Below are 70,204 nucleotides of genomic sequence, written 5' to 3'. Positions count from 1 at the left end.
CGGCACACAAAACACATTCTGTCCACGTTTGCCACCTTTCTCAGCCAGTCAAACCCTGGCAGAGCCATTATGAAAAGAATTGTGTTGCTGAAGTGGTCCTCAAACTCCAAAAGCGAAAGGATTTTGGAGTTGCCACTTAGACATGTTACTTGACTGAGAGATTTTAGATGACTTTGCCATGAGTGAAGTTTAGAGAACCACTTTGGGATACAATAACAGATAAAAAATATTTATGTAACAACGCTTCATATTTTCAAATTCAGAAAAACTTTGATTTTGTATTATTTCAGGTCAGGTTGAGGTAAGCTTATCGCTCAAAGTGATCTACAATGAGAAATGATGAAAGTATGAAGGACTGTTTGAAGGTTTGATTCCTATAGGAAGACAAATTCTTGACAGACTATTAGGTGCTCTTGTATACTGACACTCACTTGCAAAAACAGCAGTAGTGAAGCTTAAAATAAAAATAAAAAGCATGAGCAAGTTGTCTCTCATGGGACGGCTTTTGATACATCTCTGTCTGTGCATCAGATTATACTTGATTACATTTACTATCGTGTAAAGAGGTAAGTCTGGACTGAAGCTTACTGTATGTTTAAAACAAAGGATTAAAAGGAAAAGACAACTACTTGTACACACGCATTACACAGGGTCGGTAATATGTTTGGCCTATTCCGAGTTACACTTTTGCCTGATAGCCTGCAGGATAAAAACAGACGGATGTCTGAAGTTAGATATGGGGAGAATGATGACAAAGAAAAGCGATTTAACGATTTCACATGTGGTTACAAGGGAGAACATAACTGCCTACCAAGGGAAGGCCTTTGGTGTAATTGCCAAAAGTAGAAGATTTGCTGGTAAATAACAGGTTGCCTTTCATCCAGTCTGCTCTTGCAACAGCTTGCAGACATTCACAGGGGGGGCTGACGTTGCAAGGCATGATGGGGCTGCAGCCAAACGGCACAACAGGCAGCGCTTTGCACACAGAGAATCGCTAACTCTCTCGCATTTCTTCCTAAGTTATGGGATCTTTTGAAACCCTGTAATGATGCCTTTGGCCGAGCTATGCTTTGTTTTCGCTCAGCGGGGAGCTCGCTGAAAATGAGCATGCAGCATTTTAAAGCGCACACAAAAGAACTGTATTCGCCAACATCAGATTAATGCAGGACTACATACTAAGCTTACATTCCCTGATTGGAGCAAAGCTTTGTGAGGGAAGAAAGCGAAATGCTGTATGAAGTGTATCTCACGTCGTTGACTACAAAATGGGACAAAAGAGATCTGTCTCTTGCACAGAAGGAGGCATTGAGAAGTTGATATAAAGCCCTTAGGCCATGTGGGTTACGCTCAGAGAAGGAATGCATCATATATATGCAGCGCACTCATGCACATACTCGCATACCTCCTGGCCCTATGCGAGCCCCCAACCCACAAACCCATCTGTAGGCAGAAAAACTGAAGAAAAATAGACTCCATTTTAATTAAGTTCCGGCAATGGCCGCAGGGCACAAGTCTGAAATTGGACAATGGAATGTACACTTCTTTAGAGATAGCCAAGTTCATACAGAGAAGCAGCAATGTGTGTGACCTTGCGGTGGTTTCATTGACCGACGACTTGTTACAGATGATATTTTAGCTGACGAGTGACTCTCAGGGCTATTTAACTTTGTTGTTACCAAAAAACGCCATCACTGTGTGTGTGTTTACAGTTTGCTTTTGTTTAGAGGGTGTTAATCACTAAAACCACTTGTAAAACAGATTCAGACAAACCGGTGATGTTAAATATGATTCACTTCATAAAAGAGGTCTTTCAATGGCAACAATACTAAACAATTATCATTTATCTTCATGGTGCAAACTGCTGTGTTGTCAATTATAAGTAGCCCAGAGAGAACATCTATCAGGCCGTTAATTTCTAATTTCCTGAAGCACATTTGATCAATATCTAATCTGAAAAGAGGCGACACTAAAGAAGAAACATCGATGCATGACGGGTCTTTATGAGTGATGTTCCGATCGTGTCTGCTGAAAACAAAACAAAAGAAAACAAAAAGGTGCCAATTCTGAGTAGTACTGTAGCTGCATCCGACACACTTTACACATCCTAAATAAGATATTTGTGCAGACAGTCGGTCGTGTGTGAAACTCATCAGTTCACCCCTTTTTAGTCTCTCAAAGGTCCCCAAACAGTCCTTCTCTAAAGTTCTACATCTTTAGGCCCTTTTTCCTCAAGTCCTCTTGGGCTTCTTTGATCTGCTCCTTCAGCTCCTCCGCAGCCTCGTCACAGTCGTTGAAGGTGGCCACCCTGTACCCCACCGTGGCCAGGGAGAAGCATCCGAACGACACCAGCAGGTACAGAGGCATGGGCCAGGCCACCTCTCTGTAGGTCTGAGGCAGGCTCAGGTCCAACAGGTCGAAGGAGACCAGAGCCCACAATGCGCCCACCAGCGACACGCCGAGCAGCCACTCCACAAGCTTGGTCATGACGAGAAGAGCTGCCGCGAAACAACCTGAAACAGAAACGGACGGTCAGAAGGCTGCCGGATCAGTTAGCTTAGCTTTAGCACAGCAGTAGTAGAGCCGTGCTAACAGTTAGCTAACGAGCTGTCGAGCTGTCTGTCGATGGACACATCACAACAACACACCAGACAGACGGCGGCGGGAACAACAAGTCGTACGGCGGACATTAAAGGGACCGCTTCGTTTATTTAAATAGCATTTCCTTCAATAAATCCAGCTGGAAGAAAGTATCCGGTGTGTTTACCTCTCGAAAGCCAGCTCAGCTCAGCGCAGTTTTATGACGCGGCCGTGACGCCTGATGGGAGATGTAGTCAGCGCTGTGTTGCGACAGAGATTACAACAAATCTACTGAATTTTGGTTAATTAGTGTCATACTATTCGCAAAAGTAATTGTTCGTCATCAATTAAAAGCTTTATTTGTCATCATGTTAATTTGTATACTTCACATTTCAAATACAGTGGCTCTAAAAACATAACTCAAGATGCTTTTTTCACTTTAAAAAAATGTTTTGATAATAAAGCCTGAACTTTAAATAAAATCTATCTATAAACAAATGTATACTGTGTTTATGTTACTATTGTATTACTGATTTCATACTTTATTGTATGTGTCCTGTGTTGTTGTAGATATAGTCTTCTCTGTCAGTGGAGTGAGAAGACAGGGTCAGACAGATGAATTACAACATGCCCTCATTATACTTCTCAGTAAATCGCCATCTTGTCTCTGTTTATGTTTTTCATTAAAACGGTGCCCTAGACTGTTGGCGGATGTATTAACAACACTAGCCCCCCGTCAGCTGAGAGACAGAAAACAATTTGTTTCAACTGAGTCTATAATGAGGCCCCCAGTCAGGCTTTTAACTCACAGTAGACCTTTAACTGTTTCTCTGTGCCGTCCTCTTAATTTAGAAAAGCCATTTTGGAAATTAGTTTACCATTAACGCTAGCTGAAAGCTATCCATAACTACTAATGTTATTCCAAAGCGAGGAATCTAACAACAATTTAATTAGGGGCCCCGAGGAGCCCACTGTTGTTTGATCTCTGTGTCTCTTTAGGTGCTATAGGGCGTGTCCGTCCATTCAGGGAGGTGACCTGTCCAGGTGCAGAGGGCACAGACCTCTCCAGGGTGAAATCAGGAGGAGTGGGAGACGTCAACATCATTCAGTTAGCTGGGGAGAGGGACGCGCTAAACAGCCACTGAGAAATAAACATCATTCTTTCAGGGAAAATGGAGAGTTATTCTTAGGACGGTGGTGTTTATGTTTGTCTGCACCAGTGTTAATGGTGTGAGGGACGATCTGTGCGTCAGCCAGAGGGGTAAAGTCTGTTGCTTCTGTTTATGGAGACGGTTATATGCAAGACTGGAAGATAGTCGGGGTTTATGTCTGTTTGTGCTGAAACATAAATCTTGAAATCCTGAAAATCAACAATTATCTTTTCAAGTCTGCAATGTTGTTCGAAGATGCTTTTTCTTGTGAATTGCTGTGTGGCTTTTTTCTAACGGCCATGACACATGCTGCGCCCCAAATGTCTGCTCCTCTTTACTGCGTTTTATTTTCAGCACAAGCAGCTGCGGCACAAGATGCTGACGCTAATGATTACATCCATTATTGATCGATATGTTGCAAGTGTTTTAATCATTTCCCCCCATTTAATCAGTAAAATCTCAGATCTACAGTCACACTGTAAGATAAACCTCAGTACATGTTTGGCATACACTCTCTGCTACGCTCGCTGAATTCTATTTGTGTCTATAAGAAATGTACTGATACATTTAAAAGATGGAGACTCAAATAAATCTTCAGAATCAAATCCTCCTGGAGCCTCTTGCCACACTTCATAAGTTGTACTATGTTATGACTGTGTCGATAGAATAAACTGCATCCAGGTGCAATGACCCATGACTCGCTGCATCATGACATACAGCATAGCGTGTGCCGTGTAGCGCCATCGCTATGAGACGCTCAGTGGGAACAGGCGAGCTGGCGTTTCTCAGTGTATCTCCCTGCCAGCTCCTGTTCCGTTCCAGTACTCAGGAAACCTGCGCTCCAGCCGAGAAGGCCTGGCAGACACAACACAACAGCCTGTGAGCGGGAGGGGCAATGAAACCCAGGGAATGAAAGAAAGACATGCAGACAGAGAAGGAGAGAGTGAGACAGAAAAGGAGACGAGGATGCAAGAAGGCAGAATGAGAGAGAGGTGAAACAGTGGCAGCAGTTACTCCCGATAACGAACCAGAGAACAGAGGCGGGGGGGATTTCATAGTTGACAGGGCAAGAGCGAGAAAGCTGAGAGGGTCAGAAATGAAAAAGAAAGGGAGAGCAGAGAATGTGGACGAAAGAGGAGAGGGCGACAGGGAGAAGAGGAGAGGCGGGAGTAGACAGGGGAGAGAGGTTTAGCCAGAGGGGGTGGGGGTGAAATCAAGAGATTTGCAGGTGCAGCTTGAACAACCAATGACCTTAATGGTGCATTAAATCCAGCTGTTGCTTATCCAGACTTTTCCTCAATCCCCCTAACACCTTCGACTGCGCAATAGACGGCACGCTGCACTTCGGTTCACACAAACGGAGGGAGAGAGTATGGCAGCGTCGGCTGAATGAAGGAATGAGAAAAGAGCATGAAGACAGTGAGGGATGGGCAGAGATGGAGCGGGGGAAGAGGAGATACTTGAGCCTCAAGCGCAGAAACACGAGTGACCGCGTGGCTCCATCCACAGAGCAAAGATAAGGCGCAAAGATAAAACAGGAAAAGTGGTAATGGAGGGTTGTGTTGATTCTATCTCATGGCTTTGTCAATATTAGCAGAGTGAAAGGTCCTGATAAGAATGTGTGCTACTAAAGGGCTATATGGGGAATAAGAGTTGGCGAGATAATGAGTGTGTAATATCTGAAGGGTGTGAAGCAAGAGCTGGGGAGGCAGAGAAAAGACGACAGAAGGAGAGAGCGGGAGAGAACGCGCACTGTTAAAACGCTGTTTAAGATAACAATGGAGCTTGGACTCAAAAACAGGAACCCTCTGTTTCCTGAGCTGGAGACCAGAGCTGTGTGTTGTGTTGTCGTTAGATGTGAGTTTGGGAAAAGGAAAGAGTGACTAAAAGTGCGTCACAATGTCCACGTAACAGGGGTTTTGTCGCTGGTGGCAGAGAGAGAACTGATGCCCGTCTGGTGGCCAAAGCACAGGAAGGAGACGTGAGCCTGGCAAAACCAGACAAAATCTTTAAAGGTTCTTCTGGGAAATATTTGTCTGAAATGAAGTTAAATAGACTGAGACTCGCAGCTAAATGTCAGACCAATCAGTGAACTATGAGGTTAAATTGAAGAGGCAACCTCAGCTTCCTAGACCTTTTCAAAATTAGTCTAAACTAGACATTAGAGAAGCATTATTTCCACAAACGTATTTCTCACCTCAAACTTGATCGGGAACTGGTTCTAGTGGATTTGAGAAAAACTTTAGAATGCAACCCAAGAAATCACCAATACCAATATCATGAAAAGGATTGCCAGGTCTCTAAATATTGAACACATTTGAAGATTTTCCCATCAAAGCTGTGGTAAAACTGCCTTTTATTCATAGCCGATAATGCACAGGCCTCATATTAGGCTTATTCCTAATGAATTATGTCAGTCTAGCTTAATAGTGTGTATCAATACCAGAACTGACTGTTGCTTTCTGTATCTTTTACAACATCAACACTTTAGACTTGATTGTAAAGTGTTGACGATTTAAGTTTCACCTTCTCATGTCTTGAGCTTTGACCCCTGACAGCCCAGCATGTCGTTAGTTCTCACAAGGTTTGTCTCGTCTCCTTGAATACTTCTCGACGCTCTTCTGTGCGTCCAACTTGAAACAGCACCCGGCCCTCGCAGAAGATTCCTTTTTTTCCCCGTCTAAACAGAACATGTTGAGTGAAGCAGAGTTTGTGGGATGACTTTTACAAGTGGCTCCTCAGACAGGTGAGGTGACCACGGATCAAACTAGAAGCCTCGGCCCGGAGAGGCCTCCGTGATGCAGCTCATCAGGGGTCCTGAATTTAAAGCGGGGGCTGCCTGAAAGTCTTGACGTTGATAAGCGCAGAGCTCTTGAATATCCTTGAGCCAAGATCATCTGCGGACGGGGAGAGTCTGTATTAAATTGCCGAGATAATAGTTGTGAGACCCCTGCGCTACTTAGGGCCTACTTAATGAAGTCTTGGGCTAGGCAAGTGGGTGTAAGGTCAGAGGGTGGTCAAGTGTGACCAGTCTGAGCCATGTGAGAATAGAGAATAGCACTTGTCTTGCCCTCGGTGCCCCCCGGGTAAAGACACGCACCTGTTTCAGCTGCTGCTGTGACGGGCGCTGTGGAACAACGGAGGAATGCGTCACCCCCACCACCCCTCTTTTTCTCTCCCTCCCTCTCCCTTTCTCTCCCTCTCCACGCTGTCCTAATGAATCTCATCACACGGCCTGTGTTTGTCCTACTAGTGCTTTGTTTGTTGACCTTTATAAGACGTCATTACTTATTATCTTCATGGGTTGTGTAATTTTGCCCCTTAACACAACCACAACCCCCTCAACCAGGGCCTACTTTGTGCGTGTGTGTGTGTTTGTGTGTGTGTATGTGTGTGTGTGTGTGTGTGCGTGTGTGATCAAATGCTTCTTGTCAGTGTAACAGCCATTAACAATGAACAACGGGCATAAGCTTGATGATGTCTCCCTCCTTCCTCCATCCATCCTCTCCTCTCACCCTGGAACACAATGTCCTTTAGCATTACCATTATTGACAGTGGAACTAATTGGCACATGGTTATGGAAGTTCCCCCTGGGCCATTTTAAATTGGACTGCACAATTTCCTCCGACGTCTGATGGGCGAGTCGGCGCACGGGACCCGGGGAGGTATTGATTATAAATGTATTAATGTGGGTCAGTGCTGTGTGCTCAGCATGGGGCGGATGATGTAGGGCTGCATGTCTAGACGAGAACAAACTGACTTCATCTTGTTTTTACATCACGGATGGTAATGGGAGGGAGACAGGAATGTTGTCCGGTAGTTTTATCTGCTCACAACATTGTTTTCCTTTGATATATGCGTTAGCACGCTGGTGTTGGAGGGAAGCAGCTCCTGCGTCGGTGAATCTGACTGCTCGCCGTGTGCAGCAGTGAACCGACAGCAGGGCAGCGTACCTCCTGCCAATAACACATTGATTTCAGGGCAGACACTGCGAACTTTATCGCCTCATTTCACTGATGTAATGAGGGAGCTCTGGAGTAAATGGGCCACACATTAAATAGCCAAACACTGCAAACTAAATATGAAGTTACATACAAAAACTCATTAAATCCAGTCAGCATCACTGCCGGCATACAATACATTGCCTTTTGGTCTCGCATTATGCAGACGATGTCCTTTCCTGCTCCGCTAGATGAGGCCTGGCGTTCAGGGCTGAAGTCATGTTGCTTAGCATGATCAGAGGAACCATGTGGGTTCAGTGACCAGGGCACAGATCGATATGTGGTTCCTCTCCAGACTAATTACAATGCAATTTGCATTTTAAACAAGCCACAGGGTTTAATGATTGAGTATGTCAATAACCGCCACTTGAAAGGTGCAGCCACTCATTCATTTCACAATTACAGATCCGTTTTGGAGACCGGAATCGCACAAATCCACTGTACATTTGTCGACGCCCTCTAACCGTCAACGACTTTATGTTGGGAATGCAAAAGGTCAAGGATTATGGATTTATGGTGGACAGTGGGGGTAATACCCTGAAAGCTGATTGTGTCTGCCTCAGGCAGGCGGGGCTGTCTGTCGATGCTCGTAAATGAAGTTAGTTTGGTGAAACTGCTGCTCCGTGGTCCCGTCTATCTGAACACTAGCCATATTGTCACCCCTCCTTCCCCCCCCCCCACCGCTCGTCCCAACTCCAAAGACTGCGACTGCTTGACCTTTTAGAAATCTGACCCCTGAGGCTCCTCGCCGCTCCCCCAGGCACCTGCCAACCTTTCACCCCTTCACTGCGTGAGCATCTGGAAGGTGAGGAGGGACAGACGAGGCGGCCGGGGTGGGCTGTTGTGAAGTATTGACGTGGTAACAGATAGGACTACGGAGTTGTCAGACTTCAGAGACATGCTTAGACCGTTTTCCCCCTCTTGCCAATCAAGCAACTGCTCCCCGTCCTCCGCTTCATGTTCTGTGTACGTCTGTGGACGTGTGTTGTCTGTTTTTCGAACTGTTTCTGTCTTTTATTCTGTCTCCCACCCCCCTGTGTCTTTTATTTCTTTCTTTCTGTACACACAGATCATGGAAGCTATGATGTATGCACAGCTGGTCTCGACAGAGCTGTCCAGGAAACGTGTGGTTTACAGATCCCCTGTTGACACACTGACTTGACTTGCCTTTCACTTTTCAGAGACCTGGAATTTTAACAGCGCAGGGGCTGTTGGGGTCCGACTCAGCATGTTTTTGAAAACCACACAAAATATGCTGCGTCCTGACTTACTGACTCCCTGAATGGATCTGTCACATATACATAAAGCTCAACCAGAAATCATGGTTCCTGACCACACGTGCAATGGTCCCACACCTGCTCGCGCCATTTCATACAAAGAATTTTGTGTCATTAGTCTCGCTAAAATGTTATTCCACACCTTGGTTTTATGGAAACAATAATATCCTAGTACAGGCAGACTGTAGAGATATATAACTGAAGTTAAGCCAGCCTTAAAGTTGCACTTTAGGGCCAAATGCTGTTTAATATAGTTTGGTCCACTTCACACTTGAGATCCAAAAGACAGACTTTAATGGTTTAAACCAGTGAACCGTTACTTTGGGTTCAGAATGAAATCGTTTTGAAAGAACATCCCCACATTTCAGACTGTAGTTAAAACTGAGTTGTCTTTCATTTAGGTCACTCGAAGGCAGCGGGAACAGAACTTCAACAGATTTCCTTTTTAAAGGGTAACTTCGGTCATTTGTAACCTGGACCCTGTTATGGAAAGGAAAAGGAAAAGAAAAAAAATGTTTTTCCATTACGTTTCACTTGATCTGGTCTGTTTGTGCCATGTGAACAGAGGAAAGTGAGCTTTGAAGAGAAAAGTGTTGTGTTTCATCAAAAGGAGTTTCAATGCCATAGGTAATTATTAAGATGATTTCGACAGCGAGAATGGGCGACATCATGGAGACCACGTCCATATCTTACACCATCTACGGTCTTTATGCTAAGCTAAGCTAGCCGGCTGCAGGCCAAACGACTATTCATTGAACAAGCATGAGAGTGGCATCGATCTTCTCCTCTAACTCGAATAAGCACATTTCCTGAGATGTCAAACTGTTCCTGTAATGTGGCCTTTGATGTCGCAGGGCGCTCTAATTGTCCAATAGTGCACTGTGTGCAGTTTGATTCATGCAAAGCAATGCATAATACTCATTGCATCGTTAAGCAGAGAAAAACAAAGTGCAGTCCCCAAATCCAATACGGGAGGATATGCCACAGGAGTGTAAACGTTAAACTGAATTAGCCCCGTGTCTTCTCCCACTATGGCAGTGCACTAGGTTACAGTATGTGGCCATATGGGCTCAGTCTCGCATTACTGTCACCCCTCATTTATTATATTGAGGGAAGACGGCCCCGCCATGCCCCTCAAATCCTCTTAGCCAACATTTAGCTGATTGATTTTTTTTTTTTTTGCCCCCTCCTTCTACCTCCATTCAGATTATCAATGAGATAAAAGCAGGAAGTAGTATATTATTCATGCTGCTCCGTCTCATGGGTGGGTGGACGTATGGGCGGGCGAGAAAGAGAAACATAAATGTTTCAGCTGTGGCCGCGTCTGGAAGAATAATATCAAGACAAAGTTATTGAGTTTTAAGGCAGAGCAAACTGAGTAAAAGAAATGAATGACGTGCGTGTGATTCAATCGCTCCAGAAATAACCTGTTACACATGGAGAGGGAGAAATTAGGAGACGCCACCTCTCGTGATTGTATTGTGGAGGTTTGTGCTCATGAGGATGAATAATTAATCTTCAATCCGATGAAACGTCCACAGATATAAAGCGCAGGTAGCAGCTGTCATAAACTGAGCTTGCAATGGAAAGACATTTTCAAATTTTATTTCACCCCCCGCCTGCTTAATTCCTACTGCAGGCCTCCACCGCGGAGATCCACGCTAATGGTTTCGACTCTGCAGGATAGTTTGAAGCAGGTTCCCCATAAACAACGCATTCCTCTTCAGGCTATAGAAGCCACATCGCAGATTCAACAAACAAATCAAGTCTTGAACATGTGGTTTAGCTTCGTGTTGTTTAAGACAGTTGGGTTAGCGGATTCCAACAGACTTTGTCTCCGTGTTCTCCAGATGGCACCGCACAGTGTCTCTCAGATTGAATAGAGCTCTTAGAGCCCTCATATATTCCGATGACCCCCCCCCCCCATGCTATGCCACTGAACTATGCTAAATGATGATCGTGGAGATTATGTATTGGTAATTCCTGCCAGGTCTTTAAAAGAATGCCCATGCTGTGTGCTTAATACTTAGCGGTGGGATTATGCAGACCTCTACATGTGGTGTTGTGGCTGCATACCACCAGTCAGACTAAACCCAATCTGTTACAGATTTGGACTAAAGAAGAGAGGTGCAGTGAGCTCAAGGGGGTGGGTGGAGGTCTGTGTCGTGCTGTATTTATGCTTTACAGTACATTCCACTGCTTCTATATCATGGGGATCAGAGCTAAACCTCCCTTTGGAGGCAATACTTTTATCTGTGTATTAAGACGTTAAAAAAGAACTTTGGCTCGTGTCAAGGCCGTGCGCTCTATATATATTTTTTACCTTCTTTTTTTTTTCTCCTGCATTTTTTATTTTCCCTTTGTGGTTCGAGGCAAACCCAAATCCCTCAACAGTTTCCTCTTTAATGTTGGTCCAATTAAACACACATGTGGATTTTCATATTGAACCTCATAAAAGGTAAACGCCAGCGATTTACATTACATTTACATAAGGAATGCTAAGTACCTACACATGTGAGGTGTTAATATCTTTATCAAAAGCAGATGCTCATCACTATTCATTATTCTGATCCGAGGTGTTTCATTGAGACAGAATCTCTGCGTCAAGTCTGTTTCTGATTTTAAACCGTGATCAGCCAATAGGTGGCGTCTTTTGCAATTTATAAAACTAAACTGCCGCTATATTCAGCACATCAGAGGCCATGTAGGACTAAAGGACACGCCTTGTACGTCTGTTGTTGAGGCCATGTGTGTGAACAGTAAAGTTTGAATCATGGTAACTCCTCTACATAGACCCCTGCATTCATACAAGAGAGCTTTTGGCAGGAATCGCTATTCTGTACATATCAAAATCTGGCATGAATCGTCTAGTTTCACTTTATGACGGGGTTCCACATAAAATGTAAAGGTTTATGTGCTGGTATAGTCATTTATTATTATGGCTATCAGTGATCATCAATCAAAGTGTGGCAATGCATATATGGTTATAGTTAAACGTATTTATTTTGTCAGTGACTTAAAATTCTCCCCCTTTTCTTCATGTTATTGTCTCATATTGCACCATGTATCATGTCCAGTACCTTTCCAAAGAATGGATAACATGAACTGTAAGTAGAGCCAGAAACTGCACTGCTAATTGGGAACGTAACAAAAAGGCCAGGTGGTATATACTCCCACAAAAGTAAGAGATCCATAAAAGGAACTGTAGAGTTTAGGAGGAGATTTGAAAAATTATGCCAATTTTTCCAGTTTACAATTTTTAACAGCACATTTTTAAATGTGTGCCGGCCAAAATATAGAGAAGGACCATTTGTATGGAAAATGGGTCCAATTATGTTTCTTTCAAAATATAAATATTCTGACCATTACAATAGCTGCAGTGTGTTCAGATGAGCTCTTCTACGATGACATGCTGCCCCCTAGTGGTGAACCAGGAGAGCAGCATCCACTCAAAGAAGATTGTCATATAAAAATAGATGGAGCAGGATTCAAATCAGGCAAAAACAACATCAATAGGAAACAGAAGGTGTTTTAGTAATTCAAATTTGTGTTTATTCAGTGTTTATGTACTTAATCTATTTTTCTTTTGCAAATATTCTGCCAGCAGGTGAAGTTTACATGGATTTAATCGGCTCATCGTTACATAAGAAGCACTGCTCATTAAATTACAATCAAGCAAGGTTGAAAAAAAAGAAGAAGTGTTGTTCGCAAGAAAACAACTTTTTACCGTCAGTCAATGAATCAATGATGTTATCAGTCAAACCACACGCAACCATGCGCATAGGGAAGCAAACAAACACACACACACACACACACACACACACACACACACACACACACACAATCAGACTCATGTATTTGAAACACAAAACAGCAATGCACAAACAGAATTGAGGGAACTAGTGATTAGCTGTGCAGCAGAGGTATAATTGGAGCTTCTAATTACAGTATCGTCGCATTGTTTTTTCTCTAGCTCTAATTTACCACATTTACATCCCAGAAAAACAATAACTTTGGTTAGGGATCATAACGGGTGAAATCTGTGTGGTTAAACACAAGTTTATTTGTAGATTCAATAGTCAAGACCTTTTTCTCTTTTTTTTACACACATATATCTTTAAAACAGAAGTTCTTAAGCTTTAAACATTAAGGGCATGAGATAACAGAGTAAAAGCTTCTACAGGGAGGACGACATTGTGTGGCGCTGTACCTACATTAGCTTTATAAACGTATGCAATATAGCCTGGCTACAAGCGCAAGCATCAAAGATATAATATGGTATTAAGTGCTGGATGCACCAGACACTACTTAAGCAATAACTCTTGCAAAACTGCATATAACAAAAATTTTAGAAACTTAATTACATTGCATATTTGTTGCTATAGAAACATTTTCTTGTACAAAGAAAATAAAATACAAAACAAAATCGCTGAGATGTCTAACTTTTCGCCCTAGCTGAGTAAATACTTCACAAATACCAGTTACATTCCAAATAACCACATGACCTCAGACCGGCCGTCAGTTGTTCTTTAAACTAGAGACACGGGGTTGGATGGTTACCCTTCTGACCGGCGTCTGGTCTGCGTTGCGATTGGCTACCAGCTCCTGCAGCTGCAGAGCCCCCCCACCAATGAAGCAGAAAGCCGGGCACACGGGGCCGGAGCAATCCACGTGACCTTCCCACAGAGGTCGAAGGGAGTGGGCGTCGTAGAAGGTGACGCGACCCTTCTCAAAGTCAAGGCACACACCGAGCCGAGGAGGCAGCGGGTAGGTGACGCCCGCGGGGGAGGAGGCGGGGCCGGTGCCGTTGGTGATGGGGTCTCTGATACCGTTCCCATGGCCACTGTGGTGGTGGTGGTAGTTGTGCTGGGGCAGGTAGATCTTACCCATCCCCATCGTGAGGAAGCAGAATGGCGGAGCGGAGTCCAGAGCATCCTCTGCTCCGCTGTCATGACCACTGTCCGGGTCGTAGCTGGAGAGAGAGAGAGCGCAGTTTGAAAATAATTATTAAGAATGAATCATCTCCTCATGTTAAACTGCGTAAAAGATACCAGCAACGTAAAAAATACCCCAATACAAGTAAAAGTCCTGCATTCAAAGTACTACTAAAGCAAAATCTCAAAAGTACGAGCAGCAAAACTCACGTAAAGTACCCAAAGAAAAAGTATTTGTTCCGCAAAAAGACTGACATGTTATTATACAAGATAGTAATACCAAAGCATCAATGTGTAAGCACTATTTTACATTCGTAGCTGGTCGAGGGAGAGGTCAACCTAAAGGTCAGGCTCCCTCTAAAAGGTCACAGTAAAAATCTGAAGGGTTTTAAAAAACAAAAGCGAAAAATGAATATTTTCTGCTACTTCAATCGTCATTCACCTCAAGCCCTCAGATTCTTTACATGAAACTAACATCTGAAATGTTTCCACATTGCTTCTGCGTCAGGAGTCACAACCCAAATCGGGGGTCATGATGTGAAATGCCCAAGTCAAGTACCTGAACTACTACTACAGGTACTCACCGGGGGCTGGCCATGTCTTGTGGAAGGTGAAACCACTCCTGCAGTTTAGATTCCAGACCAACGCCCACCTGTTCAAAAAGCAATTTGTTATGAACTAAACATTTATCTTGTTGCAAATCTCCCTACAACGTATTGATCTAGATCTCAATTTCCTCATTTGGTTATTTTAGGGATGCAGAAACACAAACAAATCATCATTAAATTCTACTAATCAGAAACATACATTTTAGAAAATGTAGTAACAACACAGGCTCAGTTACTGTCAATCAAATCTGATCAGTTCTAATGAAGAAGAGCAGCTGTAATAAAAAGTAATAGTTTTGTTTAACTAACTATAATTGTTGCTTTATTAGTCAGAAATATTGATTATCATCAAGGAGAACTTGACACCAAACCTTCCGCATGCTGGCAGTGTGCACTACTATGATGTAGTATTCAGTACATAACATGTGTAGAAGTGACTCACCTTCACAAGGTAAGAACCAGGCTCCACTGAGCATGCCCAGTAGTGCCTTCCCTGTGTAATAGCCACATCCCCTACCAGGAGGTCTGAGGTCAGGTGACAGGAAGTGAGGGCGTGGTCAGCGGCCTGCAGCAGGGACAGACCGGGGACGCTGCGAGCACAGCGCTGCTCTTTACTGACCACCAGCCGGTCAGCATGGAGACCCCAGCGAGAGTCCAGGTAGAAGTTGAGCACTGGGAGAAGAAAGGGAGGGAGGACACAGCGGAGAGAAGGAAAGGGGGAGGGACAGAAAAAGGAGGGGAGGGGGGACGCAGACATGAGGGTAAGGGGAGGACAAAGAGACAGGTGCATTCAAAAATGACATATAGGGGTTTTAGTAGCGGCAGGAGACGTTCGGGAGGCAACAGAGGGAAAGTGGTACAGATTTACAGTCCGAAAGCAGCAGGGAGAAGAAAAATGAGGAGAATACGAAGCAATTGAGAGGAGCGACTCGGGGGAGAGAGCAGGCATGCACCTCCTCGCAGCTGCACTGGAAGAGAAAAAGACACTCATCCATAAATTGATGACTGGGGGAGTAAAACACAAGAAGGTATCACAAAGAAGCTCCGGCTGCGGGGAGGGCAGATTTTTTTCCCAGAGGAAGTACAATTTACAGAGGGAACATACGCAACAGCAGGAAGGAGAAACAGCCTACTGGGGCACAAGGAAGTCACCAATCACTCAACTCAACCAATCCAAAAGCTTGGGATCGGAATCCGATCCATGTTGTTAAGCCTCGCGTCTTAACAAACGGCAAACCTCATCAGCGCGCTGACAGATCTCGTTATGCAGCCGGAGACAGAATGGCGAGTGAGGCTCTCGATGGGGGGGCGGAAGAACGGAAAGGATGCGTGATGACCACAAAGAGAAAGAGGAGACGAGTATGTGGGAGGTAAGAGGGGGGAGGGGGGAGGAGGTACAGCCGGGTGGTCAACGGATATGAATGCACTTCTTACGTTCGGTAGGAGGCATGTAGGTTGGCAGCGTGGAAGGAGCGCGGAAGCGGATGACAAGTGTAAAGCTGTGAAATGGAAATAAAACATGAGAGAGGGACGAAGTAATGAAAGAGTAAGAAAGTGAGGATGTGAGAAAGTGGCGGACGAAAAAATTGGAGAGAAGATGGGAATGGGCAGAAAAAAAAAGAGAATGAATTATTAACTGCTCATCATGGAAACCAACCCAAATGCTTTTAAATAATAGCAGGTGTGAGGAGATGAATGGCTCCAGGGCGACAGAAACTACAGCTAAATACTAATTACTTCTTTTTTTTAGCTGTCACTGATTTAAGCCATTAACCAAAAACAGAAGACATACTCTTGCATCGTTGAGTAGAAGATGCATTCTGGGTTCTGGCCCTTTATGCTGGTGAGGGATGATCCTGCTGACATCCTCTTCTTTTTTAAAAGGAAATTAAAGGAGAATCCCAGTTTACTTCAGGTCATGAAGTATAATAATAATTCAGCCCAGTTATTCTATTTTAGTTCATTGCATCTATCTTATCTTCTATCTTCTGTTCGTGTTGGATGTCTGTATTCCCCTTTGACGTCTTCTCAAATATCTCCACATTCAAACAGACATACAGAAATATAAACACCTGGCAAAGTAGATTTCATATATCGCCAGAATGACTCACACACACGGTCTCCCGAGATGAAAATATTAGGAGCCACACGCTGTCATTATCTCTATAACTGGGCTCGTACCAAACTAGGCCAGCGTTTGACTCCTTTTTTACACCGAAAGCGTCTGTGTGGACTCTCACCTGGTGCGGGCGGGGTGTGCAGGTACACCTCCTCGCTGTACTCCCCGTATCCGGCCTTGTTGCAGCCTCTGACCCGCAGCACGTACACACTGTCCATCTCCAACCTGTCGATCACCGCGCTGGTCCCACTCACTTCATCCAACCGCTGCCAGCCCCAGCGGGCGGCGGCCAATCCTCCTCGGACTCCGCCTCTGGACGCTCCTCCCGGTACCACACCCCGGCGGCGGTACTCCACGGAGAAGTGCCAGGCAGACGCGGAGTCCTGGGGCAGACGCCAACACAGGAAGAGCTGGTCGTAGGCCAGGGTGTGCTGGGTATCAAGCACTGGAGCCAGCGGAGCTGAGACAAAAATAGTTTTAATGTACAGCGCGTGAATAACTCAAACCTGGAAGTCGACTTCACGTCACTGACCAACATTCACCTCCTATATCACTCTACTTCACAAGACAGCATGAAAGAGATAAGAAAGCCGTCATCCTCTACTCCCTTCCTTCCTTATCGGGTTCCCCACCCTTTCCCTTCCGCTCCCACTCTCCCATCACTCCCCCTGCTCACCCTGGATGAAGTTCAAATCCGTCAAGAGTTTGAGTTCTTTGGAGACGTCCAGCTGGAAGTGTCTGAAGGATGGGTCAGCAGCCAGAGTGAAATGCTGCAGATTCTCAATCGCTGTGCTGAACCTGGTGCAGCGAGAGAAAGAACAACAGAGAGAGAGAGCGCTGTTAGAAGAATTAAGGAGGAAGAGTGAGCGGTGAGACAGACTGATGAGGAAGAGGAGGCGTGGGATAATCTCTAAACCTAACAGAGAAAGGAAAACAAATCCAGGATCGGTTCAATCGCAGCAGAGAGCTGCGCCAAGACAAATACGATGAGAACAAACAGAAAACCTGTTGTGAGTCTGGCGAGCGGCCTGCACGAAGCAGGGCTGGTCGGTCTCTTTCAGCAGCTCCTGGGTGAACGCCATGAGCCCCGTGTGTTCCATTAAGCTCCGCCTCTCCGCCACCTGAGCGGCCAGCGCCTCGCCGCGCTTCTTGCGCGCCACCTCCAGAGCCAGCGTGTGCGTGGCGTGGCGCTCGGCCAGAGCGGCCGTCAGGTCCCTGATGCTCTGCGCCAGCTGCTCTCTGGCGGACACACTGTTCACCTGTTGAGGAAAGACGGTCAACCGTGACGCTCAAAGAACACGAAAAACAGATTAAAATAATGAAAACGAGCCTGTGTGTGCTTTTTAAATGTAGACGTTTGTAACACCAATGTTATGATGGAGATAATACCGCCGTGCACTATGACATTCAGCCACATAATGAGTTGTTTTTACTGATTTGCTCATCCGCAAGTCCTCAAAATGTGACTTTAACTTCATAGACATTCATAAGAATCATCTGTAAAGTCTGTTTCTACACATTTTATCATATTAGTAAGTATTTATGCAATATTGTGTAGTATTTTTGAAGTTTTATTTGTTTTACTCAAGATCCGTCTTCACTCTCATGACGACTTAGCAAACCCCATCAGATGATGGAGGCCATGATGTTCAGCTGAACGCTGCAGGAGGAATTTAGTTACTGTCCTCGTAAAACATTTATAAACCGTATTAAACTGGCCTATAAATTAGTTGTACATATGTAAAAAAAACAAACTTTAATGTATACACCAGTGGATGGATGCTTCACAGGAGGAGTTGCAGGCTAATTGTTGATGAATTTAGTAACAATACAAATCCATTAATACAGACATAGATATGATTAAAGCTTAATTATATTGTGTAAACAATGTATGAATTTTCAAAAGTTGTGTGTGAGGTTGCGAAGGAAAGCATAATCACAAGTCTGTCTAAGAAAACAAATAGCGACAGGACTCTGTGGTGTTGTGTTGTTTAGCTGCTGACTGGCGTTTTGTGAGTCCAAAGTATTAATCACCTCAGTCTGAGTGATGGAACTCTCCAGCTGGGTAATCTGAGCCAGAACGGTGTCCTGGTTGGACAGAATGTAGTTCATCTCCTTCGTAATCTTCTCCTGTCAAATAAACAGCAACAACACAACATGTAGACAACAAATACACACCAGACGGCTTAATCGTTACACATTAAGTCTTAACTATCACACCGTGCTGAACGATGCTCGTCTCTGTTACACTGAAAGCTGTTTTTTTTAAACATTTTGATAGAATGCAACTGGATCAGTTCACTGTGTAGAATATGAAAATGTATTTACACAACACTTGGTTTAACTTTTCATTTCAACGAAGCAAATAAGCTTGAAATTCCAAAATTGAGAAATCATCCTTTACTAATATAAAAGCACTGCAGAGGTCCAGACTTCTGAATTCCTCCACTACAGCGAGTTTGTGCTGACAATTCTATGCGATATTAGTGAAATATAAGTATACATTTCAATCTTATGTGTCTATCTCTATGTTAATGTTTTCAGAACTATTCTATGCTTTAAGCCTTTATTTTGCAGAGCATCAGAGGAAGCCACTCTGCCAGAGTCCGAGTCGTACCTTCAGGGCTTGGTATGCGTGGGCCACTGGCAGGATCTTGTGTCCTGTGTGGACGCGGCGCAGCTTGCAGAGCGGGCAGAGCAGCCGCTGGCAGGACCGACAGTAGAACTGCAGCTTCTCCTGGTCGTGCTCCGGACAGGTCAGAACCTGAGGACGAGAGCCGAATTACACACAACGTATTGGTCGAACAGCACAATTCACCCCAAAGGAGAGAGAGAGTAGATTATGATGAGGAAGTGTGTGTGTGTGTGTGTGTGTGTGTGTGTGTGTGTGTGTGTGTGTGTGTGTGTGTGTGTGTGTGTGTGTATGTGTGAAAGGTCCAAGTGCCATATGGCATAAAAACAATACTTCATTTATTTGTATTGTTCATGTATCCATACATATGTTCGTTCTGCTTGTTATTTTATTCTAGTGGTTGCTTTACAAGTTGTGACAAACTGGTTCATTGTGTTGCATGACTCATTCCTGGAGCTTTATTGATCAGCTATTGATCTGCTTTTGGGTTGCCAAGTTGTGATACATTATCCCACTTTATAAGTTTATTCATCAGTAGCACCCTCAAAGTTCAGTGGACCAAAGTCTGTTTCCTAACAGCTTCATGTGTTAAGCACTTAGAAGTTCATCCATTCTTGTAAATGCACTTTATTATTCCAACAAGCTACCTTTTACATCTACATGCTTAATGGATTATTGGAAAGTCAGGAGATTTATACGTGCATTATTAACACAAACAAAAGGATAACAACACAAATCAAACCTAACAACCCGAACATCATTTTATGTTTGGCATACAACGTATCTACGGAGCATTAGTTAATGATTTATCAACCACACTTGAGTAAATACCAGCAGTACTTATACATCTATATAACAAGGGCCTTCTTACAAAGTTGTCCTAAAGGTTCTAAAATGTTGTGATTTAAAAAAAAAAAAAAGGTTTCATCTCTATGAATACAAGTTCATGGTATGCTATTATTAAGATGAACAGCGATCGGTCCAAAGGCTCACCTTTGGTCTGAAGTTGAGCGTGGGCTGGATGTGTTCATGTTGTGCTCGTGGCGTCCCCCACGGGTGATACAGCTTGAAACACTCGTTACAGAAGTTGGCCCTGCAGTCAGCGCAGCCCTTGGTGGCCTCCAGAGCGTGAGGAGGCTTACAGAACTGGCACATCACAGACACACTGCCCAGACTGACTGTGTGCCGGTACCTGGTAGTGGCGTGATGGGTAGAAATAACAGGAAAGACTGATTCAACCTTTAGGCAGGCTGGTTCCATTGTGATCATATATTGTTTTAATAGGAAAGATCTGCCAACAAACGTTAACCAATCTAGAAAGGTGCACTCAGCTTCATCTCACAGGTGTAACCACATAGGTTAGGCCTGCCTAGGCCTAAGAGTAGTGATTGAGCAGTCAGCAGACAGCAGTCAATCAATGGCCGAATCAAAAAGGCAATAAAAAGGTGTTGTACCAAAGTGTGAGTCACTGCAACCCCGAGTGCTCTTTGAGCGTGCATCTTATATTAGCAACATAGCAATAATATGCAGTTTGGTGAAGCAATATGCAAGACGATCCACAGAGATGTGAACACTCACTCGGTGGAGATAAAAAAAAGCGTTAAAGTCAAAAGCATAACACAATTATAGACATGATTAAAATTCTAATCCATGAAAATGTACAGGTTGTGAACACATTTAAATGAGAGGGCAAAAGGCCAACCGTGCGAGAGGCAGCCAAGTCGTATTGAATGGACTATGGAAGCACAGTCAGCCTCGGCCGCTACAATATGTTGCAGTGCACTCTGCAGGATTCATCGACCGCTGAGTCGCTGCTGAATGACTACAATCCCAATTGGACACATTCCCACACCCTCGGTTTTCACGCCCAAGTGTGTGTTAGGGTTTGTGTGTGTGTGTGTGTGTGTGTGTACCTACCTTTCCACGATACGCTCCAAGGTGAGGTTGCGCAGACAGTCAGTGAGGCCCTTCTCGCCCAGCTCCACATCTCGGCCGCAGGGGACACAGGGGAACATCATCACCAGGGGCGGGCCCTCCTTACGGCGCCGCCCAGGATACGTCCCGTATCCCGGAGACCGGGGCATGGAAGGCGAAGGCGGGTGGGGACCTTGAAGCAAGAAGAAAAGCCAGTTATGAGCATGGGGAGACAGAACAGATCCCTTTTCCGACATATTGTATATTGACCGTGGTCTGACAGTGAATCAGGGGGAACGTTTGGTCAACAATCACATCAAAAAACATACATATCTACATATTATATATCTGAATATATAATATTCCAAACCTGCCCTCAGCACGCGGTCAATAGGTCGCTGCTCAGCTTTCGGGGTCGGCCTTCGTGCCTGGCGGGGTGAGCGGGTGTTGGGTGTGGAGGCCGGGGAGTTTGGCTCCGGGGGGAGGTCTGGAGGCGGGTAGCCGTTTGCCACTAAGACCTCCGAGGCACACATGAGGCACACGCTGTGCTGGCATGGCAACACCACGGGCTGCTTGACTATGTCCTTACACACGGAGCAGTGCAGCTCCTGCTCCAGGCTCTTCATGTTGGACTGTACAAGGGGGGAGGCAAAGAGGCGAGGGTTAGGGTCTGAGCAGGGGACACACCGAGAGGGAGAAATGCGCACAAATAGCCTGTAAGGGGGGAAAAGTAAAGCGTGCAGGTATTTGTGTGAGAACTATAAATCCATAACCCCTCCAACAAAATCATTTTCATTCCACAAAAATAGCAAAAGCTCTGAAGCATCACATTTCATATGAACACGGAAATCTGCAACATTTTGATTGAAATCAGAAACTATCTGATTAAAAAAAAAGATTAGGCAAATTATAGGATTAGGAATCTGACCGGGCGCTCAGAGCCTGTTGTACTGTGACAGTTTTTCGGTACTCAGCGCTATTCATCAGCGATAAGGCTGACGTGAGAGAGAGAGAGAGAGAGAGAGACATGGCGATGGGGGAAAAGCTGTCCCAGACATGCATCATAGGGCATCATTCTGGTTAAATATGGATAAAGGCCGCGGCATTAATTATTAAACCACTGCACAGAGTGCATCCCTTAAATCGCAGCACTGCATATGAACGTGAGCTCTTTAGCCATGAGTCACGTATGCTTTTGGATAACCATGAGATGATCCAGTATGTTCAGTCTTCATGGCATATCTTCTTTACTCAGGTGTAGCTCTCTGCAGAATCAGATCCTTCAGTACCAGATGTAGCCACAGTGGCCAGGGCTGCTGGTGCTGGTGTTGGTGTGAAAAGCTGCACCTCTGGAGCAAGTCCTGCTCAAGGGCATTGGATAGAAAAGGGCAAGTGGATGTTGCAGTAACCTGCCAAGACTACCACGAGACAGTCGAAGGGACCTGTTCCCTCACTATATGTGTCATGATTACTCAGTTTTAGTGTTCACTCAGCATGTATCTCTGTGCTAGAATGACCTGCTTGTTTTTGCTTCACGGATGCCCTTGACTCACAACCTCACCCGGTGGCCCGAATCTGTTGCAGGGCTCCATCACTGTCATTATGAGTTCACTTCTAAACCAGGACAGGACAAACTGCCGCCGCATGGAGGGGTTTGGGGACTCTGTCGCTGTGATGTGATGAGATGAGATGCAGCATCTCAGCTTATACTAGCACACCAGAAACCGTCGTTAACACCCCGGATTCTGGGGATGTGGATGCAGAATCAGTAGGGATTAATACACAGGGGATCATACAGTAAATGTTCATTAGCTTAGTCTGGGAGCTCACACAGTGTTACACAGCAGGACGAAGGAAATGGATCTTCCCGGTTTATATAGTCAAATAAAAGAACAGCTGCCACGTTTTAGAAAGAATTAGTCTGCAGCAGGAGAGGGAGAAAAAACACACTAGACATACCCTGACGCGTCATATTTGGATTACATGGATGAATTAAAATAACCTACGTTCCTCCTCAGTCCAGCTCAGTCGCTCTGTATCATTCTCCAATGTCAACTCTGGCCTGCCTTTCTCTTCTCTAGCAATTTTTGACTATCGCAGTTTCGGGCTATCGCTGCTCCAGCAGGCTGCGGACTAACCAGCGCGACGGACCGCGGGCTGCGTCGCATCCATCGCTGGAGGATCGTGCGCACTGCTAACGCTGAGCCCGGCGCGGCGGAGGCGTGAAACAGGCGATGCGACAGCGCATCCTTACCTTCACCTGGAATCTAGGCGCCATGGCAGGAGGCTACGTGTATAACTCTCCAGCCTCGAGAGAGAGCGAGCGCAGCGTGTCTCTTGGAAAGAGGGGAGGGGTTTGAGGCTTCTTTTCCTTTTTTGTCGCGAGCAATGAGATGAGATGGGGTCTGCATGGAATGAAACCCAGATGATGCTTATTTCCTGAGCTGTTTTAATGTGCTCCCCCATGTGCACATATACACTCTCTTCGTAACCGTCTCTGCGGATTACTGAGGTGTGTTCAAACCCCCGTAAGGATCGATGCTACACGCAGCAGGCACAGAGCCATTTTTTTTTTTTATTTCTTCGCTCGCCTTGCCTCAGCACCAGCCGACGGTCCTGCATCCCGTCTCCATGGAAACGACCATCCCGCGAAACCCCCAAAATAGAAACGTGTCTTTTTTATTCTGCATTCACACTTTCAATATTATATCATGTTTGAAACACTCATTTTAAAAAAAAAACACGTTTTCAGCTCGAGTCTGGCGCACAGATGCATTTTAGGACCTCCGTAAACGGGGCTTTCAGAATCAAGACGACAGAACTAACCATCATAAGGCTAAGAATGAGACAATATGTTGGACTTTCTGGAAAATGTATTTCATTTTCATCTCAACAGTCTTTTTTCCTGGTGTGCAGAAGAACACATAGAAGGCCAATTTGCGTTAAATGGTGCGGCAGGTGAAACATATGGAGACGTGCCATCCAAGCGGTTCTCCATTTAAACATGAAGGCTGTTTTTGAATACGAATGTGTTTAACATTTGTATTGTAATGTGATTATACACCCAGTGACAACACCAACACACTCGTATTATACTCACACTTATACGAACCAATGCTTCCATCGTGGATGTGGCTGTTTTTAAATCCATCTCTGCCATTTTAAGAGAATAGCTTCCTCCACGTTTTATCATCTGGGTACAAATCGCGATGTATCTAGGCCAGACGCCATACGGTACATATCAAAAAAAACTAACAAATCTTCGCCTGTTTTCCGTGTAGTAAATTCCTCGTTTTCTTAAGATGTCCTTTCTTTCAAAAGGCACTCGATCTGGGCTTTTTGTTTTACGCACGGAAAAACTAAAAGCGGAAAAACGTCATCTTCTGAATAAAAAATAAACACACACATGAAGACGAGGATTTCTAAATATGCTGTTATGTAGCCACTCGAGGAGGTGCCTGATGCCTGTGGCTTTATTCCTCACCCAGAAGTCCTGCCCCCTACCCTCCCCATCCCGTAACAGATGCCTTCATGTGGTCCACGGCGCGCTGGAAGCTGATGTCATGGCGCTCTGAAGCTCTGTTGTAAACAACAGTGCGTCTCAGCAAGCTGCGTGCCGTTTCCTCAAAGACATCTTCGACTCTTGGAGAAATGTAAAGCCGTGGAGACCCATAACGTGTACAGGATCCTCAGATAGTAATAGCCTTACTCAGCTAGTGGTGAACTGACACACCATGAAGGTGAAAACAGACACGTTGGCGATTTACGCTGCGCCTCGAGTTTAAGCACAGACAGCCACTGCCAACATTACCTGCACGTTATTAATATATCTTGGAATTATTACTGCTGATGCAGTAGCATGTAGAAACGATGTTAATGCTGGTGGATGTGGAGCAAATGTTGAACAAAAACATGCAGTTCAAGCGACATCAGTGCATTATGTATAAAATGATGCATGGCTTGCCTGCCAAAGTATACGCTTCATTAGTTAAGATGTTGCTTTCCTAATATCAGAACAAGATAAACACAAGTTATGGAGAGAGTGTTTATCCTTTCCAGTGAGGTGGGGTCGAGTCCACCTTTTTAACATTCACTTCAATATGTTTATAGAACATGGGTCAGTACAGCAGAGTCAGGATCACCATGCAGTTACATCAAAAAAGAGTGTCTTAGCAATCACTTAAGTATATCAATATGAAAACATTTTACAAGTAAAAGTCCTGCTTTCAAAATGGTACTTAAGTAAAAAAAACATATAATGAGTACAATAAACTCAAAGTATCAAAAGTGAAGTGCATCATTCAGCATGGTCATTACAGTGTATGTAACATTGTGATGTTGTAGCTGGGCTTATTCTAAAAGCTTCATGGTGGAGTTGCTGTATGAGGTAGCATCAAAAATAAATACTCAGATTGTTCTTAGATTTAAGTAAATGTACTGAGATACTGGAGTTTGCATTGCAGAGAAAAAACAACAGCGGCTTGTGTGTTTGTGTTTTCAATATTGATAAACATACATTATTTGTCATATAACCATGATGTTGAAACTACAGTATGCAGCCCCTCAGGCGCATTACCACTTTCATCCACGAGGTGGCGGCATAAAGCTGCAGGCATCTCCTCAATTAACTGCAGTAGAAATGTAACTTGTACTGCTGCACTGAAGTTATAACAAATCTATTCTGTTTTTAGATACATACTTTACGTAATCAACTAACTAATTTATATCAAAATAAAGATGAATCATACATGTATACAATAGTTCAAATTAGCTCCATTTAGAGCACCTAAAACATTGAAACGATGCTTACATATTAATGCATCACTAATCCATGATTATAAGAATATGTTCATATTTTAATATGTGAATGCTTATTTAACGCATCCAATCAGTTGACCAGGTTGTGCAGTTTCAGTTTGTAATACCAAATTACGACCACAAGAGGGCGAACTTACCAAAACATCCCAAGGAGCTTCACAGAAAGAAGTACTTGAATCTTTCGCTTCATTAAAAGTGAGACGATGCAGAGATACGAATACTGTTAAGTTACAGCCATGCATTTACATGTTTTACCTAAGTTCAAGTACACAGTAGTATTATTCAAATGTACTTTAATTGCCACATAGTAAAAATTCTAATTTGGCCAAAGTGAATAATATCATTGGATTATGATTGTGGCTTTAATATTGCGGTAGCTTGTGAATTTACCCCTGTAAATCAACAAAGTCTTGATGATATAATGATAATGTAATGTATTTGTTGATTACTTCTTTTCCAGGATCAGTCTGAATGTGTAACAAAATATAAATGTATGTAGGCCTACTGTAAATTATTTCATTTGCTTGTTTCGTTTATATAGTATACTCACAAACTGACACAGCTCCAAGACACTGTGGAAGTGTTGCACGAGTTGTCCCTGAGACTTCAGGGGTTAAAACAAAGCTGCTGATTAATCCGTAATCTAGACTCTCTCCTCTTTGCTGTTTTCTGTAACTATGTGTGTGTTTACACGGAGCAGATAGCTGGGAGTGTTGGTCTTGCAGCATACCAGTGCCAAAGGTGATGGAAATTGACTTCTAGCACAATTACACAATTGATGATTAATCTATTACTAATCATGTTGCCATGGCATTTTCGCCTCCACATCAGATACATGAAGTTTCAGTCTAGTTTATATATCTATACTTGTTCTAATAGTCCTATTAAAGAGAGAGGAACTGTAAGTTAGTCCAACATCTCCCGAGCATTTATAGTTTATTATCACGACGTCCCGCCCACCGCCGCGTGCACAGCCTCGCGCACGGTCGACAGGGTCCACTTCACACCCCGCAGGTCGACTCAGAGCTCAGCAGTCAGGGCGGCGTCTCACTATAAAATCCCTGCTGCTCTTTTTCCTGATTTCTAAACGTTTCCACCTCTCCTCTGCCGACGACGTCCCGTCCTGCCCGGTAAGAACTGTCGGCACGTAATGGTCCGTCTACATAGATAGATAGATAGATAGATAGAAGGATAGATGGATAGATAGATGGACAGATAGATAGATATGTACTTTATCTAACGGCCCCGAGAGGGGTTTAAGAACCCGTAACTCCTGCAAGAGCAATTCATATTGGATTCATAACTTTTTGAAATCTGCTAATCAAAGTTGTTCTGAAGGGAAGCATGTCGTTTTTTTTCTTTATACAGGTTATGTATGTAATTATTCTACTTTTAGTTCTATGTGTAATCTTTATTTCTATTGGAAATGGAAATGTATGTATATCATTGTCTTACATGTTTGTTTGTTTTTTAAAGTTTTGGTCTCACACCTTTTTCCTCATGATTATAAAGAAGGTTTATACATTTAGCTAATATATATTTGTCTCCACGGATCCTCTGCATGGTCCTTGTAGTCCCCATAGTGGGTCCATAGGGCTCTGAGGGTGTGGCTGGCTGTGGGCATGCTCTCTGTGGCTATACTGTCTCCTCTCATTTGCTGCACAACCACCATTTTGTGCATCCGCACATTTTTCCCCTCATTCAGCTAAAGTTTTCCATTCCCTCAAACTCAAAAACCTCAGCTCAACTTTCCCCTCCCACTTCTCCTTTTGCACTGTTGTTCTCAAACAGCAACAGTTGGATACGTAATGGACTCTTTTCAGTTGTGCGATTTCTTCTTTTCTTCTCATTCTAACGACTTAATAACTGACCTCACACCCCTCGTGAGCGTTACACATTGTGTGGAAGGGCGTTGGAGGGAAAAGAATGGCGTTTCTACCCCTTCATTGAGCTACATGACGTTTGACGTACATATAAAATACAATGGAACTTTCCACTTTTGCGCAACAGAGTTTGACCTTCAGTTTATCTTCCGTGGGTGTTGCAATTATATCTAAGGTATTTTACAAATCATTTTCAGTGCAAGACATGGAATATTTTGTCTGCAAGATCCTCCGATGAAGCTCAGTCTCATGAGGAGGATTATTAATGTTTCTTTCTTAAATCAATGAACCGATTACACTGCGAGGAATCAGCTCTTTAATACTTAGATAAGCTCGTCAGTATCATCAAAACAAACGACCTCTTTTCCATGTTTTCATGAAAGTTGATCTCCAATGAACTCTATGCTATCAATGATGACGATCAACAATTTCTCCTCTATTTGACTTTTCAAACACAGCTCAGCAGCCATGCCTTCAGAACTGGAGACCGCCATGGAGTCCCTCATCAACGTGTTCCACCGCTACGCCATTAAGACCGGCAAAGATGGCTTCGCTCTCACCCGGCGACAGCTCAAAGAGTTGATGGAGAACGAGCTGTGTACCTTCCTCCAGGTGAGAAGAGACCAGCGCGTTAATCACAGCGGTCCAGAACTTTTAGACATGTGGATTGTTCGTGACTTCATCCCATAATACGGTAGAACCAGAGTTTCATTGTTGTCGACACTTCTTTGTTTCCAACCCAGTCCCAGAAGGACCCTGCTGCTGTGGACAAAATCATGAAGGATCTGGACAGCAACTGTGACGGCCACGTTGACTTTGAGGAGTTTGTTTCCCTGGTTGTTGGACTTTCCATTGCCTGTGAGCATTGCTATCAGAACAAAATGATGCAGGCGAAGAAGTAAGCAGCTGAAGGAAAGAAAGAAACCAAAAAGCATTTCAAGTTTTGTAAAGATAGTTTTGTTCATTAAATACACAGAAAAATTCCAAACCTGTTGTGTCTGCTGGTTATTGTATGAGGAAGTTACTCTATGTTTAGGCTTGCCTCTGCCTGAAAGTCATCATGGGCCTAAAAGCTCATTCCAGAGATCACGAGTGGGCTGACTCCCATGGCAACTGTAACATCAACACTATGTAATGACGTTATTCCCACCTGTAGCTCATGCTTCCCTGTGTGTGAAAGTACAGGCGGACCCCTCCCTCACTGCTCGATACGCTCGCTGCTTATCGCTGCTCTGAGGAATCTGCAGAATGTTTCTGGGTGTGAACGCACCTCTCTGTGAGGCTGATCGTTGCAGCTCTCTGATTTATGATTCATGAGCAGATGAACAAGCTGATTAGGTGCTTTTTAATTGAATAAAGTGTGTTGCATTCTTGTCGATTAGATCTGGTTGAGTGGGACGATCTTGGGCCCCTGTGCAGAAATGTGGAGGGCCTGACTCACATGGCACAATGTCAATACGCCACTGTTTCCACCAAATTCTTCTGATGTCGTTTCATGTCTGCTGGAACGTGGATCACACCAGAGAGATGACCGGGATAACCCCCGCCTCACTCTTCCTTTTCTCTCTCTCTCTCTCTCTCTCTCTCTCTCTCTCTCTCTCTCTCTCTCTCTCTCTCTCTCTCTCTCTCTCTCTCTTCGGCAGCACTTTTTCACAGGCTCAGTTCTGGCACTGACAATGTCCTCCAATCCAAAGTTTTCGTCATTAATGATTAAGATATGACTCTTGTTGTAATTCAGGGGTGCAACTGTTGAGATCAGGGTCTGCCAATCCCAGTGAAGTCCCAGAACCTTTTCTGCCTGAGTAAAGTTTATCTGGGAGGCAAAAGTTTACACAACACCACGCCCATGTGACTCACAGCTGAGTTTACAGCCGTGAATTCCCGATGTGTTGTCTGTCCCTTTTGTGTTGAGGTGCTCTGCACATCGACACACAGTGCATGCTGTACGTTCGTTGTGTGGCCTGAAACACTGCCATCATTATTTGTAAGAATGAATAACTCTCAATGAGGATGAAGCAACCCAAGATCTGTGAGGTAAATGAACAGGCCCGAACTTGTTTAATAGTAGACTTACTGATTACCTCTGATGACATCCTTCACAAGCGGGATGAACCCTCTGCACTCTCACATCTCTCAACTGGCACACAGTGAAGGTGTGTATTGGTTTGGCTACAGAGATAAGCAGATATTTGCGAAAGCATGCTGCACCTTCCTTTGACACACACACACACACACCTACATGCACACACACACACACACACACACACACACACACACACACACACACACACACACACACACACACACACACACACACACACACACACACACACACACAGGAAGAACAAACCCTCTCTCAATTGGTCAAACAATAACAGAAATGTTCTGAACCTACTAAACCTTTCCAACATCCGTTTGTGGCTGCTGCCATGGAAAATGACATCAAACTATTGTCCTCTCATTGCAGCAGATGATATAAAAATGTCAAAAGTACCTCATGTAGGTTTTCCTGAACTTTGCTGCCACCTAGATGTGAGCCAATACTTTGTTCCTTAACTGTTTCTCCTTGTGTCTCTCATAAACCCTTAAAATGCTGCCTATTAAAATAATTAGCAACCTTTTGGGAGGGGGGGTAGGCTTCTGGTAAAAGTCTTCTGAGGGTATATATATATATATATATATATATATATATATATATATATATATATATATATATATATATATATATATATATATATATATATATTAGAGCCTTATCATGACTGCAGTATTTCTCAAATCCTGAGTTGACGTGTTGAATTGAAAAGTGCTGTTGGTGGTAGTGTGAGTCAAGAACAGACTCATGGCAGCCAGTGAACCCTAAATGTTGATGTTGATGCTTAGTTTCTGTTGTCTTTAATGTGTTTTTTGTTTATTGCATATCATATGTGCGACGGGAGCAACGTGTAACCAGAGTCAAATGTGTGTGTGTACACACAGCCAATAAAGCTGATTCTGATGAATGTGCGCTTTCTTGTCTGTGTACTTCTGCTCGACAACCAGGTGGCATAAGAGTACCAATAATCATAATGTTGGCTGTGAGCATTTGATAACTGCAAAAAGTTTCATATGAATCAGAGCTGGATATATACAAAGTGTGGTTTCCCCGGCTACGCCCTCCCTCCCTTCCTGTTTGCTCCATCTGAGTGAGTAAGATGAGGAGGATGGAAGAAGGGAGGAACAAAAGTTTGACTAAAATTTTCCACGCAGAGAAGCGCAGAGCAATGTCAAAACCTTCGAGTCAGTCGCAGAGTGCATGAATGTTTGCGACTTGACTTCCAACCTATGATCAGAACTTACTGGACTTTAATTGAAGTTGTTAATTAGAGACCAAAACAATTGCACTCTGACCAGAGAGGAGAGACAGGAAAAGACCTTTCATATCTCTCACTCAATGTCATGCAATGGACCACACACATGCTCAGAGCTGATTATAATTCATATGTCTCTGATTTTAGGTCTGTGCAGCTCTGCAGCGTGACTCATGAGCTTCAGGGACATGAATGTGAGTCACAGCCTCCACCACAAAATTGCCAAGGAAGGGAGGACCCACTCAAGACCAAAACAGCGAGTCACTGTGCCCAAATGTGTTCATTTTGGAATCATGTCCATCTCCAACGATTAAATTTAGATAGGAAAAATGGCAATTATGTACAAAAAACACATAAATTAGTACAATATACAATTGAAGTATTTTCTGAGACATTAAATGTACGTAACTGTTCGTTGCTTTGGTTGATTTTCAAGATTTGCAGCAAAAGTCTCGTCACATTTGGGCTTCGTCTTTAGAAAAGTCAGAAAAACAACATGTTGTGGACGAGTTTTACAGAGGCATTCGCAGTAAGACAAACTTGTAAACGCAAACAAAAAGGGCAAAGAGGAATTATTTTTATTTTTCAATGACTGTTTGTTCTTTGGTAAGGAAAAAGAGCTCCAATTTGATTTTTTTTTTTTTAAAGGATTAACAAACGTGACCTCTATAAAGCAGCTCTATGTGACCACATCAATACAAGTAGTGACTGAGTCCACATAGTAACTGCTACTGCTCACAAAACATCTTCAATGAACAAGAGACATGCAAATGATGGACGGCTGGATGTTCCCTTGAAACTCATTTTTTTAAACAACTAATAATAGCAGCTAATATTCTGTTAAAAAATATTTTTTTATCTTGAAAAAAACAGCAAACTAACAGTAAACCAAACTACTTTATTAGATTGCATCAAAAAGTGAAAAGAAAGTTCTTTATAAATCTCTCACTTGACTAAATTGTCATGAATTACACTGGAGCTGTTATGAGGTGTACAAAACATCCCCTTTTTGCCCTGAAAAAAATGCTGCAGCACACTGCCACATTCCCTCGTTATAGCTCATGCTTTCTGCAGTCTTAAAAGCAATAATTACAAGTTGAATTGCAATATTTTGTTCATAACATTAGAGAGATTGTTTTTGACACAAACATGAACTGTATTTATCTGAGGAATTACATGAAATGTGTAACGATGGTGTAATTGTATAAATGTGTCACAAAGTGTTGTGTCGAGGTATTTTGGGCTATTAAAGAGCGTTATTCGTGGGTTATTAATTGTTGTCACAAAGTTTTAACCATGACTAAAGTTATAAACCTGACATATAAGTAGCTTAGACCGCGCCCTCATCTGTGAGCTGTGAGCGTTGAACTTTGTTCCCTTCCAAAGAGCGACAACAGTGGTCGCACCCTGTGAAAATATATGAAAAATTCCTATTGTATGGACCGGGTTGAACCGGTTAAAGTGGTTTACCGCACAGTGTCGTTTGAAACACACACAATGTATATGTTACTTAAACAAATAGTAATTTGAAGTAGGCTATACTAGTCAAAAGTACATCTTGAGTAAAGTTTTAAGTGTGCCTTACTTATTATTTTGAGTTACTTAAACTGAAGTGTAAGTATACTACACTAAATAACTTTACTTAAACGTCCCCTGTTTTCTCTAAGAAAGACGATGCAGCACACATAACATTAGAGAGATTGTTTTTGACATAAATATGAACTATATTTATCTGACGTATTACATGAAGTGTGTAACGGCTCAAAAACAGACGCCCAAACAAGCAGCGTGAATATCAGCTGCTTGACGGTGCTGGTTTTCGAAGCAGCAATAATAAATCCACTGTTTCTCAAAGAATAACTTGAACTGATAACATGCCAACAGGCCATGAGGAGAGACGTGGGAGTGGCTGGAGATGAAAAGACAGGGAGGGATGGAGGGAGGGATGGAAGGAGGGAGGGAGGGAGGGAGGGAGGGATGGTGTGGTTGTCTATAAAACATCCGTTGCAGCCGTTTCAATTGCTGCAGCTCCTCTGACTATAACTCCTCGGTTTCCTTAAACCTCGACATATCAGCTCTGGTGAGTAGAACATCAAAACAATATTGTTTTATTTGTTGTTTGATTTCATTGACTGGCTTAAAGAAATGCATCAAAACCTTTTCTGAGAGGATATTCTGTTGAACGCAACACATTTAAGGCCAGTTTATTAGTGTTAAATACAACATCAAAGTGACCAAGTTGTAGGCTCTGTGTGCATTTTGGATTTTGGGGCTTTCCTTTATTTCTTGTAAAACTATACGTGGCAATAAATGCTGCTCATTTAGCTTTGACGTCATGTTACTTGGTGAACACTAGCCTGGAATGCTTTTTTGCATTCAGAAGTTAGAAAACATCAGCTTGCCACAACCCTGAGAGGGAGCCGTACCACATAAGTCAAAATGCAAACAGCACCAACTCTCTTGAGTCAGTGGAAAAGAATCCAGTCTTGGCCTGCTTTTTTTAATTTATTTTTTACGTTTACTGAGTTACCTGGAAAGAGTTACCTTCTGCCACAGCAAAGTCTTGTGTGCGTTGCAGGTCGTTGACATGGGGCTGGTCCCCGGTGGAAGCTGAGGGTTTATTTTTATTCCACTCCACAGAGAGCTCAGAGAAAAACACTGGCAGAGATGAATCCATTCATGTCAGCCACTGCTTGTTGCTCAAAACAAATTCATCAATAACATTTGTTAGCATTCTTTTATGTATATGTTTTGTCTTAACAAGTCAATTATAGTCATACATTTGTAAAATGTGTAAATTAGAGTACGAACCAAACAAACATTTGTCAACACTGGCCCGATAGTGAAGCAGACTTGAAGATTAGATCCATGAGCTCAGATGTTTTCCCTTTTCTTTTCCTCCAAACCATTCCCTCATGTTGTGGATGTGAACGCTTCTCTTGGTTAACATTCCATATTCACCCACAATACCACATGATCCGTGATGGTGCGCGTCAGAGAAAGTTACCAGACCTAGACTTTACCAGTAGATGGAGTCAAAGCAGCATTAAATGAGAGCAACTTGCTCAAGCAACTTCTTCAGTCAGTCCCCTGAAGATATTTATGGAAAATACTAGGCTAGTCCGACCTGGCCTGCATGCAACCATATGTAGGTACATGAGAAAAGATTCCATGTGGCAATTACCTCTTTTTTCTTTTTGTCCCTGTAAACCAGCAATCATCATGTCCGACATCCAGCAGGCTATGGCCCTCCTCATCCACGCCTTTGAGACATATGCCGGCACGGATACGGACAAGGACACCATGACTAAGGAAGAGCTGAAAGAGATGCTTCAAAAGGAATTTGGGGGGGTGAGTGACCTTTGACCTCTCTACTGTACATGATGGGGCATTGTATGGAGATTGGTAAATGTTCTTGGGAGAACAATCAGTGACATTTTTCCCATGCTTTTCTCAACTGCAGAACGCCATTGACCAGAAGGCGGTGGACTGCGCCTTCCAGACGATGGACGCAAACAAGGACAACAGTGTGGACTTCAAGGAGTTTGTCACCATGGTCGCCTGCCTCACCATGTCATGCCACCAACACTTCAAAAAAAATGCATAGGGATCCAAGCGCCACCTTGGGGCCAGCATGCAGAGCCGTCTTCCTGTGAAAGAGATCGCATGACAGCAGTTCTGATAATGAAAAGATATTAACTCCTCTTAACTAAATTACAATGAAGGCACAACACATTATTCTGTTACGCACAATGAAATAAACTTATTTCTTTGAAACTTCTGCACTTTGTCAGTTACTGTGTGATGAGGGAAACAATATTTGTGACAATAGTAATTGCACAGACGTGACAGTGACATAGTGCAAGTAAGCTCATGAGCCTTGCCCAAAACACTTGAAGTGGTTCAGTGATGTTGACACAAAGCTTTTATGCTTTCTTTTATAAAATTCTTACAGCTGGATTAACTTCAAGAAAGGAGCATTATAACTGCAAGTTACAAAAGAAAGGATGTCATTGAGGTTGCTTATCATACTCAGAGCTAGATCATATTCATTAAAGCCCTCTATTTAAAGAGGAAATAACCCAATCCTCCTCTTACAGATGACGTGTTAAGTCATAAGCAAGAGAATAAGTATACAGTTTTCTGTTAGGGCCTTACTTGGATATCGCAGTAGCTTATGGCTAATGATGATGTATTATCAATTATTAATTAGAAAACTTTAGCTGACTTTATCATACTTCTCTGCTTGTGGAACAATTGTGTTAAATTTTAGCATTCACCATAATTCTCTAATTGTAGCTAGTTGCCACCGTGAGTGATGTTCAAGTTACATATTCTTTCTTTATGTTTTCATATATGCTATTGTTCTTAACCAGAATATTTTGTTTAGGAATAGACTTCTCTGCATTGAGCATATATAATGGCTTTCTTTAAAAAAAAAAGAAAAAAAAGAAAAGAGGTTAAATGTGCAGAGATGGCAATAAATAATAAAAAATATTTTAAATATAATGCGTCAGGCCAGCACATTGGCACAATGGTTGACACTTTTCGCCCACAGGTCCTGGGTTCAAATCCGACCTGCAGGCATGGGGCTTTTCTAAATGGAGGGCCGCATGTTTTCCTTTGAGTGCCCCAGTTCCACTGCACACAGCCAGAAGACATGCAGGTCAGATGAACTGTCAATCCTAAATTGCCTTTTTACTGGAGGTGTGACTGTGAATGCAGTTGTCTGTATGTGTTAGCCCTGTGAGAGGCTGGCGACATGACCTGTTTACCCTGCCTCTCTACTCGTGCATGTCAAAATGGGTGGCCTTGATGTGAGGATGTAGTGAGTTGATGGACGAATGAATAGAAGGATCATAGATTATCACATGAATTACATGAATGCAGGAATGCTTTAACTTTGACTTTTTATTTTTCTAAGGTCCTCTGCTGATTTGAATTAGATGACTTTATTGGACACTTTGGTCCTTGCAGCTTCTCTAAACCACATCAATGTGTTGGACTCTCGTCCAAGATCACTATTGGTGATGTGTGTCACTAAAGCACTGAGAAGCTTTAACGTCAATATTATTTTAACGCCATGCACTTTGATATATTGACTAGTCATGTGGCTTGAGGACTGACAACCCGTATGTTTTCATTCCAACAAATACTGCCGCCGGGCCCCTTACAGATTATGTCTCCCTCTCTGTTTAAAATTAGTAGTCAGCACCTCTATAGCACATGATTGTCTGTCTAAATCACGTGGATTACGCAATGTGATAAGAATCAACATAATATCAGTGTTTGGCAGCTGTTTTTAAACTGTGTCACAAGGCAGCAGATCAGGGAGTGAGAAATAACAAAATGAGAGCTAGGGTGAGGGAGTGAGAGAATATATATATATATATATATATATATATATATATATATATATATATATATATATATATATATATATATATATATATATATATATATATATATATATGTGTGTGTGTGTGTGTGTGTGTGTGTGTGTGTGTGTGTGGTTTATAATCTCAGAGTTTAATCGAAAAATGAACGTTAGAAAACAGAAGGTTACTTAAGTTCTAGACAAAATAATACAGCGACTTGAAGTTAATAAATCGTGTATTTCTATTGTTTTGTCTTTTTGTCAGTGTTATTGTCAATTGAATAACTTTGCATCGAGAAGATAAACAGAGCAGCCGTTGGGTGACGCCCCCTCCAGTCACGTTGAGAGGCCGCGTCTCGTGACGCTCAGAGGGGCGGGTTATCAACAACGGTCCGTGCTGCCAGCGCCGACTGAGAGACAGAGCTCGAGCGTTGTTTTGAATTTACGATAAGACACAGATCGGAAGGGGGGCTCGGGCCTATGGATAAGATGGCGGATGTTGAAGACGATGAGACTCAGTCGGCTCCCCCTTCGGCATCCCGTAACGGCCCGGCTGTCGGTTCGTCTGCGGGCCAAAACATAGCGACCGTGACGGTTACGTCAGGTCCGCGGATGGTGAGGATAGTCAAGTCGGAGTCCGGCTACGGGTTCAACGTCCGCGGTCAAGTCAGCGAAGGTGGGCAGCTCCGGAGCATCAACGGGGAGCTGTACGCTCCTCTTCAGCATGTCAGCGCCGTGCTGCCCGGGGGAGCGGCGGACCGAGCCGGGATAGGAAAGGGTGACCGGATCTTGGAAGTGTAAGTCAGCTTCTCTGCTCAATACGGCCAGGTACTTAGCACGCACGGCTAGCTACCTAGTTTAGCCCGTGTTGATCCTATTCCCACCATGTGTTAAGCTATTGTCAAGGTATAACCTCTACGTCACCTGTCTGTTATGACACCAACAGTAACGTAAGCCGTCCACCCAGCTAACTAACCGGCTATGTGTCCAGTTCGTGGGTTAGCGTAGCCGCACCAAGCTAACGCTGGAGAGTTGTCTCGGAAGCTAGCCGTCTTACATAAGTTGGACAGCAGGCTGTGCATGTTGATTAGCTTGAGCTAGCGAGCGGGCAGGTAGCTCACGTCTTGTTGAGGGACTGCTTCAGGGGGGCTGTACTGACGGACATTAGATGACAGTCTTGTTGACGGTGTATTGTCATGTGCATATTAGTACGGACGTGTTTTTTTTTTACCCTGCTTAAAGACAGTGGATGGCGGTGTTGTCAAGTAAATTCAATAAGAAATGGTGTGAGTGTCCACACATCTTGTCCCGCAGATAAACCGTGTGTAAGACTGTAAGACAAATAGCATATTTAGTATGCTAAGTAATAGTAATATTACTTACAAAACAAAAAGGGGAATTATGTTCTCACACAAGCATTCTTTAGTTCATATTGACAGACAAATGGATGCTGAAGAAGTCAGTCTCTGGGACTAAATCAAGCTATCAATGATTTCCCCACCATGGCCTTGGCATGTGTTAAGTGAACAAAATGTTAATAGTAAATCATTCTGTACTATTATGACAGGTATGTGAATCTTAGAAGTCAACGTGTGTGTGTGTGTGTGTGTGTGTGTGTGTGTGTGTGTGTGTGTGTGTGTGTGTGTGTGGCCTATACACTTTAAAGTCTGAATTTGAGCAGTGAAAACATGTTCATGTATTATTGTGAGTAGGCCACAGGTTAAACTTGGACAAAGGGAGAAGAGAAACAGAAAACAAGGAACACTAATCGACATCTACTTGCTGAGGCATCACAAAAAGTTTAACCCAAACATGTGTTTTCTGTATGTTAAGCACTAAATCTCTCTCGGATCATGTGACAAATCCAATACTCATCAGGTGACTTGTTAACCAGTAACAACTCTTCTGGTGAAGGTATGTCTGATGTCAGCATCTTACAACTTTTATGAACGAGGGGACACAATGCTCCTTCCTGGTAATAACCAGCTAATGTTTGCTATTTCTTGACTCTACTAATGTATTCTTTACTACACTGCCTGTGTCTATTTTGTGTAGGATGTGATCGTTCATAGTCACCTTTTGTAAAGCAGAAAACAATCTCATGAGGGTTTATTAAAGCTTGACCTCAATACAAGTTTTGGTTATTGATTCTCACAATTTAAATTTTGATGTTGAAAAAATAATGATTCATCTTATTTTTAAATAAATAACCAGTCTTATAAAATAGTGTGAAGAGCTGCTTGCTTTGCTCTAATTTATTACTATTTGTCAGACACAACTTTAGACCGTTGTTGGTTGTTACAGGAATTAGTCAGAGTTCTCTTCTTTTACAGACTAAATATTTAATCAAAACCTATTAACTACACATTCACTTAGCCTAATTCACATTCTTCCATGCCCTTTGTTGCTGATCAGCTACTGTGACACATTTCTGGCAGTCATTGCTTTGCTGTTGTTTGGTCTAATAACAGGGTGATGGGGTCAGAGACCAAAACTTCTCACTTTATCTTTATCTTTTTTGTCCAGTTGAACAACTCTGAGGAATGTTGTCATGTCAATTTCTATTCCCATTCCTTCTATTGTTTACTATTTTCAACAACGCTTTCTTTATCCGTTACACTTATTCCCACTTTGAGCTGCAATACTATACAGATAAACATGGACAGACCAATGTTGAACTCTTGCATGCTTCATCCTCTCCTGTGTCTGCCCCTCTGTTTCTCTTTGGACGATTAGCAGAGACACCTGATGCTGGTGCCATCTGGCCTCAGCAAAGCCAAGAAGAGGGTGTCTCACAGCACCAAAGAAAAGGGAGACATTCGAACTGACCTGGTTACTTGGCACTCCCAACATTGTGTTTATCATTGGAGGAAAAAAAGGCGCTCGCATTACCACACACCATGATTAGTATAATGAGCAGAATGCATATTTGCAACACTAATAGAATACTAGATAATTGTGTCGTGCAGCTCTGCGAAAAAAGTTCCATTATTATTACATTTATAAATGCGATGCAGACCTTATTGAGTGGACCGGTTATTGTGACATGACTAATCATTAGAAATTCATCATTTACACGCATTTATTCAGTCAAAGCGGGCAGACAACTGAGTCTTTAGTGCCACAGCTATTCAAGGCTCATGTTGCTTTCACATGCAAATTGTTACTCGTTGGATTTCAAATTGGGGCGAACGAGAACACCAGTATTGTATCCACGTTTTGAATTGAGATATGCTCCGAGTTGAGTAATAAAACATAAACTTTCCAACTTTATTTCTGTCTTTCCCTTTCTTCTCCCACAACCTTTATCTTGCTCTCCAGTAATGGTGTGAGTGTGGAAGGTGCCACCCATAAACAAGTGGTGGACCTCATCCGTGCTGGGGAGAAGGAGCTTGTTCTGGCTGTGCTGTCTGTTCCTGCTCAGGAGGCTGATGGATTGGAAGTAGGAGATGATGTCCAACCCAACTATGACTACAGCGACAAGCAGGCAGTGCCCATTTCAGTTCCCACGTACAAACATGTAGAGCAGCACGCCGAGAGGTTTGTGGTGAGTACGGATCTGACACGAAACCTCTCTTTCTTTAAAAGCCTCTTGCGGCTACCCCTCAAATTTATAATATCGAAATTGGTATTGAAAAAATGTGTCTTGTCTTTGTCTCAATGGCCATAGGTCTACAACGTGTACATGTCAGGTAGACAGCTGTGCTCAAAGCGCTACCGGGAGTTTGCCATCCTGCACCAGAACCTAAAGAGGGAGTTTTCTAACTTCAACTTCCCAAAGCTTCCCGGTAAATGGCCCTTCTCCCTCTCTGAACAGCAGCTGGACGCTCGCCGTAGAGGCCTGGAGGAATATCTCGAGCGAGGTGAGCTAACATGGAAGGTCACTACTGCATTAAACCCAACTGTGTGCAGATTTTCAACATGGGCAAAGACACAATGATTTTCTTTTATGAATTCACATGTTGTTTAGGAAGAATTACAGCTTGACTTTCTATGGTTGAAGTGCAAGTACGACAAGCTATTTTGACCCATCAAAATCCATAAGAGCCATACTAAGAAACAGAAGGAATAATTGAATGTTTTACATGAAGAAATCATGTAGTTAGGATAGAAAATAGGCTAAGTTCTGGCTGTGATCAATGTTACACCACATATGGAAATACTATAAATCTGACCAAAGCATGTTTATTTGATTGACTTTAACCTCTCGCATCGGTTTCTATATTTGTCTCTAGTTTGCTCTGTGCGGGTGGTCGGAGAGAGTGACATCATGCAGGAGTTTCTCTCTGAATCAGATGAGGTATGCGTCTTATTTAATATTGTTCCGATATGGACTGTGATAGATTTGGCTTTAGCTATTTATGTGTGAATTCCGGGCTTTGAAAATGTGTTTTGCATTCTCTTTAAAAATCTTTGTTTGTCTCTTAATATCAGCTTTTCTAATAAGTCGTATGGTTTGGCGTGTATTTATCTAACAATATGTATTCAAGAGGTTTTGGAGAATTAAAAAAGTTTTGAATATATCCATTGTCATGATCCGGGACTTGAGCCCTGACAAAAACGCGAGACACACAAGTTTTTAGACGCAAAAGCGTCCATTTATTTATTAACAAACGACAACCAAAAGACATGCTAATGTGTGAGGTGTGGTAAACAAAAACATGGTGCTGAAGGAATGGAGATCAAGAAGGACGCCTGAGGCAGACGGGTTTTAAATACCACTGGGCAACTGGCCAGGTGCTCCCAGTAGCACGGATAAGCGCCGCCTACCAGGGACCTGCAAGACAACACGGACAAGCAAAAGGAAAAGCACACAGCAAGAGAGCCGTCACACCATCAACCTCCTTTCGTCTTATAGTACAAAAGTAATGTGTTTTCCGTCAACAGTAGTCAAGTGTAGTTCATTAAAAGTAGCTGGCTGCCAATCATGTCTGCCAGCATTGAGTTTAAAGAGGAGACCCAAAACAATTGAACAGTTAATTACATTACCTTTCTAGTGTTGAATGAATGACAGCATCAGAGACAAATGCACAAAAACTCAATTCATCCAGCACGTAAAGAAACATCACCTGGAGGATTAGGACAAAAACAGATGGTAGTTCTAGTTTAGTCATGTCTTGTTTAATTCATGTGTTATAGTTCTGAAGCGAATTATGCATTTACCAGCTCTACAGCTGTTCTCATTATGTGTTGCTTTGTTGTGCAGAACTACAATGGAGTGACAGATGTAGAGCTGCGGATAGCCCTGCCAGACAAGACCACCATCTCTGTCAGAGTACGCAAGAACAGCACCACTGATCAGGTGTACCAGGTAGGATCACATGACATCGGCTCGGAGGATGCTGTCATACACTAATATTGCCCCATTGTTTTGGACATCTGAGTTTAGCTTTGCATTTAGATTTAAGCCTCAATTATGACACTGAGAATATGCAAAATCAAATCACATCTACTGGTAAATACATTAGATTCATTTGGTGTAGAACATGGGTTCCTACTGGAAGAATACTTGAAAAATACTTTATAAGAGATAAAAGGTCAACTTTCGTGTGCCAATAGAAATTCTCAAACATTGTTTTTCTTACTTAACTGACTGTGTATCGCCCTCTCTGTAGGCATTAGTGATGAAGGTTGGGATGGACAGTATTATGGCGAGCTACTTTGCCCTTTTTGAAGTCATCAACCACTCCTTTGGTAAGAACCGTATGTGTACTTGATGTTTATGGGTGTTTCACACCGAAATTCACAGAGCTTTTTCACATATTTACTTGTTTAATTTAAAAGCCTTCCTTAGATGACTTATCACATGATGAGTCACTAGTTTTCTAAATAAAGACCTGTACCATTCTACTGGTTATTTAAATTTATTGGGCCTCAGGGTATGCACCGTTTTGGACGGCAAGGTCAGGTAATTTTGTAGAGGCCAGAATGAATTATTTTCTAGTGACTGAACAGACAAGCCCCCCTCTTTTCATCCCCCTCCTCCTCCCTCTCCTTTCTATTATTTGTTGCAGTGCGGAAGCTGGTTCCTAATGAGTTTCCCCACAAGCTCTATGTGCAGAACTACACGTCAGCAGTGCCGGGGACTTGCTTGGCGCTCCGCAAATGGTTGTTCAGCTTCCAGGAGGAGGAGTTACTAAGAGACAACCCGCTGGCACTGCACTACTGCTTTCACCAGGTAATAACAATAATTGAATCCCACTTGCCGTGGACTTAAGGGAACTTGGCACAAAGTCTGTCCTTCTGTGCCGTTTGCCTCAAGAGTTTATATACTCCTCTCTGAGTTGAAACTGTTCAAACATGTTGGAAGTTTCTGAATTGTCTTTTTCACATCATGGATTATTTCTGGCATGTTGTAGGAAATGTCCCTGAATCATCCAGTTCAATCTACTTAATTATTCCCACAGTTAAAACATTTGTTTTTACCGTGGCTTGATATCTGTATTCAGTGGAAACACACCGGTTCACAGAGTCAATGCGTACCTGTTGTTTTATCTAGCATTCTAGACCGTAGACCAACACAATCGGTTTATATTGTATCTTATGACCGCCAAACTAAATATTCTTTGACATTTAAAACAAAGCTAAATGTGGCTCAGTGGTAGAATTCTTGCCAGCTGGGAGTGTGTTGAAAATAATAATAAAATTAAACAATTTTTTTTTCATGACAGTCTTGGACACAAAGGTCTACGACCAAAACGAAGTCCTACAAATGACATTCAAAATGCTTAACAAATAGACTAGGCTTTAAAATGCCAACACTGATGTTCCTAATCAGGACCAGAGATCCAGAGAACCATAACAATCTAGCAAAACCTTCCCACAAATTTTAAATTGTGTCAACTAAAATAATCCTCGAATGGAAAAGCACAAAACAACCATAGCAGAAGCAGCAGCAGTCTGGAAGCTGTCCGCTGACCAATAAAGGTCACTCCCTGAAGCATTTTAGGCATGTGAGGTTCAGCACTGACCCATAACATCAATTTCTGCTTGTAAAGTCAGCCAAACAATGAGTTGAAACTCGCTGTAAATCTCTGTTGAGCTGATCTTTAGGGAGCTGCTCTGTAGGTTCATTACCAGCGACCCCTTTCACAATGCCGTTTCATTGTTGGTATTGTAGGAATATAGATTTTAGACACTTTAAAATATACACATAAGCAATTGCTGTTATTGATTGAACTCGATTACTTGAGGCAGAATATCTTTTTGCTAAATGGTTTTAATGGATAATCATTTTTGTGCAGTGACCTCAAATAATAAATGGCTTTGTATCTCTTTCTACCCCACCCCCTGTCTGTCCAGGCACTGGAAGATGTGAAGAAGGGATTCATAAAAACAGAGGACAAATCCTACCAGCTGCAGAAACTGGCAGAGCAGCGCAAGATGGCCACGGTCAGTCCTACAGACCACTCTTTGTTCAGGGAGGGGGATCAGGATGACTACACTTTTAGCTTGCTGACCAGAGCCATCGCCAAAACGCTACCAAATAGAAGTGGACAGAAAAGTCAGAAACCCGTTCAATTCACAATAATGCCTTCTGTGGTTAAAACATCATATTTGAATATTAACCAAACTGTGGTGTGCGAGTCTGAAAGCTCCTGTGTGTGTGAATTAAACAGCATTCACAGCTTTGCAGCCACCCAGCACAACGTTTCCAAATGTTTGGCAGACCACAACATTTGCTTCATCTGGATCAGGAAAAAAATTGCACTAGCCGGAGAAACCAAAATATTTGGTTACCAAACACCATTAGTTGCGTCTCGCAAAATATCTGCATCCACATGAAATAAGCACAGGGCTGTCGCGACATCACAAGGTAGTGGGAAACAAACACAGATTATTCCAGAATGATGTACATATTGTGTCCTAAACTGACTCAAAGTGAGCATTACTGCATCATTCTTTCTGTTACAAACCTTTTTTAGATGACCCATACCTGGTTGCTTATAGGATTAGTGACTAATCAGTTTGCTCTTGAACACTCTGTTAGTACCTGAGTCTGCTGCGGACATGTGAGGGCTACAACGAGGTGGCCTTCCCCCACTGCTCCTGTGACTCCAGGAGGAAAGGACATGTCATCACAGCTATCAGCATTCATCACTTCAAGCTGCATGCTTGTACCGAGGACGGCACGCTGGAGGTGAGGGTTTGCATTTGCTGGTTTGATATAGAACATTTTACATTTACATTTGAATGTCCATCTATGTTCAGAGCTTAGTGACTGTAAACGTTCTCCAACAGAACCAAGTGATAGCTTTCGAGTGGGCGGAGATGCAGCGCTGGGACACGGATGAGGAGGGGATGGCTTTCTGCTTTGAATATGCCAGAGGAGAGAAGAAACCTCGCTGGGTCAAGATCTTCACTCCATATGTAAGTGGGCACACATAGTCACCACACGTATTGGGTTCATAACTTACTTTGTTGTAGTCAAAAGAAAATTTAGTTGTAGAGAATAAGGAAAAATAAAGGGGCGTAGCGGTATTTATTAGCAGAAATGGAATAAGATATTCCTGACTGTTTTTAACAGTGAATATTAACCTGAAAAAAAGGGTTTTTTATATCTACGTAGTGCAGGGGACCGCGGTCCGGACCCAGACGCCGCTGTCTCTGGAGCCTAGACAGAAAACCGATAGATAACTGAGAATTATTACGTTTTTCCAGCCTTTACGGCTCTCGTTCAGAGATGTAATCTGCAACCTTGCCACTAGATGCCGCTACTTTTTTTTAAAGTACCAATAAGAATATCGACCAACCGACCGGGAGGTGTCGGCTCTGCTTGTTTTGAATTTGCAGTTTTAAAATGACAAGTTGTGATTCTTTTTAAATAACCACTTTTAATTGGTTAGATAGTCAACACACTTTTCTTCGATGCAATAATAACAGTAGTAAAAAGCAGCTCCAAGTCACAGTGTCTTTGCAAGCTGATCGTGGCGTATTGGAAAGCTGACTTTCAATTTTTTGACTTTTTTTTCCCCAGTTCAACTACATGCATGAGTGCTTTGAGCGGGTCTTTTGTGAGCTGAAGTGGAGGAAACAGGTATGGACCACTCCTTTCCTCTTTCATTGTGGGAAGCACATAACTCCATGCCAAGTTTGATATTCTAAACATAGCTTATTTCTTACATGTTTCTTTTCAAATACAAAAAGACCAATAAAAAGTTGTTCAGTTTGTTCGGAATTATCATTTCTTGTGTGTTGTTTTCTTTGTATTTGCTGTCAGGTTGAGGAAGAGGCATCTGACAAAGACAACAAAAACTGCAGTAACAACGGTGAGCAGCAAATATTTTTTTGGTCCTAAATGAAAAGCGATAACAGTGTTTGTAACACAGTTGATAAAACACAGCACCAACAATGAATGTTAAGAGGCTTGATCTTATCTGAAGCATATTATAAAGAAATATGTATTCAGGTGTGGCACCCATCAAGCAACATGAATTATGCAAAAAAAAAAACTAAAAGGGCAGGGAGAGGATTTTAAGTATGCTACCTTCCTCTTTTCATGCGCATTAAAGGAAGAAATATATGTGCTCGGTTTTCAAGTCATTTAAGTTCAATGACATTGAATTACACCTGGCCCTAAAAAGAGACTTTCAGATCCGCTCAAGTTTCATTATCTCTCTTTTTGCATTATAAGAAACTGCACAAAGTCAAGAAAAGTACAAAGTAGAGAGAAAGCTGTTGGGTTTTTTTAAAGGACAATTGCCCAGAGCTTCACAATGGACTTAATGAAGGAGTGCTATCCGATTACTGTGAGAAGACAGTTTAGATGCATGTAAAGACACGTGACTCGCTATCAGGGCCATCAAGAGACCCACACATTAGAAGGAAGTTGAAACTATTTGTCCCATGTGAGACAGCACAAGACCAGCGATGTAGGAATGTGGAAAAGTAGCTTCAAGGCTCATGTGAGAAACCTTTTGGGGTTACAGGAACTGAGAGATATATCAGCTGAGCATTGAGAAAGTGAAACAGTTCATGACGTCCGTGTATATATGACAACAGCTTCAAGATGTCACAAAGGCACTTGAGTTGGAATTTATGGCCTTTTTTTTCGTGAAACTGCTGAGAAAATGACCGATGTGTGTTGTGTTGTGGCAGCATGTTCACAAGTCACATGGCATTCCTAAAAAGAGGAGAGAAAAAGCCCATCATTCAGACTTGTTCCCTGAATCGTGTCTCTGTGTTCCAGATTATCTGCCTCCTCTGGAGACACAGCAGAAGGGATGGCGCCACCTCGGGGGAGAGATTGCAACTTCCTAAAATCATTCGTCATCACTCGAACTAGAACTGGTCCACTTGCATCATCACAGCCACCCCAGAGCGCCCATCGACCAACACCGAACCGAGTGAAAGACTGAGGCCATCCATGACCCCCGAAAAACCCACCGGAAGAGGCCGGAAACGGAGTAGCCAGACTTTACCGACCCCAGGGACACACACAGCAAGAAGAGCAACGAATGAGAATAAACAAAAGCCAACGTTCATGTTATTCACTAGATCTCCATAGCGTGTCTGTAGTTTTCCACCATGCATCTGCCCTGTGATGTGCGGCCGGACACGAGCAAATTCTCGCCACTGGATGAGCTGTAACACATACAAACACCCACACACATACGCATACAGTGTGTGACTGGTGAGGCCAGCACAGCGGTGCGGCACCGTTTGCTCAAAGGGAGCACCTCGAGGAATCGGAAGAGCCAACATGTGAGATAGGATTCGACACGGTGGGCTCGGTGCAGCGCTTTCAGCCCGGCCCTCGACTGCTGAACTGAGCAGATGAAAATACGAACGGAGGGATTCAGAAAAACTGTGTTTCAGCTCTCGGTTAGCGATAAAGAGAAATAAAGCAAATTCATGCTTTTACACTGATGATGGACAACAATGCAAAAATGATGTTTTTCATCTGTTGAGGTCAGACGTGTTCTGTTTTTGGCAGAAAACATAATTGACACAAATGTAACTGAAAAAGGATGTTGGGGGATGGTTCATAATTATGTGTAGGTTTATCTTCTGGAAGAAAAAAAATAGATTAATATAAGAGCTATTAAAAAAAAAAGTTTCTTGATCTAACACAACGAAACACTAACTGAACTGCATTCAAGCTGCTCTAACAAACCTCTATTTCCCCCTTTTTGTTGTGGTCTAACCCACGCTGCCGACAGAGCCACCTATGCTGGCAGTCGGCCATTAATGTCTGTTTGTGTATTTGTCCCTCGCGAGTGTTTTCATGTGGTGATTTTGCAGAGCTTGTAAGTTGAGGAAGAGGTGTTTTCAGTCTCGAGAGGAACTCTTGAACAAAAAGTTGATAGGCCAAACGTTATTGAAATGGCTTGATTGAAGAGATTTTGAATATAAAGACTGGACAAGTTATTTCTAGTTGCAGTTCTCTGAACGGGCAGCAGAGAGCAGCAGAGAGCAAGTCATATTTAGTTGGAGGCTTTGAGAAAGATATTGAAATTCTTACAGAGTGATCCCTCAGGCTCTGTAGCCTACCCAAAAGTATCACTCCTCTTCAGGTTGTCCAATAACCATGTCAGGAAAACAGATGGAGTGTGTGTGTACGTGCGCGCGCGCGCGTGTGTGTGTGTCTAGAGTAGATGGTGCATAAATGTGTGAGACTGCAACCAGCATACATAGCAATGCAGGCAGCTGCCTGCCTCTTACTGCACCTACATTGGTACAGTATTAGTTGTGTGTATTTGCACATGACAATTTACACAGATTATTTTGTGTTTTTCGAGCAGCACTTCTTTTTTTTTCCAACGTTTTTCTCTTTTGTAGATTATTTTGTTTAAAAATGTTTGTCTCACTTTTAGTGTAGAAGCTGGTTTACATGCCTGCAAGAAAAAGAAGAAAAAAATCTGAATGAAGAGTGTGCATAAACATTTTGATTTCCTGTGAATGCAATAGTTTTGTTGGCAAGTCATTTATTGCGGCTTATTCATTACTGACTCACTCGCTGTCAGGCAGCGAAAACCTGAATTTAGGAGTAATGCCGGTTTGTTTTTTATTCATACTGACCTAGAGCACAAGTTCACGTTCCGCTTAATTAAATAATTTTTTTTAGCTTAGTTTTGGGTTCAATAAAATGGTTAATTTAGGTTTAGTCAAGATTTGCTTTCAGCCGGTTGGTTACCTTGGAGTATGCTTGTTTGTGTGTAAGTGTGTGTGTGCGCCGTGTGAGTCCTCTGTGTTTATCATTGACATTGCTGATAAGCTTTTAGGCTCTGATTGGACGTGTCTGATGAGCTGTTGGTGTGAGAGCCGGCAAATAAAGATGGGATTTTATATCCGTACGACAGCAGAGACGCCAGACAGATGGAGACAAATGGGAGTCGTCTCCTGTTGTCTCGCCAACGGTCACTGGCGCTCGCATGGTTTTTCAGCATAGAACACACACACACACACACACACACATCCCTGTTTCCATGTTACTCTGTTTGTGGTTTAAAAAGCATTGTCAGATATGTAGTTAATTGTCATCCTGTTGCCTCTTTAAGGACAGGCCTCACTTATACAACAGCCTATAGCAATACATGCGTTTGTTTTACACACACACACACACACACACACACACCCACAGATAGCTGGATTGTGAAACTCTGCAATGTGCAGATTGCTGGATGGTCATTTTGACAGGCAGAGTAATAGCCAATTTAGAGATGGATGACATAAGAATTGGAGCTGTTCAACCATGATGATTTTGTTCTTTACAAGATGTAGAGGGAGAGGCAGATGGAGGTGGTGTGGCTCTGTGTGTGTGTGTGTGTTTGCTTTTCTGTCCTCTGCTCGTACTCTCTCTAGGTTGGTCTCCCGTCAACTTAGGGGGGGATGCTGTTGCCGTGGCAGCGCCGCGTTGGCTCTACGCGGCCTCTGTTGGTTTGATTCCTGTCAGTCAAATGACTCACTTCCCCCAATATCGTATTCAAAGCAGCGTTTTTTTGTGTGATGTTTGTTCTCTGTCCCCGTGGCTCATGCTGCTGTGAATAGGCTTTTAGAAAGAGCTGCTGTTTTTTTTTTTGTTGTTGTTTGTTTCTTTTTCTCTCTATTTTTCGTGTTTCTGGTTGTCTCGTCTGCGCCAGATGCCATCTTCCACTCCGGCTCGGTCACAGGCCGGTGCGCTTACTGTCAGCTGTTGTCCGTTTCTGCCATCGGTGCGATAAATGTCATTGTAACAGTGTTTAGGTGAACGCAGAGCGATGACCGGAATGTTAAGAAGCACGTGTTTGTCTGGTTGTTTGTCCGTCAGTGCTGTGGGCTACTTCCTGTGTTAGTGTTGAAGTGCTGGACGGCCGCGGCTCGTCAGGATGCGGGCTGAAGTCCACACAGGACTTGACAGACAAAAGACTGTTTGATGGTACAGCAGAGATGACGGCAGGATAATTGAAAAAAAAAAAAAAACTTGTGTGGACGGCACGTGAGGCTCAGGAAGTTAGTGTTCATCACAAGCGCCACGGAAACGCTCGTCTGAAGGATGCTGTTGCTATAGTGACACATCAGGTTTTGGGATCTCGTGCCAAATCGGCGCTGATTTCCATCACTTCCTTCAGGGGCAGGTATCGCGTGAGATGTTTTATTGTCGACTTCTACAGCATTTCAGAGTCCAGTGTTTTGAAGCGGCATTCGCGAGGCCGCTCAGCCGCCTCCTCCCTCCGACACCGTCGGTTCGGTGGGAGCCGCCACGTGGGCCTCGTCATCATCGGTGTTTCCGTAGACGGTCCTCGACCTCTGGGACGAGGGCATTAGCTGCTGGGTTTCACATTTCAGCTGACTGGTCTCACCTATGACTAACATGAAGGGTGGATGTACGTGCAGTTTAAAAAAAGTGTTATAGCCTTTGTGATATTAATTTCTGCTCATCGCTTTAAAACACAGGGCGGTCGGCGGTGACTTTGATGAAAGACCGAAGCCTTGTTTGTCTTCAGCATAACCTGTAAATAGTTGTTTTGAAAAGAGAAAGAGAATATCTCTTGGACAAAATGCACTCTTGTTTCTCCAACTCAAATCTTTTATTTATTTAAACAGAAATTCTAAAGATTGGGGAAATGATAGTGTAGAAAGCTAGAGCCACCGTTGATCATTACTTTAGTGCGTGAACGGCTGTAAGGAGTGTAGCTACAGTAACTACAACATACAACGCGCTGTCTAAAGAGAGAGGCCTCTAAAAACATCAAGTAACACCTGATGCAGAACTAGGCTACTAAATGGAGAGTTTTATATCTAAAAAAACAAAAAAAACATGAAGGTTTACTAACCAATATAAGAAAAAGGAAAAAAAAGGTTTGAAAATGTTGTGTAGAGTAATAAATTGTAACAATATTTTAAATAAAGTTATATATTGGGAACAAATGCTGACGGTCTGAAGTTATTGAATCTCTCGTTGTGGCCTCATTGTGTTTATGGTGGCAGACAGCTGAATTAACTTCCAAGGGTATGTTTTACCAGCTGGGAAATAACAAAGCAGCTCGTGGTTATCAATATATGGATTCTCTTCCTTTGCAGCGGGACCAGGTCAAGGTCAAGACCGTCTTCCTATACAGACATAAAGCGATGAAGCAACAGCAGCTCATCTCAGACCAATTAACTTCTGGATGGAAAAAAAAAAAGCCGAGTGCACCTTTTTATAAGCTTTTAATGTATTTAAATTTAAATTGGTCAAAAGTGTTCCAGCCACGCCGAACAAATGGCTTTTAATGAGCGTTTCTTTTGTGAGCTGCCAAGCAAGGGGATGGTTTATTATAACCGCCTCGCATTTGCTGAGATAAGTCGCGTGTGCCTGCGTAGGAGGCCTTTATGCAAATATGGTTCATATAGAGACTCTAAATAGTTTGTCACAGAATGTGAGGGGCTCAAGATAATTTCACAGCAATTTGAGTTTTTCTCAACACTTGTTCCTGCAGTGTTCAGCCTGCTGGAGGAGATGTGACGGTTAGCTGGCAGGAAGCAGCTCCCTTCTGCACATGTCTGTCGCCTCAAGGGGTTTAGGACGCATTGAGAATGCCACTACTTTTTTGTTATCGGCGCTTACCAAAACGACAGAACAGACCAAATAGACTGCTCTTGATTAGTCGACGTCTCATTTATGAACAGCAGTGCTTTGCTGCAGTGCTTCTCTCTCTCTCTCTCTCTCCACGGTGTACCATTTTAAATAAGCACATTTCTTGCCTGAAAACAGCCCCGGGTCTGCAGGAAAAGGGAGGTGCTGCTGTGCAGTACATAACAAGTCCCGTGGCAGGGAGCGCGGCCGCTAATAAAAGGTCCACAGGCACATTATTCTGGCTGAGCAGTGGGAAAGGTGACATTTTGGTGGTCACATGCCGTTCGGGTCTTTATGTGGCTCACTGTGCTGAACAGCAGCTGTTGCGGTGAGTAGAGGTCGGGAGGAACTGAGGCGAGGCATTATTCAAAACCAGAAACACAGGGCTTCTTAATGCACCCAGTGGAACCGAGCCCATAAGATATTGTGTGCATTGGCACTGCTGGGGTGGAAATACTCATCTTATTAGTGCTCACATGGGCATGATATGCTGACGGCAGGCTGCCCTCACTTTCCATTTGGACCTAGAATTTAAATTCGCTCTGTGCATACTCATTATTTATCAGGTGTCATTATTTCATATACTGTTCATCCTTATTAAGACTGTAAGCTGTTATGAAGTAGCATGCATAGTCTTAATACTTGCCTGTGTCGTTACCATTAGCTCTGAAGATATTTTTCATCACCTCGAACCAACTCAACTGACAGTTGGTTGATATTGGGTTAAGGCTCCAGTGGAAATCAGTAAGCACTGGTTTGATGATTTGCAGCTAAAAAAACGTCTATATATCTATATATATATATATATATAGATATATCTATATATATACATATATAGATATATAGATATATATAAATATATATATATCTAGATATATATATATATATCTAGATATATATATATATCTATAGATATATAGATATATCTATATATCTAGATATATAGATATATCTATAGATATATAGATATATCTATAGATATATAGATATATCTATAGATATATAGATATATATAGATATATATATAGATAGATAGATAGATAGATATATATATATATATATATATATATATATATATATATATATATATATATATATATATATATAGATATATATATATATATATATATATAGATATATATATATAGATATATATAGATATATATATATATAGATATATATAGATATATATATATATAGATATATATATATATATATATATATAGATATATATATATAGATATATATATATAGATATAGATATAGATATATATATATAGATATATATATATAGATATATATATATAGATATATCTAGATATATATATATATATATAGATATATATCTATAGATATATATATATATATAGATATATATCTAGATATATATATATATATATAGATATATATCTATAGATATATATATATATCTAGATATATATCTAGATATATATATATATATATAGATATATATCTAGATATATATCTATATATAGATATATATATATATAGATATATATATATATATAGATATATAGATATCTATATATATATATATATAGATATATATATTTAAACAGTTAATATCACTCAAGTACTGGATTTGAGTACAAATTTAAGGTACATCACCGATGCTTTAAACTTCAGGCTGCTTCTTTAAACTCACTTTAACCATTGTTTTGCAATAAAACACTGCAAATGAATAGTTTCACATTTGATACTATACATGCAGAAAGTAGTTTTGAACAACAAATGTCCTCAACAAGTGAATTAGGACCTAGTTCACATTTAAATGTAGTCATTTATGTTCACTTGTTTTTAAATTAAATGTGAATTATCAAACCAATCCTCACTGGCATCATTTAAAACAGTTTGAAGTGTTTAAGTTATTCTGAATGAACAGTGTGAATAAAGGGAGCGCAGAGAATTAAGACCTAAGATGCCTTTCAATAAGGAAACCTTTTTCTTTTTTTCACAGTCGACTGATTTGAACTGTCGGGCTGCAATAATGTCCTCCGGCTTGTGGTTCTACCTGAGGGGAAATGTGTTGAGTCCACTTAACGTCCACTTGTGTGGAGGCCGCAGGGACTCTCTCCCACATGCCACTCTCAGTTTTACTCAGCAACAGCCGGGGGGGTCTTGAGCTGGTTGATTTATTCTGTCTTTCCTTCTTTTTTTTTGTGTCTGTTCCTTGTCTGCGTCTCGGAATAGAAGGATGGATCCGAAACCTCAAATCACGTTATATAACCACAAACTCTCATAATTATGTAATGTGTAATTAAAAGGCATAACAGCTTCCAGTCCAGACTCCTCCTAACACCCTCCGCGCTTAGAAGTCCTGGATTATCCCCGCTTGTTTTTCCTCATTTTTGTAAAGCCAATTGAGTTGCAGTAAATTGGAGCTGCATTCTCCACAGAGGGCCGAGTAATGACGGGTTAGTTGCGTAAGATATGATCTGTGGATCAAACTTCCCTCGGGTGTCTTTACATTGAAATGCATTTGTATGTTTATTCTAGTACTTTGGGTTGCATCAAACTGCACTTGTTCAGGTCTGATTCACCTCCAGCTCAAACTGCACTTTCTGGGACATACATATTTTCTTTCATATTTTGGTCCCAAATTTTTAACACAATTTAAACTAAAAGTGTAATGGTGAGGGGAAAAAAATGACATAATCAGTGTTCGTATACGTGATGCTGTTCAACCTGATTGCAGATACATCCCATGAAATTAAAAGTATAAATAGCGGCTCACACATGACATTAATTTTCCCCTCATTCTAATGATCAGCACTTAAAGAGACACCAAAGTTTACTCGTCACAAGAATTTTTCCTCACCCTGAATCTTGGCCTTTTTTTTTTTCTTCAAACATTTTGATCTTTCTTTTCTTCAAATCTGACTTTTGCGAGTCCCCGAATCTTCTGAAAGTGAATATTAGACAGCTTCGTTCATGGGGAGTCTTCGTTTATTATTCACAGGGCAAGTGGCATAGATACAACTTCATTGATTTCCTCGGGTCGGAAAGTGAGTAAAAATCCTCAATAACTAAGCGTATGCCTTTGCCAATGCTGGCAGGTCTCTGGGTAGAAATTTGTTAGATGAAGCTCATGAATTAAGTTATTTGTAGCTTTCCTTGGCATGTCGGGTGCATTATATCCTAATATACCAGTCAAGTAATAAACCTGAGTACTGAAGCCAGTACCACAGAGAGCAACCAGCCACTGTTGACTTATTGTTTAAGAGGTCTGCGGTCCTCTGGTCGGACACCTCGTGTCCACTTAACCTCTTGGCCGAGGCGGCCCATCCTGGTTATACGGCGGTCTGTAAAGTGAATGAATGTGGCTCGGCAGGATCAATCAATCTGTTAGTAGGCCTGCTGGTAGGAGTGAGCATCAATCACCATCTGGAGCCTCTACATCTCCCCCTCTACATCTCCCCCTCTACATCTCCCCCTCTACATCTCCCTCTCTACATCTCCCCCTCTACATCTCCCCCTCTACATCTCCCTCTCTACATCTCCCCCTCTACATCTCCCTCTCTACATCTCCCCCTCTACATCTCCCTGTTTTTGTCTGATTCCATCTCTCCTGCCTCTCTCTGCCTCTGCCTCTGTCTCTATCTCTCTGTCTGTCTCTCTCTCTCTCTCTCTCTCTCTCTCTCTCTCTCTCTCTCTCTCTCTCTCTCTCTCTGTCTCTCTGTCTCTCTCTCTCTCCATCTGTCTGCCTCTGTCTCTCTCTCTCTCCCTCATTCTCTCTCTGTCCGTCTCTTCTCTCGCGCTCTCACTCTCTCTTCCTCCATCTCTCTCTCTCTCTCTCTCTCTCTCTCTCTCTCTCTCTCTCTCTATCTATCTCTCTCTCTCTCTATCTCTCTCTCTCTCTCTCTCTCTCTCTCTCTCTCTCTCTCTCTCTCTCTCTGCTTCTCGTCAGCTGTATCGACCGGCGCTTTAGGCCCTTGGTAATTAAAAGACATTGATCGGCTTCAGCCGCAGGATGTCGGGGAGCTTTCATGCAGCAGAGCTCACAGGGGCCCTGAGAGAGAACAGGTGTGTGTTCACCCGTGTGCGTCTAAATGTGCGTCAACGTGTGTGCAGTGAGTCTGTTGTGCAAATGTTTAATGTAGATGATGAACGAAGGGGCTCTCGTGCCGTGAGGGATGGCCTCATGTAATCTCTCTGGCTGTGTTTAGTCTTTTCTCCGGTTAATGTGTAGACTTCTTTCTGGTTTATTTGCATGCTCTGCAGTGATTTTTATCTTTTTATCTTACATATCTCCACCCCATTCACACAGTTCCAGCGCTGTGCGGCCTAATGGGCCTCCAGTGAGGCTCAGTTAAATCACCCCTCTGGTAAAGTATGTGGGAGAAAGCTTCAGGTCAGCGAGCTCGTATTAAATCAGAATTGTGGGGTCGAGAACAAAACAACAACAACTGATTGATTCCACGCATACGCAAACCCTGAGGCTCATCACACACACACACACACACACACACATAATACACACACACACACACACACATTATCTTCACACACGTTCTCACTCTTCTTTTATTCCATCTGAGTGAACACAGTAAATCTAAGTGCTGCTAGATTGCCAACGCAGCACATTTTTCGACCTCAGAGAGAACGAGAGTTAGTTTGTCAAACTGAGCGGCCTCGGCCGAGCTGACGGAGAACCGGCACACGACCGACTCTTTACTGTCTGACACACTGACTGAGTGACACAGTGAGGGCCACATTAACCCCACACAGCCCCCCCCCCCTGTTTGATTGACATATGAAAATATGTCTCTAATTTCTGTTTATTTCCGGAGCATATATTTTTCTGTCGTGGTGTAATATATTGCAGTGGCCTTTCATTTGATGTCTGTGACTGAGTTATGTTTGCCTGAGCACCCATCTCCCCTGCCTCTGTCCCTCATAAATCCGATGAATTACCCAGCATGCCCCCCCCCCCCTCTCTCCTCCATTACCCCACCCCATCTCATCCCGCCCTCCTCCCTCCTTTCTGAACGAGTGATCAATTAAGGCCCTGTCCAGATCTCACTGCGAGTCAGCACTTTCTCTCCTCGTCTTATCCCCCCCTTCTCTCGCTCTCTCTCTCTCTCTCTCTGTCATTTTTCTCTTCTTTTGGGGTGTAGGGCCAGCCACTGTCAACAGAGAAAGATTGGGAGCAGACCAAAGGTGGTAGAAAAAAAGGGAGAATCCTTTATTTTTCAGGATGAAAAATGTACAGATGTCAGGGTTTAGGTGTCAGTATGTGCTGGAAGGACAATATCCTTCTACAAACCTCCCAGCAGGAAGTTTACTTTCCGCCTGCTGGGAGACTTGACTTCATAGAGAAAGAGAGAGGAGACAGAAGAAGAAGAAATAAAGGATGTGTACAACTGGAGGTGGATAGTAAATGTCAAGCCACCAGAAGCAGTGTTGCTCAGGAGTGGAGTAAACATATTTTGTCGGATCTTTGCGCTTAAGCAAACTTTAATGAACTCCTTGCAGGGTAAGGCTGCCAATATTATTTTCTCATGGTCATCAAATCCTCTGAAAATACTGAAATACTAGGAACAAGTATTATCTGTAGAGCCATCGTCTGTAATCACTTATTCCACTGTAACATGGACCACCGCCATTATTTTTCTAAAAACACGTCCTACTTTGACCCCTCCTCTTCACAGCTTCAAGCAGGTAGTCCTGCTGTTGTAGGAAGAGACTTAACACGAAACTACACGCTTGCGACCGGATTCTAAGTATTAGAGACAAATAGACGAGAGGCTGTACGTCACACTGTAACATTACTTATTCCAGATTGGATCTTTTTCATGGATTATGTTGACCTTGTAAATGATAAATGATGAAAACTACATTCAGGCAAACTGAAGGTTAACTTGTCTTTGCCTCTGCTTAGAATGAACAGTGAGCTCAGCGTACTTCGTATCTCTCAAATGCAAGAAAACACACGTTATCCAGTTTTTAAACAATGGCTTTCATGCGTGTGGGCTCCGGAGGCGGACACTCATGTGTGCATGAATCAATAGACTGCTATTTATTCTATCAATAATGTCCCTGATATTTCTACATTTATTTCCAGTGGCTGTGTCCACATGAAAGCTTCTGCTGAAGACAATGTGACACTATCTTGACGCATTGAGAGATTCAGCAATGCCGTTGCTGATTTGTACAGAACAGACTTGTAAAAGGTGCACTTTCAGCTGGATGTCTGACTCATGACGCATCCTTTTCTTATAATCTTGGGCCGTGTCCAAAATCACTCCATTATTGACTCTTTCACTATTCCCTTTGTCATAGTGTGATTGTGTGCAGACACTGTTCATGCCACAGGCTTTCCTCTCTGGATTAGGCTTCAGACACTCTATATAGAGAAATGGGAATGATTGTGAACACAGTCATGAAAAGTAGATTGGAAGTGTGATCAAATACAATTTCTCTGTGAATTGACAACTGTATAATACAGCTTTTAGACCGCCATCTATGAATTACTAAGCTAGGCTAACCTTGCATTCAGCACACATTCAACCTGCGAGCAGACAACTCAAATTATATGATGAAACTTATGAAAGACATATTTTTTCAAACCTTTTAAACCAACACTTTATTGACTGGACTCAATTTTATGAAAATACAGCTCCATTAAAATCTAATTTTTCCTTTTGGATATGTGTGAAACCCTCAGATAGCTACAGCCTCTTGGAGGGATCTGATAGAAATGTGAGAGGATGTTGCTTCTCCATATACTGGGGATTTTAAAACAATCTTTTTTTTTGTCCGTCTCATGTTCTTTTAAAGACCTGACCTCCCATTTCAGTTATTAAACCTTTAATACGAGATCCAATGAAATCTGCGGGTCCATTAGGACCTGCCAGATACAGTTAGGTAAGTGCTTCATGGTTGTTATTGGTTCAAGCCTCCACTGTGGTGCAGTTACTGGCCATTGCGTTGTTGAGGACCGGTTAATTCAGTTTCTCGGTCGTGATGAGCGCTGCACACTGTGCCCGCCGCGAAGGAGCTTTTTGATCTCTGCTGATTGTTGCAGATTGGCAATCGCCTCAAAGAGATAAGGCCTTGGAAATTTAAAGTGGTTTGCGTCGAGCGGAGAGGGGACTTCATCTTTTAAAAGCGTATTAGTCTTAAAGATTATCCAAGGTCTTTCAATTCGACGGTCATTAGATGGATGTGATTGAATAATAGATGAGATCCTCTTCTGTTCCTCTCTGCTTCTCGATCTTCTGTCCAATTTTGTACATCCGAGCATCAAGCGGTTTGCTCCTCCTAACCAAAGTCACAAGCTATGAAGACTCGTTCATTCAAAATCGCTTCCTTTGTTGTCTTCAAAATTATTTTCCTTCTCTCCCCACGCTCTCTTCCCTACGCCACTTTAAATGATGCAGTCCATTCTCAACATGTGGGAGTGACGAACTGTCTTCCCTCCTCGAGAAAAACCAAACAGCCAAATAGATGTCTTATTTATCTGCCTCTATCTATCTGCCTGTCTCTTTTGCCCTCTTACTGTCAATCACTCCCTTGCTTTAAGATCTTTATTACTGGACTAATATTCTTCTCTTCCTTTCTCTCTTTGACTTTTTCTTTTTCTAATTTTTGTGGCTAAAGTCTTCGATATAACCACAATAATCCATTCACCTTGTCAAGAATCTGATGAAGCACCCTGCTCACCCTAATCTCATTTGAAGTGCCGTCTGTACCCTTCCTCATGTGTTTGCTTGTATATCGGTCACAAAACAGAATCTATAGCAAAGACAACAATGTTTTTTTTACTATTTCCATGTTCCCCGCAATCACAAATCACAAAGCTATACAGTCCGCGGGAAATTGTGTTTCCTTGGATCCGGGCCCACTCGATCCTTCATCCTATATTTAATTTCCATCATCCTTTCCTTCACGCTTTTCCTCCTCCTTTTTCCTCTTTGCTTTCAAACAAAGTCTTTTGAAATGGCTTCCACAAAGTTGGGAGCTGACATGAGGATGGAGATGGTGCAGATGATGTTGAAAACGCTGAACGCCACCAGGCATAGACGATCGATTACAGCCCCCGCGAATTTCCACTGGTCGGCCACGCTCGCGTCCTCGTCCTGCTCTCGGAAACGGTCCGCCATGTAACGCACCTCCTCCAAGATGGCCTGTAGCTGGGGGTCTCCTATCCCGGCAGTCGAGCACCCGCCGAGCCCTCCGGGTCCTCCTCCAAAGCCCCCGCCACTGGAGACAGTGCTGGGGCAGCCTACAGTGTCCATATTGGGGATGGGAGGTGGTGGGGAGCTGCAGAACTGAGATGGGAGGTGAGGAGGCGGGCTACCTGGTACCCGCGGAGGCCCCGTGGAGATGTTATTTCTCTGGAGAGGCTCCGACAGCATTGAAGGGTCCTCCATGCTCTGGAAGCCCATGTAAAGAAGGTTCCCGTTGTTGTTCGCGCTGGATTGGCTGTGGAGGTGAGGATGCCCGGCGTGGAGAGGAGCCAGGTTGTGTGGGTGCAGTGGATGGAGGGTCGGGTCGGGCGGATTGGGAATGCTCCCGCTCTGGGAGCCCGAGGAGCAGCGCCGCAAGTGCGGGGCACACGGGGGCCGCTCCGGGTCGTCGTTCTCTCCCGGTCGCTTCATACGCAGGAACCACGCGACCCACTGCAGCAAGACGAGCTGCACCTGCAGACAGAGGAAGACGAGAGCGAGTGAGAGATGGGAAGATGAGAGTGGAGGACACGAGGAAGCAGAGCAGAAGTGCATAGTCGCGTACGAGGAGGCAAAGGAAAATAATGATGACGCTGTAAAGCATTGAGCGCCACCACAATCATAACCGTGCACCTCCACGCTTTGACCTTCACATGACACCAGTTAAATGGGCGAATAGCCCCGTTTGTCGTAGATTGATGTTGGTAATATCTCCAACCTTGCATTTCGTTTCAAAATGCAGCTCCACTTGTATAAGTAGAAATATGAGATCCTCGCCAGGGACGTCCAGTTAAAGTGCCCGAGGCAGAGAAGATTTTTAGCTTTAACTGTGTTTTCAGCAGAGAGCATACTTACACAGACAGCATTACGTTTAAATCGTGGAATTATTGAGATTGACTGTCAGATTACAGTGTAATGAGCCTCCAATATTGTCTCAGTTAACTGCAGCATTAGAATAAAGAGAAGATTAGCTGCCTGCAAGTTGGGTTGAGTGAAGCGTGGTCTATTCTCCTCTCGTTTCCTCTCTTCTTTGGTTCCTCAACACAAAAACACAAAACTCCCTAACAAAGAGACGACATGTCCAGCAGCAACCACATGGGTGTTTGACATCTGATGAGAAGCGAATGTCCAGAGGAGGTCTGGATGAGTCTCCACCGGGTGTGTGTACTGGCTAGGTAACGGTCCCTGTTGCGGCTGCTGCTGATGTTGTTTTTGGTCCGCGGCTGCGATTATGAACTGTGCTGGTTCAGTGCTCTCGTCTGAACCATATCAATTAGCTGGTTAATTGGCCGTCGGCTCGTCTTAACAGGCCATTCATCAACAGAACGTCCTTCAATGTGTCGATAAATGCAGCATCTGCATTCTCATGCTGCTTGCTTTATGTACACATATCGATGAACGTCACTTTTTAAATGCTAAACAATGTCATCCTATATTTCATTTGTTGATTAGAATTACAATGGGGCGGGACCAGCCAATATCTTAAACAATAACATGTAGTGTGTATCTGTCATGTCCTTATTTCAGAACTCTTTTTTTCTCCCACATTTCACATTTGTTACATGATCACATTTCCCAAAAACTTTTATTTTCCAGCATTTAACAGTAAGAAAGAAGAAGATGGTGGAATGAGTCAAATCAAACCGCCTACATATCCAGAGTGAAAAGCACTCCTGTTGAAGTCTGCGGCGAAGGCCTTTGTTGAGCACGCTCAGGCGAGACTGACACTGCCGAATGAGTCAGAGCCGAGGAAGTCGAAGGATGAAAAATGTAACGGATCCTGGCAGAGCAGCGCAGGTAGCGCTGACGGATGGATGAAATGAAAATGGCAGAGCGTGATACGATACGCATAATGAAGTGAAATTGAGATTAATAATAGTAATGCATCATATCTGAAATAGGGAGGGCGACCATTAGCAGGACATAACCCGCTGGACCGCATGATCTTTGTAACTGAGAATACATTCGAGACGATGATGAAGACTCACCCATTTCGGCATGTTTGCTCCATTTGGATCGTGGTGATGATACTGCAGAACCACCACTGTGGCCATGACTGACATCCCAACGATGATCATTATACTGGCAAAGTACTGACCTGGAGTAGATTATGGAACAGTGTCAGGTTTCATTTTACGCACAATGGAATACCTACTTGCACATCGACAGCCATGTTCCGATTCGGCACACAGCTTTTGTCTTTGGACTTTTATCAGTCCTTCAGGTTGCTATAAAAACACATTTTCATGTTCAGTTCCTCCCCAATTTGACCTCCTTTGTAACTTATCGCCAACCTGCACCACTTGCCCGCTAACATGCCTGCCGACATTGTGTTTGTAAAAACCAGGAACAGATTAAGACTGCATCAGGGTAGATCATTAAAGGAATGATGCTGAAAGCAGCTGCATGGTGATTATAACTCCACAATTCTTTTCTGAAATTTTTAATGACCATGATTTGTGTCTTTAGGCAAAGATGGCCTTGCATCTGTATCTGGCTGCAAACTCAGCTCACTAAATAAAATATCCAGCAGTGTATAATCAATTTAGCCAATTAAAGTTTAAGGCCAGCAGATGGCAAAATTCATGTTCTTGGAGCATTTTATGGCTTTGCCACTGTTTAGTCCCTCCTCTTCCGAAGATGAGTCTTTGGCTAGATGGATGTGATGAAAAGACCTCTGTGACAAACCCGGGATCGTATTGCCGTGCTAGCGGACTCTAGCGGGCTCTATGGATGACAACGTTGGTCCGCTCAGGCTCAACAACGACTGGATGGATCGCCAAGAAATGTCGTCTTTCATGGTCCCCGGAGGAGGAATCCCCTGATTTTATCTGTACCGCCACAATAAGGTCAACCTTTGTGGTTTGGAGTGAGTCAATTGTGGCAAAACATGTGTTGCCACGACATTGTGTACAGCCAATGTCCCCCTCAGGGAAACTTGTTTTGTGTTGAGCGATCATCAGGTCACAGTGTCAATCCATCCATTTTGCTTTATTAAACCTGCACACATCATCATTGTACTGTTGACATTCCCATTAGCCTCGGCTGTGAGTTTGGTTTAGTCCTAATTAGCGTGTGTTATCGCGCTAACACACAACCACCAGAGGCCTCCCAGAAGCCAGTTGCTTGTGCACCACTGCGGTGGAGAATTAACCCTGTCAGATGCACACGGCTCCCCAACGAGGAAAACGTCTTGATTTCACATTGACAAGTATTAAATGTTTCAATGTCATCGTAGCAATGTCGTGAGTCATAAGTCGAGGTAAAGACCTTCGCTCATGAAGGACCATGTGAGCTGCTCGTGAAAACATGGACACAAACACTGTCTGTCACCTACCGATGAGAGGCACGGAGTCAGATGTGGCCGGCATGATCTCTGCCACCAGCAACATGAAAACCGTGAGAGACAGCAAGACGGTGATGCCTGCAGATAGATAGATAGATAGATAGATAGATAGATAGATAGATAGATAGATAGATAGATAGATAGATAGACAGATAGATACGAGAACTTCATGTTGGAACTACATTTTGTTAGACAATCAATATCGTGGTTTAGTCCCCTCCCCTGAGTAGCGGCACTTTCTCGTGAGAGAGTGTGTTTGGCATTTTGATAAATGGTCACACTCGGGATGAGATCGCGTTCGATTTATGTAAATGACCAGCTAATGCTCATGCAGTGCATTACTTTTTGACATTCTGTAGCTCGACGGCAAAAAGCTCTTCCGCACCATTTTTATTTAAGTTGTCCAAACTCTGCTTCCTATATGAAAACACACACTCCTGCACTGAGACTCATCATAATCTTAACAACTTAATTCATACACCTCCACACTATAATCTGTCTCACTTCAATTTAAGGAGTACTTTGTTGAAGCAATGAATTAAACTCCTCGGCCCGAGAGATAAAATATGAGCGTCCTTTTAGGATATTACAAAGATTAAAGTTGCTTATTTTATGTTGCGGTCTTTCTCAGAAATGACACGAGCGGGCCGCTCTCACCCTGAAGGCTCAGCCATTCAGTTTCTGTGTTTCCTCCATCAAGAGGGGGACAGTGAGTATTTTCCTGGAAGGCCGAGTGTAAGCTCTCTTCCTCTAATCAATTCACTAGCTTTAATTACATCGATAGGTTAATTTGCCCGGTGTGTAAGGCTTGGCGTTATGTCTGTGGAGAAATGCTACGTAATGCATCCTGTATTGAGGTTAAGGATATGCTGTGACAAAGCTGCCACGCTTCCCTCTGAGTTCCCTCTCTCTCCGACGATAGTATTTACGAACAAGCACAAGCATTAATGATTTATTGTCTTTGTTATGATGGTGTACGGGGGGAGGGAGCCGACTGCTACAAAGATCACGCAATAAGCTAATGACGGAAATAGGACTGCGATTCACTTTTTTTAAATTATTAATCTGCTGACTATTTACTTGATTAACTAATTCATTGTTTTGTGTATGAATTGAAATTAGTCCGACACTCCATCGTATTTTCACTGAGCATTTGACACATTATTTTTTTGTCTCACCAACAGTAAAAAAAAAAAGAAAGATAATCAATTTACAATAGACTTTTGAGAAGGTGAAACTAATTTAGAAACTAATGTTTTTAAATGGTTGAAATAAATAATCGATTACCAATATAATTTGCAATTATATTATCCATACCATTAATAAGCATCTCCTTTGAACGCAGGTCAGATAATCAGGAGTCTGCTTCATCTGGTGTCAGATGAGGTGAACGTCATCCATCTTGTCCTCTAAACAGCTTGGGACGGATATTAAAATGTATTTGCAGCTGCTGTTTGACGGCGCCACTACTCCCTCTCTCTCTCTTCCAGCCCATTATTGTGCGATTTGGTTGTCTCCCACCTGCCATCAGTCCTCCCTCTCTCTTTTGTGCTGTCCTGTCTCATCCTTTTCAAATTCTTCTCCCGTCTGCGTTCCTCCTTCCCTACCTTCCCACACCCATCTGTGCCTGTTCCTCCTCCTCGCGTTTCTCATCTTTCTATTTCATCTTGTAATCCCTCTTCTCTCTGTGCTCCACCCTTCCTCCCTGTGCCTCTTTCATCCCGCCCCGTAGTCTTCTGCACCACCGCTTCATTTCGTTTCTCCTTTATTATAAAAAAAACAAAAAAACATTCCTTTTTGTGAATGCTCGCTTTTACACGCCACAAGCTGGAGACATGATTTGGCCATGGACACTTTGTCGATAGCTTGGTGATGGAAGGGAGTGTGCTTGCTTTTTCAATGTAGATTTGACATTTAGTCTGCAACTCTTCAAATTACCAAACTTCTACTTGTGTAATCTGAGGTTGTTTTTGGTCGCACGTGACCAGAATAGATCACAATAGATATGAAGCATACAAATGATCCTTTTTTTTTTCTTGTCTTGTGAATGCATCTCCTTCCTCATAAGACAGGAAACCTTTAAAAGTCATTAGACTGACCAATGCTCACACCCGAGATCAAAACAATCGAGCAATCTTTCTTTTCCCACTTTTTTTTTCCGCCGCGTGTCCATCTATTTCCTCCCTCATTGCTCTTTCTGACCCACTCACCCAGTGAGATCTTCTCCCCGGAGTCAGCCGGCAGCACGAAGATGAGCAGGGTCATCGAAGACAGCAACACACAGGGGATGAGCAGGTTCAGGGCGTAGTAGAGCGTCCGCCGCCGTATCGTCACAACAAACGTCACATCCGGGTAAGGCTCCTTGCAGCAATCGTAGAAGGCCTCGCTCCTGGTGCCGGGAACGCCTGCACGAACAGAGGCAGCTGAGAAATGGACTCTTTTGCTCCGTGGCCGGGTGTCATGCAAACGTTTCGCCGTTCTCACCAATCAAGTCCCACTCTCCGTTGGGCATGTAGCCTGAGATGTCGGCATCGTTCATCTGGAGGTCCAGCAACCAGCCGTCATACGTCCAGGAGCCGAACTTCAGCTCGCACTTCTGGATGTCGAAAGGGAACCAGCGAACGTCCACGTTGCAAGTGCTCATGAAGATTCCTGAGAAAAAGACAAAAGAACAGGAGGACGGAGGGTTAAAGCGCTGCAATCACTTGACTGAATGACCACGTTGACTCCTGCAGTTTCAGTTCAGAGGTGAAAAATGACCACTTGTGTTTGAAGAAAGCCTCAAGTATCGTGTCAGAAAGAGGCATCTATTCATTTCATGGCCATCCATCTCCAATGACTGGCTCCTGAACTCAACCACCTTATATTTTTATATGGTGTGAAAGTGCTGCATCACAACCAGGAGGATTTTTTTTTTTTTTTTTTGTATTACCATCATGCGAGTCCACAGAGGGTTTATTCACTCTATTTTAAATTGAGTTTGGAGGCTAGAGAGGTGAAAGCAAAGACTAGATTAGAAACAACAAACCATGAAAGAAGTGTCTCTAAAGAAACAGCGTGGTCGTCACCAGCAGGTCTCAGAAACAAAGGTCTCTGTGCTCATCAACAGTGACACAGCAAAAGGAGATCGCGCCCCCTGACCCCTTCGTAAAACCACTTTTCTAATGCAAAATAAAAACACACTTGTGCGCTGGTGTCCACCCCCGAAACCAAGAGTCACAGGGATCTTCGCATCGGTCGCTGGCAAACTCCAGCCCTTAAAGTAATTACTGAAATAAATGAATCAAGCCTCGCGGAGACGTTCAGAGGCACGCAGAACCAAAATGCCATGGAGGACTTACAGCCAGAGACATTCATTATGAGGCCGCCCGTTATGCAAATCAGTCGACAGAGAGGCGAGCAGGTTGAAGGCTGCTTTCAAAGCCGACGTCAATCACAAAGATGACACCAATAATAGTATCAATACATTTCCTTTCACACTTCCATTTCCTAGCTCTCTAAGATCCAGTCACTGACACCCAATTCTTGTCTTTAGGGATGGTGTCTTTATAATTACTCCTGTTATGAACTTAATGGGGCACTAAACCCTCAATTACACGAATAGTGCTGTCTACCTTCGCAGTCCACTGATTACGGGCTCCTTCATGCACACTAGGATTTTATACATTGCCTCTCATCACAGATATCCGGTAACCTTGAAGCAATGCTCACAAAGAAAGACACCTGGATTATTTTTTTTTTCTCTCACTCTCTATCCATCTCCCTCGCAGTACGGCTCCCAAAAATACAACTCCATCATTCTGAGAATCACTTCCCAAGAAGGCATTACAGGCCCCGGTATCTCCCGGTAAAGCCTTCAACTCAAACATGCTGCCTTTACCTCTGCGGCTCGGTTTTCTGCAAATGATGGTGTACGGCAGACACCTGCGATCCTCCACCTTTAAATTATTTACCGTTTGTAAAGCTCCTTCTACACACCTGCTACCCACAGACCTGTTGCTTTTTATTTACTGATCATAGCAGCCCCCCCCCCCCCCAAAAAAATACTCACAAATTCATGTTTGATTTTGTCCACCTCTCCCTGCTTCCTTTCTCATCATCTTTCGGACTAAACTCCTTTTCTCGATGCTACCAAAGCTGCACTTTGTCTTCATTCTGTCTCTTGTTGGCTCTGATCCAAATCTCAGCATTTGGGGAGCTGTGTTTACAGTCAGCAGCAGTCTATTAATAAACATGGCCGCTGAATAGAATTGATACGGAGGCTTTCTGAGCTGGAAATCCTTGACTTCTACTTCAGAAGCCCATTTCAGCTCAACACGTCGCCGAGAATTCAATCCAGCCTGCTGCCGGTGTGCAAAGAAAGGACAAAGTAAAGATCCGTGGAAACCCAGGGGAGCCGTCGTGTTATTATTACTGTATTATTGTCACACTTGCACAGGTCTTGCGTTTGGGCTGTGACAGGAAACGGAGGAAGCGTGCGCCTCCTTCTTATAGGTGTTGCACGGCACTGAAAATCTGTAGCCGGTGAGAAACAAGCGATGCTGTTGTATTCTAATAAAATATTCACGTCAAGTGCAAAAACAGGGGAGACATGCAGATGTATTGCAGGATCGCGGGGAGAGGATGAAGTGGTGGTGAAAGGGAGGAAGGAAAGAGGCCCCTCACCTGGAGGCAGGTACTCGGCGTAGCCGCTGGAGTTCACCAGAACGTTGGTCTTAAAGGTGGAGTCAAAGTCGTCATCTGCACTGAGGAAGGACAGGGAAGGAAGTGACACTACTTGTTGAAATATAGTGTGTGTGTGTGTGTGTGTGAGGCAGGAGTTGAGTTGTTTATCCGTGTTTTACCTGTTGTAGAGCAGGATGTCTGGGGTCCAGATCTGGTCGGTGGTGAAGCGGAGGTTCTTCACTCCGGGATGTTCGCTCTGGTTCCACTGGAGATAGTGGTCGAACCAACTCTTAAACACACACAGGCCGATGAGTCTGCATGCGAGCTACTTTATCTGAAATCCCTTCAGTCTACGTGTAGGATTCATAATAATCAAGGATATGAAGCATATCATTCTCACTAAATATGAGTTTTGCAGTCATAAAGGTGAGCTATTTCTGAAAAACAACACATTGCAGAGATATCACTAGAGTCACATTTTGACTTTTTTTTTTCAATCCCCTCCTCTCGATCTCAATCATGATTCTTATTTACGAGGTCACATCAAAATCCCTCCTGACAGCAACACATTCATGAGGGCGTCTCAGGGGTCCTTACCATCCGCAGCCACATGTTAGTGGTGAGAACCTGGTTCTTCTCATCCTGCAGAACATTCAAAGCATTTTTTTAGTAAATCATTTCAAATCACTTGCTAGTAGTATATTATTTTTGCATCCCTATTTAAGATTAAAGAAATGTTTAATCCCACAAGCATTGGGGAAAGTCTCTTATTAGCACTGTTATTATTGAAAAGATTATTGTTGTTGTTGTTAGTATTGTCATATGTTGCTGGCATAGCTTGCCCACTTTGTCACCGGGTTAGGATGCAAATGTGTGTCGTTCTCCAAGAAATTCTCCACATTTCTAAAACATCATCATCATCATCATTTATGTAATGGCGGCTGCAGACACTCACCACGTCCATGATCTGGACCATGCTGAGGGAGAAGACGACGGGCAGCGGGTGGGAGTCGTTGCCCACCGGCCGCTCCATCCGGTTGTAGTCCTTCAGCAGGTTCTTCAACAGGCTCCTCTGGTGAGGACCCTGCAACGACACTAAAGAGGCCGGAAAATGTGACATGATAAAAAAACAATCTGGTAAAAAAAAGAAGCTATACTCCATGCCATTAAAAAAAAAAAGAAACCTCTGTATTGTTAAAGTTGAGGACGCTCTCATTGGCAGATTAAGTCTCTGTTTTCTGCGTAGTGAATAAAAAGGAGAAAAATCTTCAAGAAAACTCTTGAAATGATCACGAGGGAATCAAATGAGACTTTTGGGTGAGAGTACAGTCAGGCATCCCCAAAATAGAGACATAAAAATCCTGCTGCTGATCAAATCTGGCTTATTCCGAAGGAACTGAACTCCCTTTATCTATGATTCATACGAGACTAAAAAGAAAAACGAGAAAGGAAAGAGAGAGAAACAGGATTTAATGATGACATTTGCAGATTCTTTTTTTTTTTTAAAGATCTTTTATCTCCAACAGTCACACTTATCTTGACTTTTAGGGTTTAACAAAGGAAGAGAAGTCCAACATCTCAGTCAGATTGAATTATTTAACATTATATATTTGTTTTAGTAAGGAAGGAAATCAACAAACTGGAGAACGAATCAGAGCGAGCGTGCGGAACAGCCAGTAAACAAAAAGTCATTAGAAATAGTGGGAAACCGAATTTGAGTGTAATTGGCACTAATGATTGTATAATTAGGTTAATTTGAAGCGCCCGGACCTGATACACATCCAACATGAAATAGATATATGTCTGGACTAATTGAATAGACTTGAAGGGAGTGGAAGCAGACTGTACTGCCACAAATGTGCAGAGCAATTCAGGATGAATTCATTGTGTATTCAATTCGTTGTGTAGCTTCAGTGGGTCCAACATCACACAGCCGAGCTTTGGACATTTTGTTTTACACAATGCTCACGTAGGGTAAATTATTATTAAATTCAAAATATAATTTCTCCAGTCGGTGCAATAGTAAAACAATAGTCTGCTGTTACACAACCTCAATCCAGTGCGAAGCCACATGCTGAACATCCTGTGTGAGACATTGTTGTGTGTAGGATTTCTTTTGTTTGGTAACTTTGAAGCTTATTTGTGGGGAATGTCGGCGCTCAATGGACTCTAGTGCGAAGGACATGACACGTTGAAGTCGCAGCATTGAAAGATGCTTTCATTCAAAACAAAGTCATGGAAAAGCCCAGAAGCCCTTTTCTCTTTCCTATCTTTAAAATTCAGTGTTCATCAACTTTTTTTTCCCCCACTTGTCTTTTCTTTG

At 42.9% G+C, this 70,204-nt stretch overlaps 6 protein-coding genes across 10 annotated transcripts; 3 read left to right on the top strand and 3 right to left on the bottom strand.

Annotated features, from left to right (window-relative positions):
- Nucleotides 1-1,453: 1,453 nt before the first annotated feature.
- dpm3 (dolichyl-phosphate mannosyltransferase subunit 3, regulatory) lies at nt 1,454-2,506 on the bottom strand. Its single transcript, XM_068575866.1, has one exon. The coding sequence runs from the start codon at nt 2,482-2,484 to the stop codon at nt 2,206-2,208; it is 279 nt and encodes a 92-aa protein (XP_068431967.1). The 5' UTR covers nt 2,485-2,506; the 3' UTR covers nt 1,454-2,205.
- A 10,038-nt stretch (nt 2,507-12,544) lies between these two features.
- Nucleotides 12,545-24,683, bottom strand: trim46b (tripartite motif containing 46b). 4 transcript variants are annotated; one of them, XM_068576144.1, is made up of 12 exons: nt 24,314-24,683; nt 21,584-21,845; nt 21,217-21,406; nt 20,293-20,491; nt 19,285-19,431; nt 18,702-18,797; nt 17,673-17,926; nt 17,344-17,465; nt 16,789-17,127; nt 14,991-15,220; nt 14,525-14,592; nt 12,545-13,978 (listed from the first exon to the last, which is right to left on the bottom strand). In XM_068576144.1, the coding sequence occupies exons 1-12, from the start codon at nt 24,404-24,406 to the stop codon at nt 13,525-13,527; spliced, it is 2,454 nt and encodes an 817-aa protein (XP_068432245.1). In that variant the 5' UTR covers nt 24,407-24,683; the 3' UTR covers nt 12,545-13,524. The 4 variants fall into 4 exon arrangements, with proteins under 4 accessions (XP_068432245.1, XP_068432246.1, XP_068432247.1 ...); XM_068576145.1 differs by lacking the exon at nt 24,314-24,683 and adding an exon at nt 23,468-23,663; XM_068576146.1 differs by lacking the exon at nt 24,314-24,683 and adding an exon at nt 23,220-23,395.
- Nucleotides 24,684-27,040: 2,357 nt separating this feature from the next.
- On the top strand, nt 27,041-28,902 carry LOC137784583 (protein S100-A1-like). Its single transcript, XM_068575366.1, has 3 exons — nt 27,041-27,161; nt 28,373-28,526; nt 28,658-28,902. The coding sequence occupies exons 2-3, from the start codon at nt 28,383-28,385 to the stop codon at nt 28,814-28,816; spliced, it is 303 nt and encodes a 100-aa protein (XP_068431467.1). The 5' UTR covers nt 27,041-27,161; nt 28,373-28,382; the 3' UTR covers nt 28,817-28,902.
- Nucleotides 28,903-33,258: 4,356 nt separating this feature from the next.
- LOC137784584 (ictacalcin-like) lies at nt 33,259-35,012 on the top strand. Its single transcript, XM_068575367.1, has 3 exons — nt 33,259-33,344; nt 34,479-34,615; nt 34,728-35,012. The coding sequence occupies exons 2-3, from the start codon at nt 34,487-34,489 to the stop codon at nt 34,869-34,871; spliced, it is 273 nt and encodes a 90-aa protein (XP_068431468.1). The 5' UTR covers nt 33,259-33,344; nt 34,479-34,486; the 3' UTR covers nt 34,872-35,012.
- A 1,959-nt stretch (nt 35,013-36,971) lies between these two features.
- Nucleotides 36,972-50,990, top strand: snx27a (sorting nexin 27a). Its single transcript, XM_068575285.1, has 13 exons — nt 36,972-37,438; nt 39,963-40,188; nt 40,312-40,504; nt 40,877-40,941; nt 41,848-41,952; nt 42,257-42,335; nt 42,656-42,819; nt 43,944-44,033; nt 44,632-44,781; nt 44,883-45,011; nt 45,619-45,678; nt 45,862-45,910; nt 46,831-50,990. The coding sequence occupies exons 1-13, from the start codon at nt 37,122-37,124 to the stop codon at nt 46,899-46,901; spliced, it is 1,698 nt and encodes a 565-aa protein (XP_068431386.1). The 5' UTR covers nt 36,972-37,121; the 3' UTR covers nt 46,902-50,990.
- Nucleotides 50,991-56,891: 5,901 nt separating this feature from the next.
- On the bottom strand, nt 56,892-68,904 carry chrna11 (cholinergic receptor, nicotinic, alpha 11). Of its 2 annotated transcripts, XM_068575343.1 has the most exons (9): nt 68,837-68,904; nt 68,479-68,523; nt 68,061-68,170; nt 67,882-67,961; nt 65,701-65,868; nt 65,427-65,621; nt 63,208-63,294; nt 61,859-61,968; nt 56,892-60,344 (listed from the first exon to the last, which is right to left on the bottom strand). In XM_068575343.1, exons 1-9 carry the CDS (start codon nt 68,855-68,857, stop codon nt 59,622-59,624), a joined length of 1,539 nt encoding a protein of 512 aa, XP_068431444.1. In that variant the 5' UTR covers nt 68,858-68,904; the 3' UTR covers nt 56,892-59,621. The 2 variants fall into 2 exon arrangements, with proteins under 2 accessions (XP_068431444.1, XP_068431446.1); XM_068575345.1 differs by lacking the exons at nt 68,479-68,523; nt 68,837-68,904 and having other exon boundaries at nt 67,882-67,956; nt 68,061-68,127.
- Between the last annotated feature and the right edge of the window lie 1,300 nt (nt 68,905-70,204).

Source organism: Clinocottus analis, unplaced genomic scaffold, assembly GCF_023055335.1.
Source record: "Clinocottus analis isolate CAN_PGR_092001 unplaced genomic scaffold, fCliAna1.0.p SCAF_14, whole genome shotgun sequence".
Lineage (NCBI taxonomy): Eukaryota > Metazoa > Chordata > Actinopteri > Perciformes > Cottidae > Clinocottus > Clinocottus analis.
The sequence above is the reverse complement of the archived record's forward strand: the minus strand, read 5'-3'. Positions and strand labels throughout refer to the sequence as shown.

Coding starts and splice junctions, on each gene's coding strand:
- dpm3 (XM_068575866.1), bottom strand. CDS start 2,484: ATGACCAAGCTTGTGGAGTGGCTGCTCGGCGTGTCGCTGGTGGGCGCA.
- trim46b (XM_068576144.1), bottom strand. CDS start 24,406: ATGATAAAACGTGGAGGAAGCTATTCTCTTAAAATGGCAGAGATGGAT. Junction 20,492..21,216: donor TTGGAGCGTATCGTGGAAAG/GTAGGTACACAC, acceptor CGCCACTACCAG/GTACCGGCACACAGTCAGTC. Junction 17,927..18,701: donor GTTCCATCACTCAGACTGAG/GTGATTAATACT, acceptor TTTCCTCAACAG/GTGAACAGTGTGTCCGCCAG.
- LOC137784583 (XM_068575366.1), top strand. CDS start 28,383: ATGCCTTCAGAACTGGAGACCGCCATGGAGTCCCTCATCAACGTGTTC. Junction 28,527..28,657: donor AGCTGTGTACCTTCCTCCAG/GTGAGAAGAGAC, acceptor TTTCCAACCCAG/TCCCAGAAGGACCCTGCTGC.
- LOC137784584 (XM_068575367.1), top strand. CDS start 34,487: ATGTCCGACATCCAGCAGGCTATGGCCCTCCTCATCCACGCCTTTGAG. Junction 34,616..34,727: donor TTCAAAAGGAATTTGGGGGG/GTGAGTGACCTT, acceptor TCTCAACTGCAG/AACGCCATTGACCAGAAGGC.
- snx27a (XM_068575285.1), top strand. CDS start 37,122: ATGGATAAGATGGCGGATGTTGAAGACGATGAGACTCAGTCGGCTCCC. Junction 42,820..43,943: donor TGCACTACTGCTTTCACCAG/GTAATAACAATA, acceptor CTGTCTGTCCAG/GCACTGGAAGATGTGAAGAA. Junction 44,782..44,882: donor CCGAGGACGGCACGCTGGAG/GTGAGGGTTTGC, acceptor GTTCTCCAACAG/AACCAAGTGATAGCTTTCGA.
- chrna11 (XM_068575343.1), bottom strand. CDS start 68,857: ATGGTCCAGATCATGGACGTG. Junction 65,869..67,881: donor CGCCGAGTACCTGCCTCCAG/GTGAGGGGCCTC, acceptor TCTTTTTCTCAG/GAATCTTCATGAGCACTTGC. Junction 61,969..63,207: donor TGACTCCGTGCCTCTCATCG/GTAGGTGACAGA, acceptor AATCTACTCCAG/GTCAGTACTTTGCCAGTATA.